At 49.0% G+C, this 72,089-nt stretch overlaps 2 non-coding genes across 2 annotated transcripts; one reads left to right on the top strand and one right to left on the bottom strand.

Moving 5' to 3' along the window:
- Positions 1 to 31,792: 31,792 nt before the first annotated feature.
- On the bottom strand, positions 31,793 to 31,866 carry TRNAT-AGU (transfer RNA threonine (anticodon AGU)). Its single transcript has one exon. It is a non-coding gene; the product is annotated as a tRNA-Thr (tRNA).
- Positions 31,867 to 32,589: 723 nt separating this feature from the next.
- TRNAL-AAG (transfer RNA leucine (anticodon AAG)) lies at positions 32,590 to 32,671 on the top strand. The gene has a single exon. It is a non-coding gene; the product is annotated as a tRNA-Leu (tRNA).
- Positions 32,672 to 72,089: the final 39,418 nt, after the last annotated feature.

Here is a 72,089-nt window from a genome sequence, read left to right on the forward strand (position 1 = left end):
ACCATACTGTGTGCAACCCGCGTTACATAGCCATTACACCGAGGACACGTTTGCACACGGAGAAAGAGACATCGTAAGTATTGTCGTTTGTCAACACATAAAAAGAGATTAAAAGCATAAAAAGAGAGATATTACACCAGGGCCTTAAAATAGGAAGAATTGAAAATTGTGGGGAAAAAAATAGTAATTAGCAGAGGATGGTTTCGATCCATCGACCTCTGGGTTATGGGCCCAGCACGCTTCCGCTGCGCCACTCTGCTGCCATGTACTAATTGCGCCCATGCTACGCTTTTATCTCTTCACATATCCAGGCGGGGAGTGTAGGCGCTCTGCTGTGTAATATTTCTCAGCTGTATGTTATTTCTGAGATATGCTGGGAGAATCATTAAGGAGTTGAAATGCAGCTTCACCAACCCGCCTACTCTGTTTTTAACGGGCACGCCTGTTCTCCCTCTGATAAAAGACGCTTGAGGCGTTGAGGTTGAACGAGTCCCCGTTCTCTCTCTTGAAATGTCCCGCCTTTATTTCTCTCCCGCAGAGATACTTTCTATTGAGCCTGTAAATCGCCTTCCTATCTCCCTCAGTCGGCGATGCGCCTGAAATGTCTGATGAAGAAAGTGCAGTCAGACAGGGAGGGGCACAACAGCAGCTTTAGCTACAAAAGATATTGATGTATTAACATACACGACAATGAGTGAGGAAATAAGCAGCAACGAGTGGGAGTCTCGCTGACATTCCTTTAAAATAGAGTTCAGCAGCGCATTTCAAGCACTAACATAAAAGAGTTTACCCCAGAGAGAGACATTTTAAACTCAGGGGGTGAATCAGGCAGATGGTATACGGGCGAGACAATTACTATCACACAAAGAAAACAAGCATTGAAAATGCAATAGGTCTCGCCTTTTATTAAGTTAAAGCCATTTGTTTTGCTGTACAATACCATTAGCAAAGCAAATGGCTTTAACTTAATCAAAGGCGAGACCTATTGCATTTTCAATGCTTGTTATAACTCGGCCGGGCTGGGTCGGCTTTCCTCATGTTCTGGTGCCAGGCTGTATTACACATTCATTGTGTCCTGAAGCTCAAGTGAGGTCTGGAAAGTGTGTTGTAAGGGGCCATGAGGCTCTGCCATTACCACCACTTTCCAGTCCTGAGACAACCTAATGCAACCTAATGCATTGTGGTTGTTGTAGCCTTGGTTTGCTTCTATTGAACTGGTGACTAGCATGCCTGCTAGCAGTGATTTGTGTGTTTCATTTTTAGGCAGGCAGCAGCTTCTGCTATGGTATGAAGTGAGGTGGCCCCCTTAGTGAGTGGGTGGGTGGTTGAATGAAGAGCTTGCCACCCTGTGAAGCTAGAGCCGAGTTTTAGCCACCCAGGAGAGCTGGTGAACTTATCGCTGTTCATAGAAGTCTGAGCATGCACATTTCAAATGAAGACCATACCAGTTAGGGACACCTGATAGAATTGACATAGTCAGAATTCAGACCCGGCAGTGGGATGCCCGTGGGGTGCATCACGTCTGTCCTATGGAAGGATGGCTGGGAGGTCCAAACTTGGCAGCCTGTGGCTCCTTGCTCCTGTTGCTTTTTGTCCGTGTTACCTTTATGCTGCTTATGTCTCTTTAACTCTTAGTGTATGGCTTTTGGTTTGTATTGCACATGAACGCGGGCATTGCTTTATGTACATTAATCTTATTCTGTGTTGTCCATGCTGATGTGTCTATTTTGTATGTGTTGTGTTGTAGTTCTCTGCACCTAATTTACCCTGTCTGTTTCATGCTTAAGCACGTGTGTGCTGCTTGTGGTCCGTTTGTGTTTCACTCTTCCTTTCTGTGACTTTCTATTTGCGTCGTTTGTGCAAGCAGACGTAGTACGTGTTGAGTCTATACATGCAGGCGTTGATGTGTGTCCCTTTTGTGCAATACCTACCTCGGTGCCTTTGCACAAAGCCCCCTATGCCAATAAAAAAAACAGCAATTGAGTTTTGCCCGTGGGCATCTTCTTTGCTGTGGCTGGTAGTGCGTGGGTGCGGAGTGATTCGTTTTTTAATAAAAATGGTAATTGGAGTCTCAAAGGCACTAATCGCTGGCAGTGAGGCCCGGAGCCTCTGTGACTTTGACCTGCTGTGGTTCCCACTGGCTCAGAAGAGGGTGCTTGATTAGTTGCAGCTTTCAGCAGCTGGCAGCGGTCTGGCACCTCCTGTCCTGCTCGCTTCTTGAGGAGTGGAGCCCGGATACGGCATATCTGTCGCTGTGTCCGGGGCAGCAAAACATGTCATCTCTCCTACAGTATCGGCTCTTTCTATAGCGCCGCAACACTCTCTGGACTCGAATCTTCACGTGCCGCTTTGGCTGCTGGGGTCAGGCCGGCAGCCGCCTGAGTTGCAGCCAGTAAAAGGGATGAGAGGCTTCTACAGAAGTCGAGGCTGCCTCCTGCCTGGGATGTAGGGCGGGAAAGGGTGGAATCTCACTTCACCTGGGGATCCAAAACCCTTTCAAGGTTTAGGATTTCTTGTGGCAGAAGATGCCCCCTGAGCAGAATAAAGCCAGGTCTTCGGGAAGTTAAAATCGGATGGCCATGTCCGATGTCCCCAGCACTGGCCACCAGATTGTCCCACAGCCTCAACTATTAGCCCCGCGCTAGTGGGGCATATGCAAATGGTGATTGCGCCTACGACTGCAAAAATGACTTCAAGGCGTAGATTCTTATTAGTACCGGTCACTCTTGATCATACGACAGGCCGTCTAGATTGAGAATTCCTTGTTTCAGGAAATGTTCTCTCTCGGAGCTCCAAGCCAAGGGCCAGGTGCTGTGACTCATTCTGGGTGCAGGTCAACAAAGCATTCATATGACACTGATGTTGGTGCAGCCTCACAGGCGCACCCACACCCCAGGCAGAGAAAAGGGAGTGCCACTGAATATGGCGCCTCAATATAGAGACAGCACTCGTTGGTATCTAGCACAGGCCTTTGAGACGGAAGTAGTTCTGACATGCAAAGAAGAGCCCAGAGCTTTTGTCACCTGACAGTGGTGCCTGTGTATGGAGGCCTTCCTGGCGGCCCAATCGTTGCTTCAGGCTCTTTTACTTGGACTCCATATAGTGTTGTCTGATTACTTAATTGTGCTACCAGAAATTCGACCTGATTACCCACCGGTCCACATTAATCGTAGCTGCTATTGTAAACTCCAGACCAGGTTAACAAGCTGAAAGCTGATGCAGATGCCGTGAGCGTGCACATCGGCTGTCCAGGCGTGCACATGGTTTGTCTCCCTTCGCTAGCAAAACCGACAACAATAGGTTTGCCAAGACGAAGCATCGCATGCGCTGCATTCGCTAGGCGAGACCTAAAAAATGACAGCAGGAATAAAACAAGAGAACAGAAAGACAGGGCTCTCCTTGTTAACGATTTTTTTTTTATGTTGCAACGCAGCCCGGGCACCAGTTCCTCACATCTTGTGGTTCATGAACCTTGTAAGAATGCGGGCTGCCCCGGGCCCACGAAGGGGGCCCTCCTAAGAGGGCGCCCCCCCTTAGTGCCACATTATGGCCACGAGTCAGCTGGCCAGTGTTTGGGACCCCTAAGGGTCCACATGCCCACGTCACTTCCGGGCAGGAGTGGGCGGGGGGGCGAGGTACATATACCTCTCCCGTCCACTGGATGCCCTCTTTGTCCCTCTGCCCTGACACCATTTGGTGCTGGTTCCCCTGTTCGCCGCCGATGTGCTCGCTGTGAGGCTGGTGAGTGCACCCCTCCCCCCTGTGGGGCTATGCACGCGTGGGTCCCTGCCCTGGTCTTAGCTTTGGTACTTGCAGTTCTGGCTGCATGGGCAGCCCGGGATGGCCCAGTATTGGGTCGGGGGTCGGTCTGACGGGAAATTTTCCCAGGCCTCCCTTGAGCGGGTGGCCCTCTCCCCGTTACTCCAATCTGGGGGGCAACCAGCATCTGGCGGCAGGGTCAGAGCACCTTGTCGGCTTTGGGGGGACTTTGCCCAAGCGAGGCCTTGGCCTGAGCGGTCAGTTCCGCTTAGGGGCCGTGGGGGGGGGCAGCCTTTGTTGAGCGGCTCCTTCCCTTGCATGGGGCACCAGGTACCGGTGGTTGGGACCGGGTTATGCTCTGGTGCTCTTCCTGCCTAGTGTCCCCAGGCCACAGCGGCACGCTTTTCTCGCCGGGTTAAGCTGAGCGCTAGGGCCTCGCCCTGCCCGTTGGACACCTGAGTATACTGCGCTGGGGGAAGATCACGCCCTCATGGTCCCTGGACTGTGTCACCCCCCAATTGGTGGGGGGTGTGAAAATCGAGACTTTGAGCATAATTAGGGGGCAGCACAAGGTCTGGTAGAGGTATGGCAGGCGCGGGTCCTGTGATTCGCCTACACCCAGCGGCATGTTTGGGCTCGCCGGGGGCCGTCGAGTGGCCGACTATGGGGGGGGCTTGCGGGGCGGGCTTACCTCGACTTCTCTGACTCGCTGTCCTGGCAAGCTGACTGTGCCAGCCTGTAGTGGGGGTATGGCTCTAACCATCCCCAGGGCAGGGGTGAACAAAATCCTGTTTGTTGATTTCGCGCCAGCGAAGTATTTTCTGCATCTCGAGCTCAACTCCGGCGGTAAACTCCTCTCACTCTCTGCAACTTCCGTCACGTGGGCAGGTAGTCCGGCCCGGCTAAAGCAACGTAATCGGTCATCACCATTTGCTTGTGTACTATTGCCCGGTGGACACGCTGTTGCTCAAATTAAAGCTTGCAGGAGGGGAACATTAGGGCCCACAGACTCTCCTGCCCGATCACAGTCGGATGACAGGGTTTGGAATTCAAATTAGTGTGGGAAACGATCACTCTCCACAGGGGCCTGCAGCTGCGAAAGTGCTTTCCCAGTTTATCTGTATGCACGAAACCCGGACTCTGAGTTGCACCCCGCGCGACCTCAGGTTGGCACTGGAGACAGCTGGATGCAGGGGCATGGAGACTGGCCTGTTTTACCCGCTCAGCGCCTGCTGGTGGGGCGACTGCGGAGGGAGCTAGGGGCAAGCACCAGAGTTAGTTGTTTGTTTCCCTTGGGTTTGGATCGTCGGCCTCTTGCGGTTTGACGGGCGGGGGGATGGTGCGACTTCTGCAGCAACATGCGCCAGTTACCAAACACTTGAAGCGCATCAACCCCACAACCAGCAGCGGGATCGTCAGGTGAGACATAGGCCACGACTGGTAGGTACCATGCTCACCCGCCCCTCAGTTGGCATCCCAGGCCGCACCTGATCAGGGGGCTGCAAGGCAACTTTCGTGACAACATGGGCAGGGAGTCTGGCTCCCTCAAATGCTGCTGAAGCATGCTGACAGGCAGCAGTAATTGAGCCGGCACTTGCAGTGCGGGACTTCAAGTGCGGTATGCGTTTGTTTTCCGCTGCAGCAGAGATAGGGGGCTGGGGGCACCAGCCATGCGAGGTTGTGACTGGCACAGAGCCTAGGAGGTGGTACCACACTTATCTGTGACGTCATAAGTGGGGAGCTGTGCTTCCACAATAAGACCACCAGACAGCTACAGTGTACTGGAGGAGCATCCCTGGCATACCTACGTGGGTGATATACAGCTTCCGGAGATGCCACTAATAACTAGTTACGCCAACTTAGCCGAGGCATGTCTTCCATAGCTCCGATGCTCGGCACTATACCTCCGGCTTCCCTCACCTTGCTGCATGAGGGGATGAGTCCACCCCATGTCCCGTACCCCTGCCACTGGGCAGACTATTCCGGCCTCTGTATGGAATGCGCGCGGGTCCCCTACATACATGTTCAAGCTACACTTACCGTGTGGTTAGGTCATGGTCATCTGAAGAGTGCGTGACAGAGTCATAACTTGGTCACTCGGTGTTGCTGAGAGTTTCAACACCATGTGTCAACGCGGCACGTTACTTACAGCTCTCAGATCGGCAGGCACGTGCTATGAAGGACTATGCGAGGAATGTTCTTTGTAGGAAACGACCATCAAATACCATGGCATGTGAACGGTTAGACGCAGACAACGAGCCAAGGTATATAGCGATAAAAGGAGTACCTTCGTGTTGGACAACAAGGAACACCTGTGAGTCAGCACCAAGATACCTACGGGTGTATGCGTGCTTTACAGATACACGTTATGTTACTGCTTGGGATTAGAGAGAAAGGGAGATCTGGTAAGGACGATTGAGACATAGTGCATGTCAAATCCACATTTAAAAATAGGGAGCAGGATTCCCTCTTGATTTCTGTGGCTCTGGACTGAGCTCGTGTGGAACCTAGATTTACTTGCAGTTTTAAGGGCATTCCATCTCTGCCTGCTGAGGCTCTTCCCCTCAGCTGCTTGCGGTATCTGCTGCTTTGCTTGTGCCACACAGCATTATCAATGCCTAAGAAATGACCTTGTACCTCATTATAACATCTGTTTGGGTGTGGCATGAACAGAAAACTGATCCCTGGTGGGGGTGTGCAGCTGGTCCATGCCGGGTGTACTGCAGAGGTGTTGACTTAAACGGGGTGTGTAGTGAAGAAAACACTAAAGAATGACCCGATATCATCGGAATGTAAAGGCTTGAAATCCACCTCGGTTGCCTGTCCCTGTAATGGTTTTACACTGTGATGTGCAAGGTTGACTATCAGTCATTCATTCACAGATTATTATATAGGACTTCGATTGGTTTTTATTGTCATCATACGCCCTTGTTATAACGGCGGAACTCTGGCTTGTGTGCAACCTTGTTACTTGAGATCTTAGCAGCGCACGTCAGGGGGGAAAATGTTGGCCCGCTTGATGCCAGTGTATCAGGTTCTACACCTTTTGCATGCAAAGTATTGTTGGTAGGACAAGGTCGGTCATGCGAGCCATGAAGGGAAAATAACATGGCGGGGGTCTATGCTCACCCGTCGTGCCGTCTAAATGTCACACAGGGACGGTATGCTTTTAGATGTTTTGCCCTAGCCAGTGCTAAGAGAAAATGAGTATCGCAGGCAGTTTGACATGTACAGAGGTAGAACATTTATGTTCACTGCAGTAGCACAAATAAGGATATTAGTAACAATACAAATATCCCGAAAATAAATCATGCTGTTCCTATATATCCCCAGCTTAGAATGCTACGGTGGGCAACTAACAATAGAGAATTCTTTAAAATGTTTTCACCAAATAAGTCAATTGGTGATAGATTGTTGATCAACTTGTGGGGTCATCAAACTCCAGAGCTTAACACGCGTGTGGATGTCCGTGCAAAGGTGTGTAGCGAAGAAAAACCCGATCGAGAGACCCAAAGATTCATAGGAATATAAAGGTATAAAGTGCAACCTAGGTCGCCTGCCGCCGGAATGGGTTAACATTGTGAGGTACACTGATGACTATTTATTTCATTTATTTACAGACCAGTATAAATTACATACAATTGGATTTTGTATACTGCAGGGGAAAGGACTCTAAACACTCTCATCCCTGCCAATATAAACACAGGGATACCCCTTTACAGATCTCAACCTTGCATGAAGTCCCAGCCTCGTTACGGTGAAATCCACAAGGTGGAAAGTCAAGGGATGACCACTAAAACAGGCATTGAGTTATTCAATCACATTAAAATTACTATTGCCTGCTGCCCAAGCCATTCTTTAGCTTTGGCGGCCTGGAATAGTCGGAATTGTCACACTTGGACAAGTGTCAGGGTTAGTAGTTGATGTGACTAGGAGTGGTAGCACGGCAGGAGCTATGTGTGGGGCAAACTGAAGTGGCCGCCTGACGTCAGTCTTGGCAGATAGTTGCACAAGTGTCAGGGTCAGTAGTTGTGATGTCAATAGGTTTGGGAGCAAATTAGGAGCAATGTGTGGGGCAAACTGAAGTAGCCGCCTGACGTCAGTCCTGGCAGATAGTTGCACAAGTGTCAGGGTCAGTAGTTGTGATGTCATTAGGTTTGGGAGCAAATTAGGAGCAATGTGTGGGGCAAACGGAAGTAGCCGCCTGACGTCAGTCCTGGCAGATAGTTTTCCACATACTAGTTACCCCTTTAAGAAAAGGGGGGGGGGGCAGAGGGGCAGCGATTTACTGAGGCCATCCCATCAGATAGTGTTCCGCCCCCTCAACCTTTCACCCTCCTGAGGGCGATAACTGAGTACCACCGAGTTGGGTAGCAATAAACACCTGTTAATCAGTGCCAGGATATCCCCGGGGTGAAGGTCTGCAAACGAATATACCTCTTCACTCCACATACCATTATCCCGCATGCTGTCACAACGCGGTCGTAACAACAACCGTGTTGTGACAAACCATACCATTAACCCGCAAGTCGTTACTTCGACTTGCGGAGGGGGGTGCTGGATGTTGGAATCGTAAAATTTACTATTCCAACTCCAGTCTGTGCGGACTGTAGGGAAGGTGTTGGATTTTAAATCCAACACCTTCTCCCCCCTCCGCAAGTCGTTGTAACGACTTGCGGAGTAATGGTATGCGTTGTCACAACGCGGTCGTTTTTACGACCGCGTTGTGACAGCATGCGGGGTCACGGATGCGGGGTGAAGGTAGTTTACCCCGCAAACACACTCCTGTTATGTTTTGCATAGACTATGTCCATCACAGTTGGCTAGCTTTCCCGATTATGCGGCTTGGACGGGAAACAAACACATGAGAGCTAGCTTTCCCGATTATGGGGCTTGGACGGGAAACAAACACTCGAAAGAGCCAATGGGTTTGGATCTTGCCCAATACTAATAATGGAATAACTTTTACTTCGACAGGCCTGAGAGTAACCAATTGTAATGAAGTTGAGCCGTGGCTGGAGCCAGCTGATCTCAGTATGAGTTACAGAGGCTGAGGGGTTGTTACCTCTTTGGAGGTAGGTCCAGGACAAAAGGTTGTGCTTGGTGAGGCTCAAACCCAAAGTAGTTGTTCTATTTTTCCAAGGGGAAGAGATATGACTGGTACTTATAGCTCGCTACATAGCACATCGGAGTGGACAGTAAAAAAAAAAAAAAAATTCAAGTAACAAATGGGGATTCCCTCATTTATGTCAGCACCTGCTCATTTGTTGTTTCTGCAGAGTTTGGGGCAGGTTAGCGGGCCGCATCCTGTCTGCGGGTTTTGATGTGTCTGTTGGGTCATTTGACAGAGTAGAGCCATTTTTGCTTGGTATATCTGGGCACGAAGGAATGCCAGGCAAGATTCGAGGGAATAGTAGAGCAAATGATCATATGAATTCTGGGCATGTTCATTATTCAGGAAAATTCTAATTAGAAGGAGCAGGTAATCTTCCACTGCTGGGGCAGTATACGATTAACAGTTTGAACCCCTATAATTTATGGTTATAATATAGAATGTCTTATTAGGAGGGGCCCAGTGCGGTCATGCCATTGTCTATTTTTCGGTGACTGGAATTTAGGCCACATCCAGTGCAATATTTTTACGTGGGTCGCACTCCGCTGGTCTTTAGCAAGTAGCCCCATAGGATTCTGGATGATAGAGTAGCAGCGGCGAGTACACCTATGCTACAAAGTGTAATAATAAATGCCATCCCTGGACACGTGTTTCGAGGTAGTTGCCTCTCGTCAGCAGGGAGCAGGACTGTGTGGGGGGTGCCGTAGACTGCCAAAAAATATGAGGTTTAAGTACCTTTCGTGGCGGCGCGCGGGTGCAGACTCCAGGCTCGTCAGCCAATCGCTCAGGGAGCTTCAAACATTATTTTCACGTGGGTCGCACTCCGCTGGTCTTTAGCAAGTAGCCCCATAGGATTCTGGATGATAGAGTAGCAGCGGCGAGTACACCTATGCTACAAAGTGTAATAATAAATGCCATCCCTGGACACGTGTTTCGAGGTAGTTGCCTCTCGTCAGCAGGGAGCAGGACTGTGTGGGGGGTGCTGTAGACTGCCAAAAAATATGAGGTTTAAGTACCTTTCGTGGCGGCGCGCGGGTGCAGACTCCAGGCTCGTCAGCCAATCGCTCAGGGAGCTTCAAACATTATTTTCACGTGGGTCGCACTCCGCTGGTCTTTAGCAAGTAGCCCCATAGGATTCTGGATGATAGAGTAGCAGCGGCGAGTACACCTATGCTACAAAGTGTAATAATAAATGCCATCCCTGGACACGTGTTTCGAGGTAGTTGCCTCTCGTCAGCAGGGAGCAGGACTGTGTGGGGGGTGCCGTAGACTGCCAAAAAATATGAGGTTTAAGTACCTTTCGTGGCGGCGCGCGGGTGCAGACTCCAGGCTCGTCAGCCAATCGCTCAGGGAGCTTCAAACATTATTTTCACGTGGGTCGCACTCCGCTGGTCTTTAGCAAGTAGCCCCATAGGATTCTGGATGATAGAGTAGCAGCGGCGAGTACACCTATGCTACAAAGTGTAATAATAAATGCCATCCCTGGACACGTGTTTCGAGGTAGTTGCCTCTCGTCAGCAGGGAGCAGGACTGTGTGGGGGGTGCCGTAGACTGCCAAAAAATATGAGGTTTAAGTACCTTTCGTGGCGGCGCGCGGGTGCAGACTCCAGGCTCGTCAGCCAATCGCTCAGGGAGCTTCAAACATTATTTTCACGTGGGTCGCACTCCGCTGGTCTTTAGCAAGTAGCCCCATAGGATTCTGGATGATAGAGTAGCAGCGGCGAGTACACCTATGCTACAAAGTGTAATAATAAATGCCATCCCTGGACACGTGTTTCGAGGTAGTTGCCTCTCGTCAGCAGGGAGCAGGACTGTGTGGGGGGTGCCGTAGACTGCCAAAAAATATGAGGTTTAAGTACCTTTCGTGGCGGCGCGTGGGTGCAGACTCCAGGCTCGTCAGCCAATCGCTCAGGGAGCTTCAAACATTATTTTCACGTGGGTCGCACTCCGCTGGTCTTTAGCAAGTAGCCCCATAGGATTCTGGATGATAGAGTAGCAGCGGCGAGTACACCTATGCTACAAAGTGTAATAATAAATGCCATCCCTGGACACGTGTTTCGAGGTAGTTGCCTCTCGTCAGCAGGGAGCAGGACGGTGTGGGGAGTGCCGTAGACTGCCAAAAAATATGAGGTTTAAGTACCTTTCGTGGCGGCGCGCGGGTGCAGACTCCAGGCTCGTCAGCCAATCGCTCAGGGAGCTTCAAACATTATTTTCACGTGGGTCGCACTCCGCTGGTCTTTAGCAAGTAGCCCCATAGGATTCTGGATGATAGAGTAGCAGCGGCGAGTACACCTATGCTACAAAGTGTAATAATAAATGCCATCCCTGGACACGTGTTTCGAGGTAGTTGCCTCTCGTCAGCAGGGAGCAGGAATGTGTGGGGGGTGCCGTAGACTGCCAAAAATTATGAGGTTTAAGTACCTTTCGTGGCGGCGCGCGGGTGCAGACTCCAGGCTCGTCAGCCAATCGCTCAGGGAGCTTCAAACATTATTTTCACGTGGGTCGCACTCCGCTGGTCTTTAGCAAGTAGCCCCATAGGATTCTGGATGATAGAGTAGCAGCGGCGAGTACACCTATGCTACAAAGTGTAATAATAAATGCCATCCCTGGACACGTGTTTCGAGGTAGTTGCCTCTCGTCAGCAGGGAGCAGGACTGTGTGGGGGGTGCCGTAGACTGCCAAAAAATATGAGGTTTAAGTACCTTTCGTGGCGGCGCGCGGGTGCAGATTCCAGGCTCGTCAGCCAATCGCTCAGGGAGCTTCAAACATTATTTTCACGTGGGTCGCACTCCGCTGGTCTTTAGCAAGTAGCCCCATAGGATTCTGGATGATAGAGTAGCAGCGGCGAGTACACCTATGCTACAAAGTGTAATAATAAATGCCATCCCTGGACACGTGTTTCGAGGTCGTTGCCTCTCGTCAGCAGGGAGCAGGACTGTGTGGGGGGTGCCGTAGACTGCCAAAAAATATGAGGTTTAAGTACCTTTCGTGGCGGCGCGTGGGTGCAGACTCCAGGCTCGTCAGCCAATCGCTCAGGGAGCTTCAAACATTATTTTCACGTGGGTCGCACTCCGCTGGTCTTTAGCAAGTAGCCCCATAGGATTCTGGATGATAGAGTAGCAGCGGCGAGTACACCTATGCTACAAAGTGTAATAATAAATGCCATCCCTGGACACGTGTTTCGAGGTAGTTGCCTCTCGTCAGCAGGGAGCAGGACTGTGTGGGGGGTGCCGTAGACTGCCAAAAAATATGAGGTTTAAGTACCTTTCGTGGCGGCGCGCGGGTGCAGACTCCAGGCTCGTCAGCCAATCGCTCAGGGAGCTTCAAACATTATTTTCACGTGGGTCGCACTCCGCTGGTCTTTAGCAAGTAGCCCCATAGGATTCTGGATGATAGAGTAGCAGCGGCGAGTACACCTATGCTACAAAGTGTAATAATAAATGCCATCGCTGGACACGTGTTTCGAGGTAGTTGCCTCTCGTCAGCAGGGAGCAGGACTGTGTGGGGGGTGCCGTAGACTGCCAAAAAATATGAGGTTTAAGTACCTTTCGTGGCGGCGCGTGGGTGCAGACTCCAGGCTCGTCAGCCAATCGCTCAGGGAGCTTCAAACATTATTTTCACGTGGGTCGCACTCCGCTGGTCTTTAGCACGTGATGAGCCCGGTGTCTGCACCTGCGCGCCTTGGAAGGTATTTTACCTATATATATGGCAGTCATCGGCACCCCGCATACCTACCTGCTCCCTGCTGACGAGAGGCAATTACCTCGAAACACGTGTCCAGGGATGGCATTATATTTCTATATACTCGTGGCGTAGGCGTACTCACCGTAGCCACTACACTATCCAGAATCCTTTGGGGTTATTTGCAGCATAACGAGCAGTGTCGCGACCCATTTACGTAAATTACTAATAGCTCATTCGAGCGACTTTGGCTGACGAGCCCGGTGTCTGCACCTGCGCGCCTTGGAAGGTATTTTACCTATATATATGGCAGTCATCGGCACCCCGCATACCTACCTGCTCCCTGCTGACGAGAGGCAATTACCTCGAAACACGTGTCCAGGGATGGCATTATATTTCTATATACTCGTGGCGTAGGCGTACTCACCGTAGCCACTACACTATCCAGAATCCTTTGGGGTTATTTGCAGCATGACGAGCAGTGTCGCGACCCATTTACGTAAATTACTAATAGCTCATTCGAGCGACTTTGGCTGACGAGCCCGGTGTCTGCACCTGCGCGCCTTGGAAGGTATTTTACCTATATATATGGCAGTCATCGGCACCCCGCATACCTACCTGCTCCCTGCTGACGAGAGGCAATTACCTCGAAACACGTGTCCAGGGATGGCATTATATTTCTATATACTCGTGGCGTAGGCGTACTCACCGTAGCCACTACACTATCCAGAATCCTTTGGGGTTATTTGCAGCATGACGAGCAGTGTCGCGACCCATTTACGTAAATTACTAATAGCTCATTCGAGCGACTTTGGCTGACGAGCCCGGTGTCTGCACCTGCGCGCCTTGGAAGGTATTTTACCTATATATATGGCAGTCATCGGCACCCCGCATACCTACCTGCTCCCTGCTGACGAGAGGCAATTACCTCGAAACACGTGTCCAGGGATGGCATTATATTTCTATATACTCGTGGCGTAGGCGTACTCACCGTAGCCACTACACTATCCAGAATCCTTTGGGGTTATTTGCAGCATGACGAGCAGTGTCGCGACCCATTTACGTAAATTACTAATAGCTCATTCGAGCGACTTTGGCTGACGAGCCCGGTGTCTGCACCTGCGCGCCTTGGAAGGTATTTTACCTATATACATGGCAGTCATCGGCACCCCGCATACCTACCTGCTCCCTGCTGACGAGAGGCAATTACCTCGAAACACGTGTCCAGGGATGGCATTATATTTCTATATACTCGTGGCGTAGGCGTACTCACCGTAGCCACTACACTATCCAGAATCCTTTGGGGTTATTTGCAGCATGACGAGCAGTGTCGCGACCCATTTACGTAAATTACTAATAGCTCATTCGAGCGACTTTGGCTGACGAGCCCGGTGTCTGCACCTGCGCGCCTTGGAAGGTATTTTACCTATATATATGGCAGTCATCGGCACCCCGCATACCTACCTGCTCCCTGCTGACGAGAGGCAATTACCTCGAAACACGTGTCCAGGGATGGCATTATATTTCTATATACTCGTGGCGTAGGCGTACTCACCGTAGCCACTACACTATCCAGAATCCTTTGGGGTTATTTGCAGCATGACGAGCAGTGTCGCGACCCATTTACGTAAATTACTAATAGCTCATTCGAGCGACTTTGGCTGACGAGCCCGGTGTCTGCACCTGCGCGCCTTGGAAGGTATTTTACCTATATATATGGCAGTCATCGGCACCCCGCATACCTACCTGCTCCCTGCTGACGAGAGGCAATTACCTCGAAACACGTGTCCAGGGATGGCATTATATTTCTATATACTCGTGGCGTAGGCGTACTCACCGTAGCCACTACACTATCCAGAATCCTTTGGGGTTATTTGCAGCATGACGAGCAGTGTCGCGACCCATTTACGTAAATTACTAATAGCTCATTCGAGCGACTTTGGCTGACGAGCCCGGTGTCTGCACCTGCGCGCCCTGGAAGGTATTTTACCTATATATATGGCAGTCATCGGCACCCCGCATACCTACCTGCTCCCTGCTGACGAGAGGCAATTACCTCGAAACACGTGTCCAGGGATGGCATTATATTTCTATATACTCGTGGCGTAGGCGTACTCACCGTAGCCACTACACTATCCAGAATCCTTTGGGGTTATTTGCAGCATGACGAGCAGTGTCGCGACCCATTTACGTAAATTACTAATAGCTCATTCGAGCGACTTTGGCTGACGAGCCCGGTGTCTGCACCTGCGCGCCTTGGAAGGTATTTTACCTATATATATGGCAGTCATCGGCACCCCGCATACCTACCTGCTCCCTGCTGACGAGAGGCAATTACCTCGAAACACGTGTCCAGGGATGGCATTATATTTCTATATACTCGTGGCGTAGGCGTACTCACCGTAGCCACTACACTATCCAGAATCCTTTGGGGTTATTTGCAGCATGACGAGCAGTGTCGCGACCCATTTACGTAAATTACTAATAGCTCATTCGAGCGACTTTGGCTGACGAGCCCGGTGTCTGCACCTGCGCGCCTTGGAAGGTATTTTACCTATATATATGGCAGTCATCGGCACCCCGCATACCTACCTGCTCCCTGCTGACGAGAGGCAATTACCTCGAAACACGTGTCCAGGGATGGCATTATATTTCTATATACTCGTGGCGTAGGCGTACTCACCGTAGCCACTACACTATCCAGAATCCTTTGGGGTTATTTGCAGCATGACGAGCAGTGTCGCGACCCATTTACGTAAATTACTAATAGCTCATTCGAGCGACTTTGGCTGACGAGCCCGGTGTCTGCACCTGCGCGCCTTGGAAGGTATTTTACCTATATATATGGCAGTCATCGGCACCCCGCATACCTACCTGCTCCCTGCTGACGAGAGGCAATTACCTCGAAACACGTGTCCAGGGATGGCATTATATTTCTATATACTCGTGGCGTACTCACCGTAGCCACTACACTATCCAGAATCCTTTGGGGTTATTTGCAGCATGACGAGCAGTGTCGCGACCCATTTACGTAAATCACATCCAGTGCAAGCAGGGTGGGGCTAGTGCCTAACAGCTATATGTAACATGTAAGTCTCGGTGGCGGGGCGAGTAAGGGATGCTTGATCTGCACACAGGGGCGGGCGATTTCTTGGTGGGCTTAGCTCTGACGGCTACCCTGCGCCCTGGTTTTAACAGACTAGGATACACAGTGAAATTCGTGGCAGGCATGCGCCAAGAGATGGGTCTTCTGATACATCTATACCTAGTTTAGTTCCTGGCTACTGAGTGGCTGCGTGACACTCTGGTGTTGGAGGTGGTCAGCCAGTTGGCAAGCCTTCTAGAGGTGAGTTTCTAGCTCGGGCATGTCCAAGTAAGGGTTCAGGTGCCAATAGTCAGCCCTGGGATACAATTTCACAGGCCTGTGGTGCCGCAGAAATGAAAGGGGCTTGTGTTCGACCTCTTGGTCACAGGTTCGGATCCTGGTAGGTCCACTTTCCAGCACCCCATTCCAGTAGATTTTCCACATGCAGGCCGGCATTCTCGTAGGCGGCAGCAGGAGTCTGGCCATGGGCTACTCACGTGAGGGTGGGGACCTGGGACAGCAAATGGGGATGACTTGCTCGGCATGCTCCCTGCAGTCGTTCTCTGACTAGGGTGATGCAGGGGACAGGTTGCAAGCATGCACTGTGGGATGGGTCTTTTGACTTCATCCACTTGTGAACGTCGTTAGTTTCAGGCCAAGGAGTGACTGCTTGACCTCCGGGTTCTGAGGGAGGGTTTTTCTGGGTGGCAGCTTCCCCAACAATTGCACAGGTTGTTGTTTACACAGAGTGGGGGCAGGTTAGCAGGCCTCCTCTTGCTAGGGTTTGAGGTGTCGGTTGGGTCTTTTAGATCGAGTACGAATAGGCTCTATCCTGTCAGCTGGGGTGTGAGTTTGCCATTCCCAATAGGGTGCTGGTACCCTAATATTGTTGGAATAGAGGGTTAGGATCACAAAGACTGACTACTATTAGAGTACATTTTGCTTTTATAGTTAAGAAGGTACAGGTACACTGACCAGAGGTTTACTCCATGTCCTACGATCCACAGCGGCATGATACAGGTTGATTCAGTTAAGCAAAATATCCTTGGGAGCGGTTAGCCAACAAGGGGACGAATGTCCCAATTTTGGCCTAGGAAGACGGGCGGGTGTGGTGCTCCCTTACAAGGTGTAGGGAGAAGGGCACATTCCGACCAGGCTTGACTGAAGGGTATTCTGTTACACCCACCTGGGAGATAGATGTATGGCCCAGTGTGTCTGGTCGCCCCTTACCTGGCCATTCGGGAGAGGGGTACTCTGGTTCATGCTGACAGCACGCCCCTTACCATTTTGGGGTTGAACGGGTATGGAAGGTATGACTAAATATCAGGCTTGCGGGTCCTGGCAGGCAACTTTGCAAGCACTCTTTTGAAGGGGCAGCAAGCCCACCATTCTGGGCAGGCTTGTCAGTGGAGCGCATCATGCAGGTGGGATGAGGTTAGTCTCAATGTGTTAAGAGGTACATCCGTCAACAGCCACCCACGGGAGTGGCTGGATGACAGGTTAAGTGTTTTAAGTACAGGCGAATGGTGAATATACCATAGGCACCTGAGGTTTGTTGGGGTGCAGTGTTATTAGGCAAATATGTGCAAGCCTTGGCCAGTTAGCTCAGTGGGTTGGAGCATGGTGCTTTTAATGCCAAGGTCGCGGGACCGATCCCCGTATGGGCCAGAATTTTGGATTAGTTGTATAGAATAGTGTGCAGTGCTCAACAAAGGGGGTTTTGCAAGCTAACATTCCTTCAAGTTGCCAGGACCAACGGTCTGGGGGGAGGGCCTTCCGGGCATCCTGTGAGTGGGGGTCCCAGGCATGTGCTGGAACAGCTGGCTGTAGAGTCTGCGACACAGACTAACGGGGGGTGTCTCCCCTCCCAACAATTTTGGCTATACACCTGGGAGGCAATGACTTGACTTTCCTGTGTAGGAGGGCAATCAGGGGAAGCCATGGAGACCTCGTGCAGGAGGGTTAACAGCGCCATGCGTAAATTCACCGAACACATAGGTTTTGGCTTCATCCGGCATGGGTTACTGCAGGCCAAGTCCATAGGGTGTTTCGATAAAGATGGGATACACCTGTCCAGAGTGGGAATGGACCTGTTCTTGCTTGATCTGGGGAAGGCCTTGGAATCAGCAGGGTGTAGGTAACTAGGCCTATCGTGGTGGAGGGCCCTGGGGTGACGGTGGCCATACCCAGTGCTGTGGCGGAGTTACAGGGCAATCCAGAGGCTGTAAGGTACAGAGTGGTACCCTCTGCACGAGCACCACAAGAGTGCAAAGGCCAAATATCCCCAGGGAGGTCCTCGTGTTGGACCCTGGAGGAGCGACGGCGCCCCGTTAGTCCTACGGGCAGTTGTGGACCTGAGCAACCAGGGGTTGCCTGCAACGCTCCGCCCCCCTTCTGGGGGTGTGAGTAATGGGGTGGACTGACAGTCCACCGGTGGGAGGGGCTATCCCCTCCCCCAAATCTGACAAACACGGTTGGCTAGGGCCACGGTGTAGTTTGGCTCATCAGGTGGGCAGGCGGCGAGGGTCTGCCTGCCCTGGGATCGCCCGTAAGATAACCCACCATGTTGGCATATTTGTTATGCAAATAAACCTGCAGCAATTTTCTCCACAAAGAAGGTGTCTTGTCTGTTTATTTCTCCAGGATATTGCTGTGGGGGGGATGGGGAGTGTTGCCGATATTGGCACTATGCGGGCTGCCCTGGGCCTACGAAGGGGGCACTCCTAAGAGGGCAGCCCCCCCTTAGTGCCACATGATGGCACACGAGTCAGCCGCCCAGTGTTTGGGACCCCTAAGGGTCCACATGCCCGTGTCACTTCCGGGCAGGAGTGGGCGGGGGCGAGGTACATATACCTCTCCCTCCCACTGCATGCCCTCTTTGTCCCGCTGCCCTGACGCCGTTTCCCTCCACACCGCTTACCTGGCGTACAGGCAGGGGGTGGGGGTGTGTTTGTCTAACTTATTATTTTGTGTTGCAGACGGAGTTACAGGGCGATCCAGAGGCTGTAAGGTACAGATGGGTACCCTCTGCACGAGCACCACAAGTGTGCAAAAAGGCCAAATATCCCCAGGGAGGTCCTCGCGTTGGACCCTGGAGGAGCGACAGCGCCCCGTTAGTCCTACGGGCAGTTGTGGACCTGAGCAACCGGGGGTTGCCTGCAATGCTCCGCCCCCCTTCTGGGGGTGTGAGTAATGGGGTGGACTGACAGACCACCGGTGGGAGGGGCTATCCCCTCCCCCAAATCTGACAAACACGGTTGGCTAGGGCCACGGTGTAGTTTGGCTCATCAGGTGGGCAGGCGGCGAGGGTCTGCCTGCCCTGGGATCGCCCGTAAGATAACCCACCATGTTGGCATATTTGTTATGCAAATAAACCTGCAGCAATTTTCTCCACAAAGAAGGTGTCTTGTCTGTTTATTTCTCCAGGATATTGCTGTGGGGGGGATGGGGAGTGTTGCCGATATTGGCACTATGCGGGCTGCCCTGGGCCTACTAAGGGGGCACTCCTAAGAGGGCAGATCCCCCTTAGTGCCACATGATGGCACACGAGTCAGCCGCCCAGTGTTTGGGACCCCTAAGGGTCCACATGCCCGTGTCACTTCCGGGCAGGAGTGGGCGGGGGCGAGGTACATATACCTCTCCCTCCCACTGCATGCCCTCTTTGTCCCGCTGCCCTGACGCCGTTTCCCTCCACACCGCTTACCTGGCGTACAGGCAGGGGGTGGGGGTGTGTTTGTCTAACTTATTATTTTGTGTTGCAGACGGAGTTACAGGGCGATCCAGAGGCTGTAAGGTACAGATGGGTACCCTCTGCACGAGCACCACAAGAGTGCAAAAAGGCCAAATATCCCCAGGGAGGTCCTCGCGTTGGACCCTGGAGGAGCGACCGTGCCCCGTTAGTCCTATGGGCGGTTGTGGACCTGAGCAACCGGGGGTTGCCTGCAACACTCCACCCCCCTTCTGGGGGTGTGAGTAATGGGGTGGACTGGCGGCCCACCGGTGGGAGGGGCTATCCCCTCCCGCAAATCTGAAAAACACCGGTTGGCTAGGGCCACAGTGTAATTTGGCTCTTCAGGTGGGCAGGCGGCGAGGGGCTGCCTGCCCTGGGATCGCCCGTAAGATAACCCACCATGTTGGCATATTTGCTATGCAAATAAACCAGCAGCAATTTTCTCCACAAAGAAGGTGTCTTGTCTGTTTATTTCTCCAGGATATTGCTATGGGGGGTATGGGGAGTGTTGCCGATATTGTCACTATGATTTCTGTGCATAAGACGATATTGCGGTGACGTCTCAGTGGTGCAATCGGTAAGCGTGCTGGGCACTTTCCCGAAAAGTCTGTGGTTCATTACCCAAATGGAATTGTAACATAATAGCATCACTTGTAGAAAACTCGGGGGCAGATTTACAAGCCCATTGCTCTGCCAGTACGTCACTTTTTGTGACGCACTGGCAGCGCATTACTCTGCCCCATATTTACAAGGACAGGAAAAGCCACCCTGCAAAGCTTTTCCTCTCCTTGTAAATATGGCCCCTTTAAATGCAGCACTTTGCGTGAAAGAGGCGTTCCATGGGTGTTGCTGTTGGTGTTTCCACGCATAATCCTGCGCGCTGCCGTCTGCCTCGGCCCCCCGCGCCTTCCCGACTTGGGGCTTCCTGTATGGCCACATAATTAACAGGTCTGGCCGGCTGCTTGGGATGCGGAAACGCCTGCTGACACTTGTGAACTTTTGCGCCCTAACTAGCCCCCGCTGCACGATGCTGGGTGCGCGGCAAGGGTGCGGCCTGCGGTGCCAGTCCTGCCCTGCGCTGCTCGTCTCGTCTCTACGTCCTTTCTTCCTCCTAACCCTTTACCCTATCGCCTTACCCTTCCTTGCTCCATTAACCTTGTCCCCTATGTTCTTTAAATGCTTTTCGTGATACTTATGTAACTTGTCACTGTTGTAAAATTGTAACATTAGTGTTCCTCATGTAAAACGCTCGCTCCTATCCCCTCTCCCCCAAATCTCTCCCCTTACCTGCTACACCGACTAGCCCCCTGTCCTTCGTGCCCTTTGACTAAGCACTCCTTCTCCCCTTGTTGGGGAAAGATCCAATATTTATACTCTGGAGTCTCAGCGAACCCGCTGAGAGAGTCCACAGCGCCAAGGGAGCCACTCACAACTGAGGTATGGTATGGCCCCCCTTGCCAAAGCACTCCCTCACCCCTTTTTGGGGAATGGATCCAGTATGTAGGCCTTGGAGTCTCAGAGACCCCTCTGAGAGAGTCCACTGCGTAAAGGGAGCCTCTTGCAACAGAGATGGGGAAATGATACCACTTTCCCTATGATCACAGCTTACTGGACTGTGGACGCAGCTTTGACTCGTCTTCTGGTTTGTGTCCCCATCGCCCTCCCACCCCCCTCTTTCCACGCTTTGTCTCCCCCTCCCCTTTCCCTCCTTCATTCTCTGTCTACTTCCCCTGCTCCTTACCCCCTCCCCTGAATCTCTCCCCTTGCCTGCTTTTTCCCTTACGTATATGTACTTATTGTTTATCTCGACCTTACAAGTAATTATGTTGCCATGCTCTAATAACTGTGTAACCTTTGTAACGATGTAACCTGCAACTATGATCTTATACTCATGTAAAGCGCTCTGATACCTCCGGGTCTAGCCAGCGCTATATAAAACCTTTAAAATAAATAAAATAAAATAAACACCCATGGAACCAGACACATTTCCAGATTTACGAGGAATCGTAAACCTGAAAATGCATCAGTATGGTACGCCACCTGGCGTAGCGAGGCACAACGAGGAGAAATGTTTTAACTTCTCCTTGTTTTTTCCTCTTTCAATGCGTGCTGCATTCTACAGCACACATTGAAAGAGGAAAATGCCTATAGTGCCCCTTCCTGCACATAAACAATCTCCCATGACGCAGGCATCCTTGCATCATGGTGCAAGGGTGCCTGCGCCAGTGCATGGCAGTAGTTTGTCTGCCAGCGCAGGGGAGAGCACAGGAATGTGACATATCCTTGTAAATATGTCGCATTCCTGTGTTCTGAAAGTGCCGCAGTGTGGTACAGCCAAAGGGCTTGCGGTGCCATTCTGTTGCACCTTCTTGTAAATCTGCCCCTTGGGTTTTATGAAATATGACATCACTAGTGAAAAGGATGCACATTAATGTGGAACACTCTGCCAAAGATTACTAATACTGTGTAAAATAGGTGGGAGTTCAAATGACAAAAATTATGTAATGTGCGTATTGTTGTTAAAAATTAAGTTCTTTAGGAAAAGAAACATTTCTTTGAATTGTATTACACATTTTAGGTATGAATGTATTATTTGCATTCATGTAGCCCTGAAAAAGTCTCTAGTGAAGAGACGAAATGCGTTGGCTACACAAGAAATCTGATTTCAAGAAGACAAGAATAAAGGAATACACTGCTATACAAAATAAATAAAGAACATATAAAAGAAGTTTGTGCATCCCATGTCTTAATGCGCTGTTATAATAAGATATGTATCATATATTTATAAATGTTTGTTCTGATCATTCTTGTTAAATAACATTATGGAGTTTTACTCCTGTTAGGGAGATTAGGGAGCTGTTCTTCTAGGTCAAAAGCACCATAAAGTTTGATTGAATTAACTTGATGTGATAGGTGCGCTCTTTCTTTGCCCCAGCCTCATTTTTTGTAAATCACTCATATCCCCATGAAGCTTACATGCAATGCTTCACATTACCATCCAACATTCCTTTAAAACCAGACCTATTCGCACTGACAACGCTTGTTGGACTAGTGTTGAGAACAGCACTCCATGCTAAGGGCAAAGAGCAAGTGCAGAGGCAGAGAGGAGTTCAAGAAATGTGATACTTCTTCACTGTTGTTTCACATATATATCTATACGTTTTTATTTAGGTGGTTTTATATCAAGTGGGCATTACTCAAAAGTGCTACAGTGCTTTACTTTAGAAATAAAATATTACATAAGAATTATAAACTACATTAGTTATAAATATTGAGTAACAAGATGTAAATAGGTTTGAGACTAGAGAAAATATGACACAGTGTTGAGGTAGAGGGTTAAGACACAAGGCAGGGTTGAGTGCAAAATCTAATTTCTAGAGGGTTGCTGGGAGACAAGAAAATAGTTGAAATGTCTATCAAACATAATAGCTTTCAGTTCAGATTTAAAGATTGCAAGGAGTTAGAGGTGTGTAAGCCTGGAGGTAAGGAGTCCCAGACTCTGGTAGGACTCTTTGAAAAGTATTGAGCCATAAGTCTTTCCTTTTTAAAGGTCGGAGGTTCTAGAAGCACTGCTTCAGCATTCCATGACGGTCTACTCCCACCACGACTGGACTGGGAACCCAAAACAGCCCTGGCAATTTCGTCAGGCCAGCATGCAAGTGTGAAGCACTGCTGCTTTCATTCCTGGGGGACGATATTTCAGCACCGCTGCAAAACCAGCCCCCAGTAACAAAACCGGACCACACAGCTGCAAAACCAGCCCCCACCATTCCAGGCTCCCAGGGAATCACCCGGTGCCTGCTACGGCCAGTCTGGCTCTCACTCCCACAAAGATTTCAAGAGCTTGGCAGAAGTGTGGAGTCCCTTGTGAGTGATGCTGACCATTTTGTATATAGCTCAGGCTTCTATGGGAAGCTCGCGGTGAGTTAATGACACCTGTGAACTAAGATCATTCCTTTTGGCCTCAGAAATGAATCTTTGCTGCTGCATGTAGGACTGTTTTCAGTGGGAAGACTGATCAGGAGAGAATTGCAGTCGTCGATTTCTGACAGACCAGGGATTGCACCAGAGTTTTGAGATCTTGCTGTGGAATGAAGCAACAAATTGCCCAGAGCAAACAGATTTGAAGGCGCAGATTTATGCTCATGGTGTTCATTTGTGACTGTAGATTGAGTCTTTTTTCAAGAATGGCTCGCAGGGATTTGGAACTGGTGATGATGATGGAAGGTTTGCAGTTCGCAATGCTGGTTGAGTCTTCTCCGAACCAAACTGGCAGAGAGGAATAGAAAAAGTTAATAGGAGTAATTCTGTTTTAGATGCACTAAGGTTTAGATGATGGACAGTCATCCAATCCTGAAGAGTGTTTAGAGTATTGGCTATGGGAAATGCCATTTGGAGAGGAGACCTTTAGATACAGTTGAGCATCATTAACAAATTGATGCTAAAGGATCCATAAGCTCTTTAGTGTGACTCCAAGCAGTTAGATGTATACCTTAACAGGGGTAGATGCTAGGATAGACCTGTAAGGGATCCCCTGTGTTATGGCAACTCATTTTAAGAAAAGCAATCTATTTTTAGTCTCTGCACTTCGTTCATTAGGTTTTACACGACCCATTTGAGGACCGATCCATCAATGGCCATCCAATTCTTTAGAGTGTTGAGAAGCATAGAGTGATTTACTTTATCAAAGGCACTGCTAGGTCAAGAAGGAAAAGTAGACAGGAACTACCTGAATTCAAGATGCGCAGTGCATCGTCGCCAACCTGGAGCAGTGTTGTTTATGTGCTGCAGCCTTAACTGAACCCTGACTAGCATTCATCTAAGCAGTCATTGTCTTAGATATGCTTGATGGGATGCACTGCTACACAACTTTTGATAACTTTTTTCAAGAAGTAGGTGGTTGGAAATGGTGAAAATTGTTTAGATTACTCGCATATGCTAAATTTCTTTTTGAGAAGTGGGGTGGCTACCTGGCTAAGGGAGAGAATCACTAGTTTTGTCCAAAACTGAAGCATGTGGAGAGCAAGGTCTTTGAGAATAGTAACAGGTACTGGAACCATAAAATGGTTGGAGGGTTTCCTCTTTATGATAATATTAAGTAACTCATCCCCATGTTTTTGTCAAAATGTTGCAACATGTTCTTAGATTTGAAGGCAGTGATCAGGTTGATTTGGAAATCAGAATGGATTGCCAGAGATTGTTCAATAGATTTTACTTTAGTCTTAAAGAACTTTGAAAATTCTTCCAATGTCATGGTTGGTCTAAACATCTAACAAAAGTAAGGTGGTAAGACATACATCATAAATTTGTTTGGTTTAATGCGTACCGTCCTGGATGTGCTCCATGTTTTCCACAGTATCTGTGCATTGAAGCGCCTGAGAAAATAGACACAATATATAAATCATTTGGTAAAGTGCTCAACTAACTTACTAAAAACCCTTGATTGAATAGATGGACTTTAAATACTTTTATCGAATTTTCCTCTTCACCTATGACCATCTTAAAAGAGATGGGATGGAAATCTTACAGGGAAATGACATATTCTCAATGGAATTATGGTATGTAATTCCCTGGGATGTAAATGTAAATTGATACTTGTATAGCGCACTACTCACCCACAAGGGTCTCAAGGCACTTGTACGAATACTGCTCTGGAACCCATCCTGGCTTTCCCTGTGAGGCATCCACTCCTGGGCACCCCCAAGGTGGAGGCCAGGTATCCTTAGCGTTGTGGGGGCCGTTGTGGAGATTAAGCAAGCTATTGCCCAGAGTTGCAGAGTGGGACTCCATGATCGGAACAGCACCGAGGCGAGAATTATCATGTCCGTGGAATTTTTGAGCCCCAGACCCACCGAGGCGGGGAATTGAACCCTGGTCCCGGGCTAGACCTCTGCATCAGGGTCTGCCGCTCTAATCATTGAGCCACACTTTTCCTATGTATATAGGCACCAGGTAATAGAGGGAATTGTTAAAGATATTGTGTAAAGCCAAAACATTGTGTTAGAAGAGACTCGCATGGTCCCACCATTTGCTTTTCTTTAGGGATAATTGAAAGTCTGTGCTTGCACCCTTACAGGAAACTTCAAAGGAGGAAAGAGGGAAGTTTTAGTTAAGCACGTTTCTTTGAGGGAGTTAGTTCAGTTGTAGTCTTGTATCAAGGCATTCAGTAGTTTTACACAATCTCTTTTGTCTTCATAGATCTATGTGTGTACATTTCCACTAGTGCCTAGAGAGGGAACCAACATGAAGATGGTCTAGAAGTACCTCCGCAGAAAAAGGGACCATGCCTTACAGAGGACGTTATTGTTCTGTTCTCATCCACTTCTTCATTCCCCAAAGCACTGGCTTGACCCGCATAGCAGACATATTCGGGTTGTGACAGTGTTTGGGTTGCATTGGGAAATTGCTTCTTTGATCACATCTCACTCTCACAAGATTGATCAGCCTAAAGGAAACAGATTAGTGCTGAAATGCACCAGTCATCTAGTCTAGTGACCTCCATCATGGTTCCTCTTGTAGTGTCCTTAGGCAATCATAAAGTCATTATCTATGTACATCTCTGAAGTATGCCAAAGTGCTTGGGATACCCTGGCTGGAATGACACAATCCCAACATTAATCGGGAGACCATGATCATCTCTCTTTCCTCCCAGTTTTGTAGAGACAATCATCATTCAGATGGAAGCTATTGACCTCCAGTGGTACAAGAACATTCTGAAGACCAGTCTCATTCCACTATAGCCTGGACCTTGTCCATTTCTATCGTTTATCAAGAGTTCCTTGATGTCTTTCAGAACCCTACTTTTTTGTCACTCCCTCTCAATGGGATTTGGATTATGTCATCCTGAACGTACCCGGAGCCATAATTCCATATGGCAGAATACACATTTTCCCAGCACAAGAAGCAGGTTCTCTGGGAATGTGCAGGCAGGCCTGTCCCGTTGAAATCTCATGCTAGGGTTGGGCATGCCTTCACGCAATACGACATGCGCACTGCATTTCTTCCTGTCCTTGGAGCTGGGGGTTAGCTGCTGCACTAAGCTGGCTCCCACAGTGAATTGTTTGAGCCGGAGCAGTGGAGGTTTCTCCCTATTCAGCGCAGTGTGCAGAAGCCAGCAAGATGACGGCAGAGGAAGCTAGGAGAGACTGGCAGACTGTGCTGCCATGGATAGCCACCAATGCCCACCATATGAAGGAGGTAAGGTGGGAAACTACTACTACGCTGGGGTTGCATGCACCAAGAGACCAAGCAAGGAAGGTATCAATTGGTGCAAGTTACTCCGACAGGGTCTGTAACTCCACGGAATTTCACAGAGTTTTCCAGAGTTGCTGCTAGTGGGCCTGTGATGGAGCAGGTAAAACTAACATTTTGTATACCTCCTCTATTTTGCATGAAATTAATTTTTTTAACCATAATAAGCATTAACTCGTACAAACTGGTGTGGAGTGGAACAACTAATCAATATTTGCACCTTAATTAACACGAGATACTCATGGGACTAAAATGCTAATTGCATGGCAAAACGATTAAAATTATTAACTGTGGTACCCGAATTAACTTTAGAACGTGGTGGAATAGAAAGCTGCATGATTCATGTTGCATCTGTGATGGTTTGTGCTTTCAGTCCTGCAGAATAGTGACTATTATTGCTTTAAATGTTGCTACAAGCTAGGAAATACTACGAATATACTGGGATTAGTGTGGGATTAAACATCAGAATCTTCATTTTTATATTCTAATTACTGTTATGTCTGTTTTTGCTTAAGTTGGCATTCGGGCCTGCTAGCGCGATAGCTACTGATCAGAATCAGATGGTTCTGGAGATCGCCAAGTGACCTCAACCCCGAACCAGAGTGTTCCTTGTCAAGGATAGGAGCATGGAGGACTGCCAAATGATGAACAGTGTGAACTACCAAGGGGACAATGAGGGACCTGTATGAGGAGGCTTGCTTATTGTTACTTCGGAACTTTCACCTGTGACCCGCATTAAAGTATATACATTTGTTCTCTGCCATGCCCGGTCTCATGGGAAAACAGGCGAACATGAGAAAACTCCAAGAACTTACCAACTGAATTGAATTAGCCAATCAGAACACTGTCTACCACAAAAATTGTTGCACATTGACCTACAGTAAAGGGGAAAAAGGTACAAAGACCCTCGTCTGCGAAAGGGTGTTGGTTCGTTGGATCATCTATGGCGTTGGGTCTGCGTTGAACTGACGAAGATTTCCCTGGTTCACCTTGGGTTTCTTTGAAATTCGGGAAAGCTCTTCCATCTGATGTTTGATGATTGCCGTGGGTTGGACAGTCAGTACGGGAGAGTGCAGTCGTGATTTTGGATATTGTATCCCTGTAATCGGAGGGTCACCAACTTGAGATTTTGGTAAATATAATGAAAGGTGAAATCGATGATTATGCTCTAAAGATTTGATGTCGTTGTGAAATAAATTGAATCATGTTTTATTCTATATTGCCTGAATGCTAAATTATTATTAGAATAACAATATTTGGATTAATAAGAAATGAGTTTGAGGCTCGTTAATTAGGTACGGAGCATTAATCAAAGGTTTCCTAGGCTTTCATTGTGTTTAGCGGGTTCTAAATCACCATCAACCAGTCCAACTAATTGGTCCGTCGACCAAGTGGTGGAGTGCCTTGATGTTAAAGTCAGGATTCTATAGGTGTTAATGTATATAATGTATATAATGTAAAGAAATTAATTCCGATAGGTAACAAGGTACACCCACATGTCCAGGCGCTTTTTCTCCTGTGCACAGATTCGAGTGAGACGTATGAGTGTTGGTGTTATGGGCCCCACCAATGAATGAATGTATGAATGAGTTAGTGTGATGACGAGTCTGTGACATAGGGAGAATATGTAGATTTGCCCTTCGCGCTGGAGCTCCTGCAGCACTGATTGTGCCATCCACATGAGTAGCCCTGCAACCATGTCTCAGACCTGCCACTGCAGTGTCTGTGTGTGCAGTTTTAAACTGTCATGGTGACCTGGCAAGTGCACCCACTTGCCAGGCCCAAACCTTCCCTTTTATTACATGTAAGGCACCTCTGTGGTAGGCCCGAGATAGCCCCAGGGGCAGGGTGCAGTGCATTTAAAAAGTAGGAAATGTGCTAGCATGTTTTACGTGTCCTGCTAGTGCAATACTGCCAATTTCGTTTTTCACTATTGCAAGGACTATCTCTACCATTGGTTATCATTGGAGCTGCCGTATAATACCTTTCAAGTGTAACTTCCAATTGGGAAGAGATAGAGATTTAGAGCTTGGTGTCTCTGAACTCACAATTTCAAAACACATTTTTTTATGAAGTTGGTTGCAGGTTTGAAAATGCCACTTATAGAAAGTTGAAATTGTATTACTTTAGCTATTCTGTACCTCGACCTGTCACTAGAATACACATCTGGGTTAGAGTGAAAGATGGGCTTTGTGCATTTCCTCTAGACAGTCACACAAAAGGAGCTGAGATGTGCCCTGCATATCCTGTTGACCCATCACTAGGCTGATGGGTCTTCCTGACTAGAGCGGGAGGGAGGAGTTAACACTTGCACCTGAATAGGGCTGTGCCTGCCCCCACACAAAAAGCTACATACCTACCAGTAGTGTGTCTGAAGCCAGGGCCACGAAGGGAAGAGTATTTTGCATTGCAAAGACCTTTCTTTGAAGTCTCCCCACTTCAAAGGCTAAAATTGGTATAACTACTGGAACTCTGACGGCATATACTCAGAATACTTCTGGACTGAGGACATTCTGCCAGGAAGAAGAGCTGTCTTGCGGCCAGGAGGGGCTGCCACTTTGCTGCTTGCTTTGCTGTGTTTGCCTGCTGCTTCTTGCCTGGGGTGAAGAGGACTGGACTTGACTCTCTACATCCTAAATCTCTAAAAGTTTGACAAGGGCTTGGCTAGGCTTGCCTCCTGCTTCTGAGGTCTCAGGCATATCAAAGACTTCACCTGCATCTTGCTACGAGCACCTGGCTCCTCTGCTTTGAGTCCTAATCTGCCACGTGTTGCCAAATCCAGCCCTGGGCCCTTGGAAGTGAGTATTGGTGCTGCAACCCAAGAATCCAATGCATCCCCAAAGAGTCATTTGAAACCGGCGCATCTCTGCGTAACCGATGCACTGCGCAGCCTGTACCAAAGCGGTGGAAACTGCTCACCAAGTGTGCGATGCAAAAACCTCAACTTACAATGCAGCCCTGACTTTCTCGACACAGAAGGAGGCCAAAGGACTGCTGCTGTGTGAGTCTTGGACACTGCATGATCGACGCATGTAACGCATCGCCCGACTCCGACGCATACCCGGCCTGGCTTCTACCCGACGCATGGCCTTCAGCTCAGCGGTCGGCATCAATGCTTCAGAAACTACGCATCGCGCCCTTGACATCGATGCATCAATGACTTTGCCCGGCCACAGAACCAACGCCTCGTGTGCTACAGTGACGCATCACCTCCGGATTTCAACGCATCTTCTCCGAACATTGATAAATCCAAGATACTGTGAGTTTGTCTGCATGACTCCTGTATCTGTCCCGTGCTCCATCACAGTCGGATTCAACTTTTGGATTTGCCCTGGTTGAGCGCGACCAGATACCCCAGTTGCAGCTATTGACTTCTAAGCATGGCATTTTTGATTTGACCTTTCAAAATTCATATCTTGACTTGTGTTTGTTGGATTTTTGTCATTTTGGTCTTGTTTTTCTCAGATAAATATTGGCAATTTTTCTACGTGTGTGTGTGTGTGTGTGTGTGTGCGTGTGTGTGTGTGTGTGTGTGTGTGTGTGTGTGTGTACAAATACTTTACACATTGCCTCTTTAGTTTAGCCTGACTGCTCTATGCCATGCAACCAGAGGGTGTGCATAGGTAAACATTTATTGTGTGCTACACTTACCCTGACTAAGATTGTGGTTCCTGCTTGGACAAGGTGCATACTTCTGCCAACCAGAAACCCAATTTCTAACATTTGCGATCAAGGGTATTGTTGGAAAGCAGTTATGTTATTAGTTTTCTACAGTTTATTCCCCATTGGTCTATGGTTGCTAGGTTTGGTGGTGAATGCAGTTTATGTTTTTTATTGGATATTGTATAAATTAAAGCAAGGAAGGTAGCGTTATACTCGCCTCAAAGTCTTTAATGAAATCTAGAATTTCCTTACTAATAGATACGTCTGCATTTGAGTTTAGTGTTTTCTTCTTCATTTTTTTTTTACTCAAAAGGTAAGTCAGGAGCTCTGTGGTGTGAGCAAAAGATTAAAACGAAACTGGAAACAAGTTTTAGAATATAATGGGAATGTTTATAATAATTAAAGCATACCTCATGTTGCATAATGTGTGTAAGCATGGCTCTGTTTTCTGCTGAGTGTAACATTGTATATATTTTTTGCACAATGCATTTTTGTTTTTAGCAATGCATAGCTGTTATCAAATACAAGTATATCACCTAATGAAATGATTTTCCCTTTGAGGTCCAAAATTTAAAAGTAGTATCATCAATTATACAGTGAAATGTACGATTACCACTTATTTAAACTGCAAAGTGCAAATGGAAGTGTTAGCAAAAAAAAGAACCTCTGCTTACACAAAAGACAAACATCATTAATTGTTAGTGAATTAAATTTGGAATGGGATATGCTGAATTTGTAGTTTTCTTTCAGAAGGAACCTGTGTTTTTGTTTTTTACACATTGGGATCCGTTAAACATAGTTATTGATTTTAAAATGTCAAGATAACTAAAAAAAAGATACATCAGAAGGTACTTGATAGTTTGTTTTTGTTCACAGAATTTTGCACATATTTTGTCCATCCGTGCCTGCATGATTTACACAACTCTGTTATTTGGTAATCTGTTCCTGCAATATTCCTGGGGCTCTGGTGTAAATAAGGGGTTGTGAATAGCTATTGCTTGAGAAGTAGAAAGACATGTTTTGCAAACAAATGTGTTGACAAGTTCCTGAATATATTTATGAAGACAATGAAAACAAACTTTGCCGAAACCATAGGTCTGGTATTGGCTGCCAGACTTTCGGCTTTGTTTTTTTTTGTTTTTTTTGTAACACTTAATGTATTGGGGAACCTTCCTGGCTAATCAAAAAGCACAGTGGATAAAAGCAACAATATATTTGTGACATCAAAAAGCACACTTTACCATAGTAGTCTCATGTACTGAACGTAATTAGTTTGTGTGCAGAGGGACTGACTCCTTGACGGACTACTTGACGGACTATTTCCAAGCAACAGTGGATGTAGGCAATGGCTTATTTGGGCTGGCCGATTGGGCAGAAAAAAATGTTGAAAGACACAATACCAGAGCAATGGATGTGAAGGGTTGTCTCGACTCTAACTTCAATAATTTCGAAACTCCTAACTAAAATAATTTTGAAATACCATGACTAAGGTCAGACCGTGAAAAAACGTAGGCACTGCTGAGATTCGAACTCAGGATCTCCTGTTTACTAGACAGGCGCTTTAACCAACTAAGCCACAGCGCCACCTGCGACATTCGTACCGCGGGGCTAGCTTCTAGTGGCATAGGCTGTGTCAGCTATACATGTGTTTCTAAACTATACGAGGCTGTGAGAAATGTTTATGTTTTAATGTCAACAAAAGCATCAAGGGAAATATTTAAATAACAAAGGGAGAGCAGCGCAGCAAATATGCATCCAAAATGTGCTCAAAATCGCTGCAAACGTACATGAATGTTCATGTATGAGTTTCTTAACCGTAGTATAAACAAAGTGAAGATCGAAAACACAATGTACAGAAGGTAACAATGAAATGTATGTGTATTACATTAGGTCTACCTCCAAAGAGACTGATGTCCAGTTTCTAATCTAAAATAAAAGATTGTTATGTTTCTTGCTACAGCCAAACAGCGACATGTTTAATACAGCGCTTCATTTAAATTCATCAGACATGTGGGGCGGGCAGCTATGTCGTTCGTGTACACGACTTTCTATTGCATGTTTTTATCAACATCGACGTTTCACAATCGGTAAAGGAATCAGATTGCATCCGGGATCAAGCACATAAGTTGCAATTTGAAAGGTTGTTGAAATGGGATCCTTTTGGACGTGTTCCTGTTGAAGGAAAGAGGCAGACGCCATTGCAAAATGCATATTCGCATAGCCTGTTTCAACGTCATCAAATACCAAGCATATGAGCGCCTCCCTCTTGTAGTCTGTATATAAACAGGAGAAGGTTATCTGGCAGACGGTAGCGTGGCCGAGCGGTCTAAGGCGCTGGATTAAGGCTCCAGTCTTTCCGGAGGCGTGGGTTCGAATCCCACCGCTGCCAATATTTTTTGTTCTGTTGCAATATCCATACTGTTTTTTCATTGATTTACATGGTCGTAGGACATTTTTATGTTGAAAATATTAGAATCTGGTCTCGTTTCATCAGGAAGCTACATTACAAAACATTTCTACTATTATTAACAGTCGCGATTGCACGAAACAATATGGTTAGGCGTGCAGATTTAAAGTAATTTGAGTTAACATGATGTTCTCTGCCCTCAGATAGCACTGGGATACATTACAGGTGTTACTTTTGCAGCTGTTGTTTACCACAAGCTAAGCTGTGAAAACGTGTCCTATGTCACTGGACTTTGAGACAGAGTCCAGAACTTTCAGAATCTGTCCAAATCAACAGTGCAAAATTTGTGCCCTTCGATTTTTTTTTTTAGAATAAACAGCTGCTACCGTCAAAAACGTGGGTGTTTGCCTTGGAAATTAAACAAACTTTATGCGGCTGTCAAATCGGTTTGTGACCACTGGCATGTGTAGCGAGGAACAAGAAAGAGACTTGCCGTTTTAGAGGTGGCAGTGGGGTGAAGGGCTGAAGAGTAAGGGGCAGATTTACGAGCACCGTGCGCCACTTTTGCTCCGCCGTTGCGTCACTTCTGTGACGCAGCTGCGGCGTAAAGCTAGCGCAATGGTGAGGGGGATTTACAACGTGACGCATCTAGGGAGATGCGTCACGTTGTAAAGCCCTGCGCCACATGAAACCTGCGTCAGGTTTCATGTGTGCGTACCGGCGCAGGGTGGGCGTTCCGGCGCAGTAACGCCTCGGAAAAGTGCCTAAGTAAAATCTACAAGATTTCACTCAGTCACTTTTCCGACCCCGCTGAGTCAAAACCGTGAACCTGCTTGAAGCAGACATAAGGTGTGACGCACCATGTGGAAGATAGGCCGGGTTGGCTCAGTGCTGGAGGTCCAGCCTGGGCAGCGCATGCGCTGCTCTGCGAGGCATGCTGGATTTAGGTAGGGACTTAAAGCTCTGACCACTCTCCGCCCATATTTTTCATTGGCTTGTGTCATTGTCCTTTGTAAACTGTAGATTTTCATTGGTAAATAGGCTCAGTAGTTCCTCCTTAGTACCACCTTCTTTTATCTTGTAATCTCCCCTAACAACTGGCCCTCTTATGTGTGCTGTTACTCAGTAGGCTTTAATTAAAGCCTCCGAGCACTATTTCCTTAAATTGTTTTCACCTGCCTGCTGTTGCAGGCAAGACACTTCTCTCCTAACTTTTTTTTTTTAATAACACGGCACGCCACAGTGGCGGCAGTGCCTTTGGTTTATTTGCAGCACCGAACGCGACCGCATGTTTTTGTTTTGTACTATTTATTCACTTTTGTTGTTGTTTACAAGCCCCCATGCCACGCTTTCACCTTAATAGAGGCCACACCCATTTATTTACACGAGCCGCATCTAAAGAAAGGTCAGCAACCGCTTAAAAAGGCAAAACCGTGGAATGGGGCACTTTTACAAAACAAAGCATTTGTTTGTCAACTTGGGAAGCCAATGCTTTTTTTCATTTGGTAAAAGCGCCCCATTATGAGCTTTCACTTTAATGGCGGCCGCATCCCTTTCTTTAGACGCGGCTTGTCTAAAAAAGAGGGCGCTGCCTCTATTAACTTGAAAGTGCAGCATGGGGCGCTTGAAAATAGCAAAAAAAATTTGCAAAGCTATAGGTCTCGCATTTGCGAGAATTTAAAGCTATTGTCATTTACAATGCCAATAGGTCAAACTCTCGTAAATGCGAGACCTATTGCATTGCAAATGCTTGTTTTAGGTCAAGCCTAAGTAGTGCATGCGCTGTCTCTCGAGACATCCTGTATTCCCTTTATGGGCTAACAGCCTGCCCATTGCCTTTTTATTCGTCCCTTCGACACTCTTTCAAAAAGGCTTGATTGCTAATGGTTACTTCGAACTCTTTTCCCCCACCTTTTAGTCTATTGTTTACTCCCACGGAGCACCACCCCATTTCTTCTATCCTTAGGCCTCTGTGTATTATGTATTGTTTTGGGGGACTATTTTTTTCTTTGATAAGGGCTGCAGTAGAGCAGAGTTGAGGAAGGTGGCGGTTTTCTGTCCCTCGCAATGTAGTAGGCAATTGTCTCTGATTAAACTTTTGGCCGAGTGAGATGTAACCTATGTCACTGTTGTCAGTGCGTTACCGCTTTCCCGTTCTCTCAAAGGCCTCGTGATCCACGTGTACGAGGTAATTATTTATTTATTTAGCGGGCTTCAGGCAGGACAAAATGGCATAAGGCATTTATTTATTAAACAAAATGGCAGTAAAGGTGCCACCTTGGAGTAACACTAACGGGAACTAAAATAAGAGCAAAGGGCCTTTAGCCATAGATTACTACTTCGGAGGCACCTAACGTGGCTTTCACTCACTGAGTAACACTACAGTTCCCAACATGCTGCGCTGCCTGTAGTGTCGCGGTCTAGTTGACGCGCACTACGTTATGGCAGGAATGCGCGTAGCGGCCATATTGGACGCTACTGCGCATGCGCGAGTCAGCGCGGCACGAGAGAAGCGATCGGAGCTTGTTGCCCGGCGCTCTCTCGGTGGTGAGAAGCCTAAATTGAAATAAAGGCACAATTATAAGAGTCCTGTCTCCTGCACATCATTGGGGGGCACCAGCAACTTTACAGTGGCGACGAGGCTTGGACAGAGCGGACCCTGTTGATCCCCAGTGAGGGAGGAGCCCCCAACCTGCAAATAGAAGAAAAAAACCCGGAGGGGACGACGTCCCACGTGGAGAGCAGACCTGGGAGGTAGAGGACAGACACCAACACACCGGGAGAGCGCGGCAGTGGTAGACGGACACCAGAGGGAGGCACATGAGCAGCAAGTGTGCCGGTCAAGAGGCAGAGGAACGTCAGTGGGCGAACCGTAGTGAGGCGCGGCAGAGACCCTGGCGGAATCGGGTGGAGACAGCGCAGGCAGCTCCGACGAGAACCCGGCGACCCGAAGAAGGGGGGAGAGTACAGAGGCGCCAGGCAGCCCGAGGAAACAGGCGGAAGCCAAGATGAGTGCGCAGGCGTCAGCATTAACGACGCCAGTCCCATTCCTTCCAAGGCAGGAGAACCCCAAATGAAATGGGAAGACTGGAGGGAGTACTTCAAAAATTACCTCGAAGCACTGGAAGACGAGAACGAGGAGGCGTTCTCCAGCACCAGGAGGAAGAGGATACTCTTACATAATCTGGGACCAGAAGGTATACGGGTGTTCCAAAACCTAACACCGGTCACCAGACAGGGAGCGGACACCGACGTGTTCAAACACGCCATTGAAGATTTGGACAACCACTATCATCCTGCAGTGTGCACGTCCATCGACCGCTACAATTTCCAGCAGAGGAAGCAAGAAGCGGGGGAAACGATAGACGACTACGTGGCGGTGCTGAGGAAACTTGCGATAACATGTAAATATGGGGCATTACAGTACGAATTCATTAAGGACCAAATAGTAATGCATACGACAAGCAAGACAGTACAAGATAAATTGTGGGCGAGTGGAGATGCGACGCTGAAAGACGTGATAGCCATAGTGAAAAGGGTAGAACTAACTAAGCGCTGCGCAGAAGCGGCAAAGAGAGACCAAGCCCCGAGGCTCACGATAAATAAGGTGGACGACGCGGACCAGTATGGAAGAGGAAAAACGGCGCCTGGAGAGTACAAAGGACCATACAAGGGGAAAGGAAAACCGGGACAACCGTGGAAGCAAGAAAAGGAAGGAACGTCGAGGTGCTACAGATGCGGAAGCCCGAACCACTCGGCGCACGACAAACGGTGCCCCGCCTTCAGAGCCAAGTGCGCATTCTGTGGCCTGGTCGGCCACTATGAGAAGGTGTGTCGAAGGAAAGGGAAACAACGTGCGGTGAAATTCGTGGCGCAGGACATAGGAGACGAAGAAGAAGGTCAGGAGGAAGACGATGAAGTCCTATGTGTGGAAGACCAAGTACTGGGCATCGACGGGAGAAGAGCGCGCAAGCCCCAGTGCGACATGCTCATTGGAGGAGTAGGAATCACCATAGTGGCGGATTCGGGGTCTCCCTACACGATCGTCCAAAGATCCGTGTGGAACGAGAGATTCAAACCCACACTGGGCTCACGTCTAGAACCGCCCGACATACGACCGGTCACCTACACGGGGTAACCCATTCCAATGGTAGGATTCAGGAGACTGCTGTTCCAGTTCAAAGAATGCAGCGCCCACTGCAAACTATACGTCGCGGAGAAGGGACCATCAGTCCTCGGGTGGATGGACCAAGGAGAGTTGGGCGTACAGCTGAATCCAGGAGGGGACACCCAAGTGCTGGTGACTTTGGATGGAGAAGAGTCGACGGTAGAGAAATGGCGGTGCGAACACCCAAAAATATTTGGCGGCAAGATCGGTAAACTTGAGAAATTTACCCACAAGATCGTCCTCAAGGAGAACGTCAGCCCTGTTACGCACAAAGTAAGGAACATACCGATCGCCATGGGAGAGGCAGTGCAACTGGAGCTACACCGACTGGAGGATGGAGGAATCATTGAAACGATCGACAGCGCAGAGTGGTTGGCGCCACTGGTAGTGGCCATGAAACCGTCAGGCAAGGTGCGCTTATGTGTGGATCTCCGAGAATTAAACAAGTGCATCGTGGTAGAAAAATTCCCGTTACCACGCATAGAGGAAATGCTGGCCCGCACGAAAGGCGTGAAATGGTTCTCCACCATCGACCTACAATCGGCATACCACCAGGTAGTGCTGCATCCCACGAGCAAGAAACTGACGTCATTCATAACGCCGTTTGGATGCTATCAGTTCTGCCGCATGCCCTTTGGACTAGCATCCGCAGCGGCAGTGTTCCAAAAGCTAATGGCCCGCCTACTCAAGGGTATAGAGGGGGTGCAATACTTCCAAGATGATATCCTAGTGATGGGGAAGGAGCTAGAAGACCACAATGAGAAGCTGGAAGCGGTATTAAAGATCTTGGAGGAAAACGGACTGACGGCAGAGTGGGAGAAATGTCATTTCGGAATGACATCAGTCACATACCTGGGGCATGAGATAGGAGAACACGGGATAACACCGAAGAAAGGGAACGTGAAGGCTATCTGTGACGCGCCCCCGCCTACATCCAAAGAAGAAGTAAGGTCCTTCCTAGGGATGGCGGAATACTACAGCAAGTTTGTCCACCACTTCGCCACGAAAACACACAACATGAGACAACTCACGAGGGACAAGACTGCGTTTGCATGGACGGAAGAGGCGCAAGAAGAGTTTGACACGGTGAAACGTGAAATCAGCCAGGCGATCCCGCTGCATGGGTACGATCCCCTGGGTAGATCGGTATTGATGACAGACGCAAGTGAAAAAGGGTTAGGAGCGGTGGTGCTCATGCAAGAAAGACAAGAAGGCGGGACGGAGACGATCAGCTTCGTGTCAGGGACACTGACGTCATCTGAACAAAAGTTCAGTGTGATCGAGAAAGAGATGTTGGCCGTGGTATGGGCCATGGGAAAGTACCACCAGTTCCTGTGGGGCGATTTCAAGTGAAAACGGACCACAAACCTCTAGTGAAGGTTTTGACGTCATGTGGCCACGCCAGCGCAACACCCCGGATAGCGAAAATGACGCTAAAACTCCTGGAGTATCGGTACGATGTGGAGTACATACCGGGCTCGAGAAACAAGATAGCGGATTACCTCAGCAGGGCGTCAGCAATGGAAAACGCCACCAGCGGCACCGAGGAAGAAGACGAGATGGTAGCCCTGACAGACGATCCGGAAAAGGCCATCAGTAGACAGGAGTGGAAGGATGCGTATGCAGCTGATGGAGACCTGGAAGACATCAAGAAGTACATTGTACGAGGGTGGCCGGAGAGGAGACAACACATCATTGGGGGGCACCAGCAACTTTACACTGCCACCAGGAAGCCGAGCACACTTCACAGACGAGCCAGGACTAGGACCAGGTAGCCCCTGTTTCTTTGTACTATGATCCCCTGCTTGGTTTGTGATTCCCTAGTACTAATGTCAGAATTGCCAGGGAACAAAGCGGGGTAAAACCGCACTCCCTTACCTGTTCTGCCCTGATGCTGTTTACTGAGGGTTCAGTGAGTGGCCAGCATACTTTATGCCGTATTGTAACTCAGCTGTTGGATACCAAAGGGCACGGCTTGTAAATTATCTCTGCAGCACTTTTCTACAGGGCTTAGCAATGTGTTACAGAGCCCACATTCATGCTAGTGTCTTTAGTGCTGCTCCTCGTAATCTGAGCGCAGTGTGCCCTCAGTTTGAGGTGGACTGCACCAGAGTGCATTTTTTACAGGCCACTCATGTTTTCCTGTTCTTACTTTCGACCTGAGGTCTACAAACTGTGGGTCGTGCCCCCCTGGGTGGGCGTGGATAGGTTCCCAGGGGGCCGCAAATGCCTGTGGGGGCAGGGGTCGGTGAGTGTGCTGGCAGGGTCAAAGAGGCTGCTAAAGCAAAATAAAAAGCCCAAGTGTTTTGTGTTTTTCACAGTCATTTAAGTGTGTAGAAAATAATGCAAGTTAAACTAACCAGTGAAAAATGCATTCTTTTAGGTTATGAATTCTCAGTTAGCAACTACCATCACTGCAGATGTCTGTGTTAAAGCTGAGAGACACATAATTAACCCCTGTTGGTGCGAAGGAATAGTGACCTTTGTATTTATAGTCAGGGCCACTGGAATTATGCAATTGTGCGGTTTTGTAATGTTGTGCATAGTTATGAACTTCTTGCATTTGCCAGACAGTCCATCATCTGCTGCATAATTTGCAGATTTTAACAAAAATAATTGTTTCTAGCCCAAACTGCTCAAAAGTTACTAGAAATGCAGGAACACGTTACCTTGCAACAGAAGGCCCTTTCTAAAGGTTGACTGGTCACCTTTCTGTTGCTTATTGCTATATGTGGGTTTTAAAGTGGTACTTATGAGGGGTAATATATGGCAGGACAGTGTTATCAAGTGTAAAAATGGCAAAATAATGCAGTAAGGCTATCACAAAATATGCTATTCAGCGAAATTGACAACCCAATAGACCCTTGGAGGCTTGAGTAACCTGCAATAAGTATAAGGTAATGATGCCTGCAAGAGATGTTTTTAGATAGGAATCTTATGTAATCGTAAACAAATTTTGAAAGCCCTACTTAGTGACGTTAGCAAATGAATTCCAAAATTAATTATAATAATTAAAAAAAGAATCTATCAAAAACAGAAAAAGTAGGACAAACAATACAAGAGGGCGTATACTGTTTGAGTACAAAGTTATGTAGAAAACTGTATTACAAAAGAGAGTACAAAATACATTTCACATTTGCAAAAGTGACTGATATGAAACCTCTTTACAAAAATAATATTTCATGACATTTTTTGCAATAACCCATTTCTTATACTAAGAGAAAGGAAATCATCATTGGACATGTAATGAACAGCTCCTAGACTAAAGTTAAATTGAAAATGGGTTAAAAGTGTCGACGTTTCGGTCTTGTCTTGTGCGTTCATCTATAAGACCATCTTCAGGACGTAATGTTCATATGTGGATTGAAGACTCTTGGAAAAAATGAATATGACCCATATGTTCAAAGGTATCCATGGTAATTCAGTATGGACATATAAATGAACTCCCAATATTGGGTCTAACGTGGTGATGACCATAATAATAAGTAATCAAACTGTATCTAATGCAGACATCTGTGTAAGTGTCTTCACTATTCCAGATCTCAGCTGATAACACCCCTACATTACATCTCAAAAAGAATACATCTTTGCCACCATTAATTTTTAAGCAGAACCGCTGGAATAATTCAACAGGAGAGGACCACATTAAGCAGCAGAGTTTACTAAATTATGCAGCAAAAACAAGTAAATTATGCAACACAATGCGGCACATTTTGTGGTTAGCATTACTTCATTATTTTGACATTTTAACTAATGGTAACGCTGTCAGGGGAAATACTTCACCCCATTAGTACCAGTTTAACACTCAAATACAGCAGTTAGCAACTACAAGATTACCTGTAAATCTTTGTAAAGGGCCTTCCGCTGCTCCGGAACACTTTGCCACGTTTTAAGTAACTTTTGTTCTGTTTGAACTAGAATCACGTTTTTGTTGGAATCAGCAGATTATGGATTATGTAGCAAATGTGGTAAACTCTTAATTATGTAGAAAACGCTGCTGCTGCAGAAAACCATGATTCCATTGGCCGTGGCCGGCTTTAAGAGACTCAGTCAATTAACAGTTGGTAAGAAGGCTGGTTTCTTCTTTAACTTTCTGCACTACCACCACACCTTTCACTTTTCAGGCAGAGGCTCCTCATAGTCTGCATTAACCATTCAGCGGCAGTTTTTTTGTGAAAGCTGAGTCCATGGGGTGGCAGGTAGAAGGCCAGCAGGGTTGCATTCAGATGCATAGCCCTAATCCTCCTGACCCCTGGGGCCTCACAGTAATAGAAGACAGAGGAAATGATTGAGATTCCTAGATATTGTCAAAGAGAAGGCCCAGAATAGGGAGCACTGTATGGGGACTCATTAGGTCTCGCCTATGCAGCGCGCATGCGCTGAATAGGAGACCTTTAGCAATCGATTCCCTTTTCCTGCCGAAAACGTGCACGCTTTGCATTGCCTTCAATGGCATCGCGTGCACGTTTGGCGATTCCCTTGCGGGAGCGAGCAATGGTTCCTGCTCGCTTCCGCAAGGGAAACCGGTGCAGCTCCCCTCCTCTCTCCCCTCCCCCTGCTGCCTCCTTTCAGCACGAGGCGCGCGCACTTGCTTTTTTAATCTGCACACCGAAAACCGGCCACTGAAGGCTAGACCGAGTGTAGACTTTGTTAGAATTATTTATATTTTCTTCTGGGAAGCCTTACGAATAGATAACCACACAACAGAATCACATAAAAATACAGCAGATGAGCACAACCGTTCACCTGTCTGCAAACATGCTAGATTAGACACACATTAAGACTTTGAATTAAGTTAGTGAATCGGAAAAAGAACAATAAAAAAGACAAAACCAAATCGTGACTTTTTTTTATTAATTGGTGAGCTTGAGCACATTTTGCACTGCGTTAAAACATGTAACATTTTGAGGTGGCAGTCATTCATAGATGGAAAATTAGCGATAGCAGCAGATGAAACAGTGCACGGAGTATCAGATCCGTGTAGCCATACTATTCCGGAAGCCGCTCTCCCGTATAACAACTTTTGGTATAGATAGACAGAGTGATACCCTGTTTTCTGGACTTAAAACCCATCCTTATCACCACTGCCAGCTAACCCGGTGCTTTGTGTCCAGGCTGGTCGAAAACGGCCGCAAAAGCGGCGATAATTTTCTATTGCCGCCTTGTAAATATGCCCCATAATCTTTAAGCTACCTGACTTGGTGTCAGTGACACAGCATCATTTCTGTAACGATATTCCAGATTTATGAGGTTAACAAGCTGCTTTTACTTAAGGGGCACTGGCCAGCAAATAAAACAAAGGCAGTTTGGGACTCGATTACTTCCTCAAAACTGTAATGTGTCTGTTAAAATGGAACATATTTTCCCTCGTAATTGTCAGAAGAGAAATACAGCTTGCAATGACAGAGGCACAGATCTTTGTGGGCGGTAGACTGATTTAGGGGTTGAATGTAAAAGGGAAATATGTTAATTGCGTAAAACAAGCATGCTTCTAGGGAGGGCGGAGCAATGGGTTCCCTTCATGGCGTTGGTATCAAAATAGGGCGCGTGTGATGGGAGAGTGCATTTGGGGTGGAATCAGGAGGCGCGACAGTTCAGGCTGGGTACATAGAGGTGTCTGCCCCGCTCCACACGCTGGCTGCATATCTTTTTGGTAAATGTACAGCGCTCACTCCATCTGGGGCTTAATTTGCACGCCACAAATGCCCCAATGCCATAAGGTAACAAGCATTTGCAATGCAATAGGTCTCGCATTCACGCGAGTTTGAGCTATTGGCATTGTAAATGACAATGCGTTTTATTTATGTTTTGGTCATTTACAGTGCCAATAGCTTAAACTCTCGCAAATGCGAGACCTACTGCATTGCAAATGCTTGTTTTTATGTTTACACATGGCCAGAGACAGCTTCTTCAGAGAGATACCCCAAAGAAGGGGGCAATATAAGTGGTCTCCCTTTTTATTTTTTTTAAAGGGCCATTCATTAATGAAGCTGGTATTGCTGCCAGATGTGTAATTGGCCACTGCTGGTTATCATTAAAGCAGCAGATGAAGCAAGACTGGGGCCCAGGGGTTTGAGGGACCCACTGCATCACAATTATGACTGTCTACTTTTAAAAAAGGGCATGGGAGCTTATTTTCCTTACCAGCATTACGACCGAGGTGATGGTGGTCCGTCATGGTGGGGAAGAGGTAAAAGATGCAGAGGAGATAGCCTGCTACTCATGACTGCAGATAACATTATTACAGCAGTTGTAGATGCATTGGGGTCCAAGAGTGTGAGGGATCATAACACCCCCATTATGGGGATAAGTATGTTTGGGATAATACATGTGTTTGTTTTATGCATTTGCTGTTTTATAAGTCTCACATTTAGTGCGGTTTATAAGCTATAGAAAAAGTACTCCTGAAATCATCTCATAAGCCCAGCCACCTGCACGCAGCCATGTCTGCACCTACTCCCCCAATCCTTGCATTAACATTTTGGCGGGGGTCCAACCTCAAAACATTTTTCTTAGGGGGGGTTCTGAGCAAAAAAAAAAGTTTGAAGACCTCAGCTATAGACTGTACCTCCTCTCCACCCCTTAATGATGATGGTCCGAGCAGACAACGTCCATTCGAGAGAATGTGCCCAAGGCCACACAGTTTATCCCCATCCCATATGTTTGCAGTCCCCTTGATCGCATTTGCAAGACGTAAAGTTTGCGTTAGATTGAAACTGTCCTTCCTGTCCTTTCAATTCTCTCTAAACACTGGGCAGTTCGATTAATAGACCTGTGAATCATTGCCGAGTCAGCAACATGCCACAAGGGATGTATGTCGTTACAACGCACACTTTTACAACGCATGCACTTACAACGCAAAATCCATTACAACGCATTGCATTACAACGCATGACACTACAACGCATTTTTAAAAACTACCTTTACAACGCATTCCATTACAACGCATACTACCTTTACAACGCATACCATTACAACGCATAATATTAAATTGCATTTAAGGTAAGTATTAGATAGTATAGGGGTAAAAATTACTATTCTAACTCCAGGGGGTGCAACAGTAGGGTAAGTGTTGGATAGTATAGGGGTAAAAATTACTATTCTAACTCCAGGGGGTGCAACAGTAGGGTAAGTGTTGGATAGTATAGGGGTAAAAATTACTATTCTAACTCCAGGGGGTGCAACAGTAGGGAAAGTGTTGGATAGTATAGGGGTAAAAATTACTATTCTAACTCCAGGGGGTGCAACAGTAGGGTAAGTGTTGGATAGTATAGGGGTAAAAATTACTATTCTAACTCCAGGGGGTGCAACAGTAGGGTAAGTGTTGGATAGTATAGGGGTAAAAATTACTATTCTAACTCCAGGGGGTGCAACAGTAGGGTAAGTGTTGGATAGTATAGGGGTAAAAATTACTATTCTAACTCCAGGGGGTGCAACAGTAGGATAAGTGTTGGATAGTATAGGGGTAAAAATTACTATTCTAACTCCAGGGGTGCAACAGTAGGGTAAGTGTTGGATAGTATAGGGGTAAAAATTACTATTCTAACTCCAGGGGGTGCAACAGTAGGGAAAGTGTTGGATAGTATAGGGGTAAAAATTACTATTCTAACTCCAGGGGGTGCAACAGTAGGGTAAGTGTTGGATAGTGTAGTGTAATATTATGCGTTGTAATGGTATGCATTGTAAAGGTAGTATGCGTTGTAATGGAATGCGTTGTAAAGGTAGTTTTTAAAAATGCGTTGTAGTGTCATGCGTTGTAATGGAATGCGTTGTAATGGATTTTGCGTTGTAAAAAATGTGTTGTAAGTGTAGTGCGTTGTAAAAGTTGCGTTGTAAAGGTTGTTCCCCTGCCACAAGCATCTGCAGGTCGCCGCTGTGTGTGTATTTGTGAAATATGAGTGCCTATGATGATTTGCAGGTTGGCACTGTGTGCAGATGCTTTGTAATGTAGTTATGAAGTTTATGAGCTACTGATATGCTGACATCGAATACAGCACTTTTGCTGGTGCGCTATAATCATTCGAGATTCAGCATTTCAAGTGTGTGTACACACCATAGTACGCTGTATGTCTGCGGTGTTGGGGTGCTAGAACAATTAAATGGTCATCTGTGATCTTTGGGTTGTGGTGCTTTCAGTTTGTGTGTGCAGGAATGTTTGCAAAATGTACATTAGGTTGGCTTTTAGGATAGAGCCCTAGCATGACCCCAGAGCTGTTCTCTCTCGTTAGATGATTGAGGGTTCCATAGGTCTCCATATTGTACCTACTTACGGCCAATCTGTAACTTTGCCCTGGGTGCAGGGCTCCTGCGTCCTGCAAGGCAGACTCCCGAATACTGCACCACCCCTTTTGTAAGGTAGTCTGCTGACATACTGCCTTTAACTATGATATGTTCTGCTAACCATCAGCATTTCGGTTTTCCCTCCAGAATAAAAAAAAAATGAAATAACGGGATTTTGGAACTTCTAGCATGTATTTATAAGAATCATGTGTTGCACATAGAAGGTGACAGGCCCAATCAAATGCCAGTTATGTGAGCATGTTGCCAGTGCCGAATATAACCCTGTGGAGGCCCCTAGGCAGCTGAAATTTCGGGGCACCCTCACAAATGATCTCCTAATACCCAATGCACCTGATTTTTTTTTACAAACTGACAGCTGCCAGAAGATGAGCTTTTAAGAGACAAACTGTTATGCGAATCTGATGTCTCTGTTTTATGTACTTTAAGGTGTATTTTGATTTGTTGTCACGGGCCCCCTAAAAGGAGTGGGGCCCATAGGCCGGGGCCTAATTTGCCTATTTGGTAATACGGAACTGCATGTTGCAGTAGCCCTCCTGTGTCTTCAGTATGTATATGTGGTGCTGGCTGAGGGTCCAGTCATGATGCTGTGTCTAGTGTCCATATTGTGGGGACCAGTTCTCGGAGCTGCCTTCAGGCGCTGTATTCAGGCGCAAGGATTCAGCATGCACATCTGACGGGGACAACATTTCTTTGAATGCAATTCATTGCCAGGAATTCTATACTTATTTTGCATCACCTATTCACTCTGCATCTGCTCTATAATATCCATAATGCACACACATTAATATTCCATTACTGTTTACTAATGTCATGCACACATACATAACTCCACGTTGAGAAACATCCAATCAAAGGTGAGTAGATTACTGTAACAATCAACGTATCGTTCTTCACACTCACTTTATTCAGTCTAACCTCTTCCGCCTGATTTATGTACTCCTCAGACAGGAGGGACTCCTGCTGTGTCCCAAACAATCTGATAAGCCAATCTCTGGGAAATGTCTCTCCACTATACACCGAGCATTGTTGGAATCCATGCTGGCTCAATCTTGATTCCATTTAACCTTCACTGCTTTTTCAGACATGCCATTCAATGTCTTCAGTAGGAACACCTCATTGGATAGGTGCTGTTCATGCTATCACTAGTACTGAAACCCTTAAAAAACTGTTCTTGCCAATGTAAGGATGTATACTTGTTTTTCCATTCGGGATAAACAGTTTTTGGAGTGTATAAAGGGGAATATACCATTTTTGTTTTCCAAGATAACTTTTTAAATCCCCTGTTACATTTCCTTCCACCTATTTCCAATGACGTTTCAGATGGGAGATCCAAGGAAAGACCCTGGCAGGAAACCAAGCAGATGCACCTGGCCAACGCAGGTATCCACTTTGAAGCAGGTGCACCTGGCCAACGCAGGTATCCACTTTGATGCAGGTGCACCTGGCCAACGCAGATATTTACTTTGAAGCAGGTGCACCTGGCCATCGCAGGTATCCACTTTGAAGCAGGTGCACCTGGCCAACACAGGTATCCACTTTGAAGCAGGTGCACCTGGCCAACGCAGATATCCACTTTGAAGCAGGTACACCTGGCCAACGCAGGTATCCACTTTGAAGCAGGTGCACCTGGCCAACGCAGATATCCACTTTGAAGCAGGGGCACCTGGCCAACGCAGATATCCACTTTGAAGCAGGTGCACCTGGCCAACGCAGATATCCACTTTGAAGCAGGTGCACCTGGCCAAAGCAGATATCCACTTTGAAGCAGGTGCACCTGGCCAACGCAGATATCCACTTTGAAGCAGGTGCACCTGGCCAACGCAGGTATCCACTTTGAAGCAGGTCACCTGGCCAAAGCAGATATCCACTTTGAAGCAGGTGCACCTGGCCAACACAGATATCCACTTTGAAGCAGGTGCACCTGACCAACGCAGGTATCCACTTTGAAGCAGGTGCACCTGGCCAACGCACATATCCACTTTGAAGCAGGTGCACCTGACCAACACAGGTATCCACTTTGAAGCAGGTGCACCTGGCCAACGCAGATATCCACTTTGAAGCAGGTGCACCTGACCAACACAGGTATCCACTTTGAAGCAGGTGCACCTGGCCAACGCAGGTATCCACTTTGAAGCAGGGGCACCTGGTCAATGCAGATATCCACTTTGAAGCAGGTGCACCTGGCCAACGCAGATATCCACTTTGAAGCAGGTGCACCTGACCAACGCAGGTATCCACTTTGAAGCAGGTGCACCTGGCCAACGCAGATATCCACTTTGAAGCAGGTGCACCTGGCCAACGCAGATATCCACTTTGAAGCAGGTGCACCTGGCCAACGCAGGTATCCACTTTGAAGCAGGTGCACCTGGCCAACGCAGGTATCCACTTTGAAGCAGGCGCACTTGGCCAACGCAGGTATCCACTTTGAAGCAGGCGCACCTGGCCAACGCAGGTATCCACTTTGAAGCAGGTGCACCTGGCCAACGCAGATATCCACTTTCAAGCAGGTGCACCTGACCAACGCAGATATCCACTTTGAAGCAGGTGAACCTGGCCATCGCAGAAATCCACTTTGAAGCAGGTGCACCTGGCCAACGCAGATATCCACTTTGAAGCAGGTACACCTGGCCAATGCACATATCCACTTTGAAGCAGGCCTTTACACCTTTCTGCAGATTGAGCCTGACAAGAATAAAGCACTGCATATGGCCAAGTCAGACTGTTCAGGAGCATACTGCCCATTACAACAAGTTTCACATGTAGTCACCCTGTCTTCGGCTCCTGCTCTCAGGACACCCTCTACAGGGTGAAAGGAGTCTCCAGCTCTGTTGCCTAATGTCTTCTTCTCATGTGGTTCTGGTAGCTCCTTTTTTACCGCACCCTGTGCTGGTCTTTATTCGCAGATTTCAACCCCTCAGTGGCTCTGGCATTACCAACAGTAAATGCAACACCAGAAGCAACCCTACCAGCCTCAGAAGTCTGTAAAATGAAGAATCGACCATCGAGTTTCAGTGCTGAAGGAAAAAATTCAGCAGCAAATCCTATTTCCCCATTTCCGTTCATCACGGCTGGGTGAAAACATCAGCAATTATCGGGAAGAGTAGAACAAAAGACAGATGGGTGCTGAATATTGGTCAGTATGGCTATTCCCTGAGGTGTTGGCCATCCCCTCCATTCATTCTGCCAAACAACACCTCTTGATACAAATTTGCATATTTCACCTGGAGGTCAACACTCTTCTGCGCGGAGCTTTGAAAGTATTCCTCCCTCGAAAGAAGTGTTCAAAAGAAGGGTCGCCCCCCCTTCTCGGGGTGCCCCTCCCACTCGCCTCGGTGCTGGTCTCACTTACACATGAAAACTGGAAGCTGTACACAGCCCGTCTCTTTCCTTGCTCTCTCTGTCAGCTCACACGCCTCTCTCGGTCTGGTGCCCATCCTCGGTCTCCCGCCATCAGCTGGTGGGTGGTCATTGCTTCTCTGAACATCTGCCTTAATTTGAGGTCACTGAGCTTTCTTTGGGAAGAGCAACCAGTCCCTCTCTCTCTCGCTCTCTCACTCGCTCTCTCTCTCTCACTCTCTTTGTCACCCCACTCCCTCGCTCTCTCACACACTCTTCCCGCCTCAGGTCTTCAAGCACAGTTCAGGTCTTCAAGCACAGTTTCTTTCCCGTGCCTTTTCAAGGTTTCTGTCCCTCAATCCCACGCTCTCCTCCTCTTCTTGGGGTGTCTTCTGAGTACATAGGCACTCCTTCTTCATTCGTGTGTCGCCTGCTCTCCCCTTCTTACTCTTTTTCTCACACACTCTTTGTGCTCCGCTGTTTGGAGGTCATTCAACACTTTGTGCACAAACTACCTACCCCTCTCTGTCTTCCTGTCTATTTATTGTGCAACTCACATCCCTATCTATCCACCATACCACATAATTACCCTACACAAATCCACCCCACACCACACAATTCCATAACCAACAATTCCAATGCAGACCACATAATTCCACTCCACTCCACATCACATACATTCACTCTACTCCAAACCAAAACATGGGTAAAAGACATTGTCATTGACAACGTCATTAGCTCTACCTCGCGCAATGTGAGACCTATTGGCATTGCCAATGCTTGTTGCAGACTGGAACTAGTAGGACAAAGCCATTAGTGTTTCCAGCACATACCGACTTTATACGAAGGACTAGAAAACATTTTGGGGTTGTGGGCCAGAGCTTTATCTGATATATTGGTGCATCTATCAGTGAACATCACTCCATTCCTTTCAGCCATTTGACACCTGCGGGGCAGTGGTGAGCCTCCATACCACACTGTGTGAAGGAAATCATCCACCAGATGAGGACATCTTAGGCAGTTTGGAGCTGTTCACTGTGCGTGCGTCACAGGTAGTCTGGTGTATAATACACCGGTGTAGGAAACTAAGGGGCATATTATCAAGCAGGGTGTTAAAATTATCGCCGCTTTAGCGGCAGAAAACTGTTGCTAAAGTGGAAAAATGGGCTTGATAATATGCCGCACAGAATTCCCATAGAAGCCCATGTTGACACCAGAACATGGGCTTCTATAGGAATTCTCTGCGGCATATTATCAAGCCCATTATCGCCGCTTTAGCGGCAGTTTTCTGCAGCTAAAGCGGCGAAAATTTTAACGCCGTTTCTTGATAATATGCCCCTGAATTGGATCAGGTGAGATTGGCTGATGTAGCCGTCTCCCAGGGTGCCATTTGGACTTCTGTTCACTCCTCTGTCAGAAGCCCTGGTGTGATGATTACTGGTCAACATGTTTCAGCCTATATGAACCATATTGGAATCAGGCTATCGTCAGGACCTTAAACAATGGATGCTGCTGCTGAGATATAGTGAATGATTAATTCAAATTGAAAAAGGATATCAAACCAAAATGTGGTCTTTAGTCTGCAAATAACCAAATGTCATGATACCCGATAATGCTGGGTACAGAGCCTCACCTCAACCTGGCAAGCCACTCAGGAGGTGAGCACCGCTCTATCCGTCGGTACTGGCAGCAGCTTGTTCGCGTGCAGCTTGATAATTGGAGAAATGTCGGTTAGCGACATTTCTCCAGTTATTTTGGCACGGAATGCCACTTTGCATCTCATTAGAGATGCAAAGCTGGGCGTTGTTGTAAGGGGCGCTAAATCACCAAAACACACAATAGCGTGTCTTTGCTGATAAGGCGATGGAATTATCGCCGCTTTTCGCCCGAAAACGGACGCAAAAGCGGCGATAATACCATAGCGCCGCCTTGCTGATATGCCCCTTCTTGGCTGAAAGAAATGTTTAGGAGTACCATTTCCAGGGAGCAGACCTACTTTAAGTTTGTACAGGTCATACTCCACTCAAAGTTGGTATTGGTGAATCATGCTGCAGTCTCAACATCAGCTCAATATCCTGTGGTTCTGGACAAACCACCTAATCACTCCATGCCTTATATATATATATATATGAATCTGACTTTGTGTAACATAACTGGTGCTCATGTATAGCATTCCAACGCCTAAAGGCCTGGAGTTTGGCTGCATAAAAGGTAAAAAACAATTTAGGTAACCCAATAGTACAACCTTCTTTCATCATCCCCACCTCTGCCCAATAAGTGAACTGATATCATTAGTTGATTGTAACTCATGGAACCCTACCCTGCCACAAGATGGAGCTCATCATTTTAGCAATCCTCTAAAAGAGCCTTTTGCAGATCTCAAGTAGGTAGTTTTGCAGTACATCCAGGATTCCTGTTAAATCAACTGTTAACATGGAAATCAATGAATCAATGAATCTTGAAACTTTCTGCCTATACAGATTCCTGTTCAAAAAAGTTTGGTAAAGAAAGAGAAAGAAAGCAGAAGGGAAAGAGAGGGGAAAAAGAAAGAAGAGAGAAAGAAGGAAGGAAAGAGAAGAAAAGTAAGAAAGAGAGGGGAAGGAAGGAGAGAAGGAGAAAAAAAACCTCAAATTTTGCGGGCATTTTATTTTATCTATTTATTGATTTATGTTCACTTTCACTGTTCTGGAATTGGAAGGGGAAAGTAACTCTCTTATAACTGGCGAAATCACATTCCACCTACATGGCAGAATCATGCCTAAAAACAGCAGGCAGATACTCCTTCACTTTCTTATATCTCCCCAACCTCTCCAGGGCTGCACCTAAAACCTTTTAACTCATTCTTTTGAGCAAACACCCAGAGACACTTAGGGGCAGATTTACAATAGCTGGCGCATCCCTGCATATCAGCAGGGATGCGGCAGTTATTGTGCGCCACAGCTCCGCCACCATGGATGCGCCGCATTTACAATGCGGCGCACCATGGGGCAAAAACGGCACAGATGCGTGACGCATCTGTGCCGTAAAAGTGGTGCATTGCTGGAGTTGCGTTGCAAGCGCAACGCAGCTCCAGCAATGCTCTGGGGGGCCCTATCTTGCTAATGCTGCGTCAATCCTTACGCCTGCTTCAGGCAGGTGCAGGGTTTTGACGCAGCATGGGTCTAAGAGTGAAATCTTGTAGATTTCACTCAGCCACTTTCAGGAGGCGTTCCTGCGCCGGAACGCCCCCCCCCCCTGCGCAGGAACGCTTACATGTGGCGCAGGGCTTTACAACGTGACGCATCTCCCAGATGCGTCACGTTGTAAGTGTGAGAAGTTGGCCTGGTCTACCAAGTAGGTGACCTCTCCCTTTTGCTCAATGATCGTGTGGGGCCCAGACCATTTGTCTTTGAGTGCTGCTGGGGCCACTGGCTCCAGCACCCACACCTTCTGTCCAGGCTGGTACACAGTCAGGACAGCCTTTTGGTCGTGCCAAGCTTTCTGTAATTCTTGGCTCGCCTCAAGGTTTTTGGATGCCTTTTCCATGTACTCCGCCATCCGCGAGCGGAGGCCGAGCACATAGTCCACAATGTTTGATGCCGGCTTTCGGAGAGGTCTCTCCCATCCTTCCTTTACCAAACAAAGGGGTCCCCTTACAGGATGTCCGAACAGAAGCTCAAAAGGGCTGTAGCCAACCCCCTTCTGCGGGACCTCTCTGTAGGCGAACAAGAGGCAGGGTATCAGGACATCCCATCTCCGCCGAAGCTTTTCAGGTAGTCCGTGAATCATCCCTTTTAGGGTCCTGTTAAATCTCTCAACAAGCCCATTGCATTGCGGGTGATAGGGTGTGGTGAACTTGTAGTTGACACCGCACTCCTTCCACATTGCAGTCAGATATCCCGACATGAAGTTTGCACCTCTGTCTGAGACAACCTCCTTAGGGAAGCCCACTCTGGAGAACACTCCAACTAGGGCCCGTGCCACCACAGGGGCTGTAGTGGTCCTAAGGGGAATAGCTTCAGGATACCTGGTGGCGTGGTCCACCACCACCAGTATAAACTTGTGCCCTGATGCTGTCTGGGGTTCCATTGGTCCGACAATGTCGATCCCCACTCGTTCAAAGGGCACCCCCACCACCGGTAGTGGTATGAGGGAGGCCTTTGTCGTGCCACCTGACTTACCACTGGCTTGGCAAGTGACACAGGAGCGGCAAAACTCCTTCGTATCTTCGGACATGTGGGGCCAGTGAAAGTGTGGAACAATTCTGTCCCAAGTCTTATTCTGGCCTAAGTGACCTGCAAGGGGAATCTCGTGGGCCAAGGTAAGAAGGAAACCTCTCAGAGACAAGGGGATGACCAGCCTCCTGGTCGCGCCAGGTTTGGGGTCTCTTGCCTCGGAGTACAGGAGTCCATCGTCCCAGTACACTTTGTGGGTACCTGTGGCGTTCCCTGCAGCCTCAGCAGCAGCCTGCTGTCTGAGGGGTTCAAGTGAGGGGCAGTCTAACTGTGCCTTCCCCAGGTCTTCCCTGGAGGGTCCCCCTGAGCCCAGAAACTCAACCTGACCAGGTTCAAGCTCTTTCGGCTCAGTTTCCCTCAGTTCGTTAAGGTCAGCCTCCTCAGAGACTTGATCCACGACCTGGGGCAAGGGGGAAGGCGAAGCCTTACCCTTACTGCTCCTTTTCTTGGAAGGTGTCTGGTCCGTTCTTCCAGGATCCAGCACCTGTTCAGTGGGGCATCTTTTGGCCTGTGACCTGGTCACAGCCAGGACATGTGCTGGCAAGCCTAACATTTCCATGTGAGTCCTCTGCTCCACTTCTGACCATTGTGACGTTTCCAAATCATTGCCCAACAGACATTCTACGGGGAGGTCTGAACTAACCACAACCTTTTTCGGGCCACTTACCCCTCCCCAGGAGAAATCAACAACTGCCATACTGTGATTGGTAGTGACATTGCTGGCATTGGTCACTAGGTAATCGGTACCTAGCATGATCTGTCCAGGGTCCACAAAGTTAGGCGTCACCATGGTGACACTGGCACAAGTGTCCCTGTAGGCCTGAGCCACTTTTCCATTGATCAAAGGTGTCTGTCTGTATTTGCCCAAAGTATTGGGACTGGCATCAGGGGACATATCCATATCCCCTGTACAGACAAGGACGGCCTGAGTGAGCGTGCTGACTAAGTCGTCACTCCCCTCGGTTCCCAAGGTTAACCCAACTAATGCCTTGGGAGGCGCACTACCACTGCTGACTGTACTAGGGGGTGCAGGTGCCTTAGGGGCCGCAGTGGCAGGAGTTTGCCCTCCTTTCTTGGTGCACTCACTAAACCAGTGAGTCTTACTCTTACAGTATTGGCACCACCTTTTTGACTGGCCTTCTTGAGTCTTCTTCTTCTGTGAAGCCTGACCCCCACCCTCTTTGGTTTGTTGGGGACCTGTCGAAGACTTCTGGTCATTTTGTTCGTTCTTGTTACTACCCTTTTGGTCTGCTTTCTTCTGACCACCCTGGTTCTGAGTCTGGTTCTGCTTGACCCTTGTTCTGACCCATCTGTCTGCCTTCTTTCCCAATTCTTGGGGAGAGGTCAGATCCGAGTCGACAAGGTGCTGATGCAACAATTGGTTCTGACAGTTGTTTAAAATCTGTTCTCTCATGATAAGATTGTATAATCCTGTGTAATCAGTAACCTTGCTACCCAGCAACCAGCCCTCCAAAGCCTTAGTGGCACAATCGACAAAGTCAGTCCAATCCTGAGACTGAATTTTCTGGGTGTCCCTGAACAGCACCCGGTACTGCTCGGTGGTTAAGCCGAACCCATCAATCAGTGTATTCTTCAGGACTTGGTAGTTGTTTGCATCCTCAGCTCTAGTAGTGAGGAGCTTGTCTCGACCTTTACCTTCAAAGGAGAGCCACAGTATAGCTGCCCACTGACTTTGGGGGACGCACTGGACAGTGCAGGCCCTCTCCAAAGCAGTTATCCACTTGTGGATGTCGTCCCCTTGCTTAAAGGGGGGCACTATTTTACTCAGGTGTCTAGTGTCTATACCCCTGTCTTTCTCTCTAATGTGAATGCTGCCACCAGTGGGATCTAACCCACTTAATTTCTGCTCTCGGGCTAAGGCAAGTCTTTCTTTGGCGAGGGCAAGTTCTTCCCGCTCGATCCTCAGATTGACTTCCCTCATCTTCGCTTCATGCTCCCTTCTCTGAGGGGACGTCATTCCTCTCTGAGAAGATGCCTGAGAGACATGTGTTCGAACAGATCTGTTAGAGCCTCTGGAGAGAGACCTAGCTCGTCCGTTCCCAATGTTAGGCCTGCTTGAGCGTGGGCCCGGGGCTCCCCCAGTTCCACTCTCATGCCTGCTTAAGTTGGTCCTCGTAAGCCTGCCGACTACCACTGGACCTTTGTTTGCCTCGTCTCCTGATAACTCCTCCTCGTCTTCCTCCTCTGTATGGAGGTCGAGGTCTGGGTCACCAAGGGTTCCCTCTAAGGGAGGCATGTTCCCATCAGCATTGGGGGGACCTGTGTTAGAGGACCTTCTGGCATCGTACGTCTCTAAGAGACCTATCAGAAATGCGATGGTAGGGTTAGAACCCTGGTTTAGCTTCCTGGAGGCACACAGTTGTCTCATCTCCTTGAAGCTAAGAGCTGCATATCGTGACACGAACTGTGGAGGGTCACTGACCACTAAGGGAGTCTCCGCAGACTCTCCGTGGACCGACATGCTTCTAGTGAGGTGTAAGTGATGCACCTACCTACACTATTTGTTTACCTACTGATCCCTTGCTAAGAGTTGTAGTCAGGGTGTACTAAGCCCTGTTACACTACAACAGCTGGTTCAGTAGAACTCAGAGTATTCTAAGTTAAGTTATATGTACCTGGGTACTTATGTGATCTTTCACTTTGATATTCTTAGGATACGTGTGTGGTAAAACAACAGCAAGCTCAAATCCCAACCGCTGCTCACCAATGTGAGAAGTTGGCCTGATATGTAGTGCTCACTATTCTAGTGATCACTATGTATCATTCCAAACTACCCTTATTGATGATTGGTTGTAAGTCAACCTTTTAGACCAGCTATCCTAGTAGCGTGGATACGAGCAGTCTTTAGGCTAAACTCTAGAGGGCGTGTTAAGCCAGCTGTTTACCATCACATATACCCCTTGAACGTCAAGTGAAAGGACACCACACAAGTTGTTATGAAAATAAAGGATATTTATTTATAACAAGACTACCCTGGCTCTTTATGAGTCAGGGAGCTAAGCACACTACAAAACTCTTAGAAAATACTTCAGTTGCACAATTTACACAAATGCCCGAAGGGCACGAGAAACCATCTACGCTAACAGTGAAACGGGAGTGGTTAGAGTCTGGAGTTACTGATTCCGGAGTGATCCAATCAGTGGGACTAAGCGAAAAAGGAACTGGACACTTGTAGAGCGAACCTGCGATGGAGCACCGAAATGCTCGAGTTACCTAGCCCAGAGGCTGCGGCTGCGTGAGGTTCGGCAAGATGTCGGGAGTCCTCGTTGTAGTCTCAGGAGCCTGAAAGAAGAAGTTGCTGGCAGGCGACCAGTGTAGATGTTCAGCGAGATCCAAGCCTGGATCGGTGATGAAGGAAACCTGAAAGCAGAGGGGACTCAGTTCTCAACCGCTAGCCAGCGATCGTGTGGGTACCAGGAAGGTACCGGCTGAAGTCACCTCGACCAGGTGAGTGGATGACGTCGGACTCGGCTGTTCCTCGGACCAGGAGGCGCGGCGGCGACCAGGATGGAGGGCGAGCTGTCCCACGGAGGTGTCTGCTGTCGATGATGCTGGGCCCAGGAGTGGGGCAGCAGGTCTTGGCAGTGGCAAACCCACGCGGTGGAGTCAAGATGGCGTCTGGAGTGGACCAGGAGGGTCCGGGGTACTCCTCTGTTGAAGGGGAGCAAGGGCCAGTCTGGAGCAACCAGACCAGTGATGAAAACAAACTATCGTGGTGCGTCGTGAAGAGGGCCACAAGCCGGTCGGCGAGTGGTCGGACAACGCGGTGAACAGCGAGGAGCAGAAGGGCCCCCACGCAGATCTCGTGGATGCTGGGGAGGCGGGCTTCGGTGCTGGAGCCGCTCAGGGTTAGGGCTTCTCAAACCCTAGGTACACTCACTCGAGGGTCCCTCGGTGGGCGTGTTAGATAAGCGTCGTGCAGGTCCTGAAGATGGCCGGTCCCGCAGGTCTCGTCACACCTACGAATCTCAGCTGGGCTGACGATGTAGGTAGAGGTCAGAGATGGCAGGGAACCCGGGTCTCGTCGAGCTGGGCAGTCTTGATCCGTGGGAGAGACGTACAGCAAACTGCAAGCGCTTAGTTGGTGGCTGCTGGTGCAGGGTGGCTACTCCTTAGCCACAAGGGAGAGTCTTCAGAAAAGTCAAGAGTTCCTTTCGTGGAAAGTAGTTCAAGATTCAGAATTATCCAATTTGGGAAGGGGACCCGCTCCCACCTTTATTCTAGGAAAAAGGGGCTGGCCCGTGACTAGGTCCTACCTATGGGTGGGACCAGGAGGGGGGTGGTTACACCCCTATCCTTTGTCCGGCTTCGCCCCAGCTCAGGGGCTGGTGTGCCCCCGAAACTGGTTTGAGCCGGGCTATGCACAGTGAGCACCGGGGTGCCACTTGCAATCACCTTCCTTTCAGCCCTGCCTACCTGGGATACACAAACCCTGTCTGGGATGGTGCTAACACCGCCCTCGACAGGAAACCCTTTGTCCAAGCTCCCCTCGCTGGAAGGTCTCCCAGCAGCAGGAGGTCAGACTTGTGTCTGGTGGCAGCATCCATTTTGTGATGCTGAGGCTTGAGTCCACTTTAACCGGGGTTCAAGGTTACTTCCATGTCGTGTCCCTCTAGAAGGGTGGAATGCTAACCCCGTCGCCAGAACTGGCGAGGGGTTCGTATTCCAATTCGTATGACACCTTACTCGACATGTTTGGGTGATGCGATGCCAAAGTTAGCAAATAACCGCGAGGATTATCATGCACTTTAAGGTAGTTGGCCCGCGTCACCATGGAACGGCTATTTAGGATTTGGTTCCGCAAGCCGTCGACGGGCTCAGCTCGCGCCAGAGCACCATCTCACATGATTCCCAGCACTCTGCCTTCAGGATTGATAAGGCCTGCCATAGGAGTGACTGACAGGAATCCATGCGTCCATTTTAGGGTTAGGTATAGGAATACTACACCTACAGCAACGGGTGATTACACCACCTTGCCCCAGCTGTCATGCAGCCAGTTGTGTCAGATTTGGGCGGCCATCCAGGGGTGGCATAATACATGCTGCAGCCCCTGGTAGGCCCTGGGTACACCGATGCCCTGGATACCTGTGGTATGCTGAGACAGGGACTGACAAGGCGGCCCAGTTCCAATTAGTGGATGCACCTAATGTACATGTGTGTTAATTTCGAGAGAGAACAGCAAGGTGTGGGTCTGATTGGCAGGCCCACAGCCAGGGAAAGTCGTAAATCAATGAAGCAAAAGCAAAACAAAAAAATCTGGGTGATCATAGGATTGCAGACCCTACTCTCCTACAGTAAGTACACCGCACCATGGCACAGGATTTGCGCCGCCGCTGCGTCACAAAAGTGACGCAACGGCGGCGTAAATGAGGCGCAAGGAGCTTGTAAATCTGCCGCTAATTTCTGATCCTTCCTTCAACATAAAAAAAGGCATCATTGTAAATGACCTGATATTCTCCAATAGAAAAATATAAATTTTTGTGGCAACCTTAATACAATTATTAAACATACAAGAAATCAGAAATATTCTGCATGGCACCAAGCTAAGGATCACCCCTCACACGACCTAAGAGCAGATCTAAACATAACAATCTATTAAAACGGCACAGTACTTATTCAAGCAGCTAACAAGGATCTAAAGAAATTCGATGACAACTTCACCAACCTGAAAGAGCAGTTTCTTAATCACACTCCCACAAGACATACTCAGCACCAGCGGTACAAAAGGGGGTGGTGATGGACGGAGCATCAGAACTAATCAAACACTCACACCCAGTCAACAGATCTGGGTTTGATCCATCACCGTTCTTTAGCCCACTCTGCCACCCCAGTTCAGACATGGCCATATGCAAATCAGTCTGACCCTGTGCCTCATGGGAACAGTCCAGCACGAACTGCCAAGCCATGCCTTCCCTGGACCGGAAACAAGCTTCCTAGGACCGGTTTCTGGCATTTCAGCCGTCTTCAGCCAGGCTTGCTTGAATCCAGTGGCAAAGTGAGCAAGGAACTCACGCCTGAGCATACCCTGCCAACTTATGGCGAACAAAGCGGTACAAAAGGGGGTGGTGATGGACAGAGCATCAGAACCAATCAAACACTCACACCCAGTCAACAGATCTGGGTTTGATCCATCACCGTTCTTTAGCCCACTCTGCCACCCCAGTTCAGACATGGCCATATGCAAATCAGTCTGACACTGTGCCTCATGGGAACAGTCCAGCCCGAACTGCCAAGCCATGCCTTCCCTGGACCGGAAACAAGCTTCCTAGGACCGGTTTCTGGCATTTCAGCCGTCTTCAGACAGGCTTGCTTGAATCCAGTGGCAAAGTGAGCAAGGAACTCACGTCTGAGCATACCCTGCCAACTTATGGCGAACAAAGCGGTACAAAAGGGGGTGGTGATGTACAGAGCATCAGAACCAATCAAACACTCACACCCAGTCAATAGATCTGAGTTTGATCCATCACCGTTCTTTAGCCCACTCTGCCACCCCAGTTCAGACATGGCCATATGCAAATCAGTCTGACCCTCTGACTCATGGGAACAGTCCAGCCCGAACTGCCAAGCCATGCCTTCCCTGGACCGGAAACAAGCTTCCTAGGACCGGTTTCTGGCATTTCAGCCATCTTCAGCCAGGTTTGCTTGAATCCAGTGGCAAAGTGAGCAAGGGACTCACGTCTGAGCATACCCTGCCAACTTATGGCGAACAAAGCGGTACAAAAGGGGGTGGTGATGGACGGAGCATCAGAACCAATCAAACACTCACACCCAGTCAACAGATCTGGGTTTGATCCATCGCCGTTCTTTAGCCTACTCTGCCACCCCAGTTCAGACATGGCCATATGCAAATCAGTCTGACCCTGTGCCTCATGGGAACAGTCGAGCCCGAACTGCCAAGCCATGCCTTCCCTGGACCGGAAACAAGCTTCCTAGGACCGGTTTCTGGCATTTCAGCCGTCTTCAGCCAGGCTTGCTTGAATCCAGTGGCAAAGTGAGCAAGGGACTCACATCTGAGCATACCCTGCTAACATATGGTGAACAAAGCAGTACAAAATGGGGTGGTGATGGACGGAGCATCAGAACCAATCAAACACTCACACCCAGTCAACAGATCTGGGTTTGATCCATCACCGTTCTTTAGCCCACTCTGCCACGCCAGTTCAGACATGGCAATCTGCAAATCAGTCTGACCCTGTGCCTCATGGGAACAGTCCAGCCCGAACTGCCAAGCCATGCCTTCCCTGGACCGGAAACAAGCTTCCTAGGACCGGTTTCTGGCATTTCAGCCGTCTTCAACCAGGCTTGCTTGAATCCAGTGGCAAAGTGAGCAAGGGACTCACGTCTGAGCACACCCTGCCAACTTATGGTGAACAAAGCGGTGCAAAAGGGGGTGGTTATGGACGGAGCATCAGAACCAATCAAACACTCACACCCAGTCAACAGATCTGGGTTTGGTCCATCACCGTTCTTTAGCCCACTCTGCCACCCCAGTTCAGACATGGCCATATGCAAATCAGTCTGACCCTGTGCCTCATGGGAACAGTCCAGCCGGAACTGACAAGCCATGCCTTCCCTGGACCAGAAACAAGCTTCCTAGGACCGGTTTCTGGCATTTCAGCCGTCTTCAGCCAGGCTTGCTTGAATCCAGTGGCAAAGTGAGCAAGGGACTCACGTCTGAGCATACCCTGCCAACTTATGGCAAACAAAGCGGTACAAAAGGGGGGGGTGATGGACCGTGCATCAGAACTAATCAAACACTCACACCCAGTCAACAGATCTGGGTTTGATCCATCACCGTTCTTTAGCCCACTCTGCCACCACAGTTCAGACATGGCCATATGCAAATCAGTCTGACCCTGTACCTCATGGGAACAGTCCAGCCCGAACTGCCAAGCCTTGCCTTCCCTGGACCGGAAACACGCTTCCTAGGACCGGTTTCTGGCATTTTAGCCGTCTTCAGCCAGGCTTGCTTGAATCCAGTGGCAAAGTGAGCAAGGGACTCACGTCTGAGCATACCCTGCCAACTTATGGCGAACAAAGCAGTATAAAAGGGGTTGGTGATGGACGGAGCATCAGAACCAATCAAACACTCACACCCAGTCAACAGATCTAGGTTTGATCTATCACCGTTCTTTATCCCACTCTGCCACCCCAGTTCAGACATGGCCATATGCAAATCATTCTGACCCTGTGCCTCATGGGAACATTCCAGCCCGAACTGCCAAGCCATGCCTTCCCTGGACCGGAAACAAGCTTCCTAGGACCGGTTTCTGGCATTTCAGCCGTCTTCAGCCAGGCTTGCTTGAATCCAGTGGCAAAGTGAGCAAGGGACTCACGTCTGAGCATACACTGCCAACTTATGGCGAACAGAGCGGTACAAAAGGGGGTGGTGATGGACGGAGCATCAGAACCAATCAAACACTCACACCCAGTCAACAGTTCTGGGTTTGATCCATCACCGTTCTTTAGCCCACTCTGCCACCCCAGTTCAGACATGGCCAGATGCAAATCAGTCTGGCCCTGTGCCTCATGGGAACAGTTCAGCCCGAACTGCCAATCCATGCCTTCCCTGGACCGGAAACAAGCTTCCTAGGACCGGTTTCTGGCATTTCAGCCGTCTTCAGACAGGCTTGCTTGAATCCAGTGACAAAGTGAGCAAGGGACTCACGTCTGAGCATACCCTGCCAACTTATGGCGAACAAAGCGGTACAAAAGGGGGTGGTGATGGACGGAACATCAGAACCAATCAAACACTCACACCCAGTCAACAGATCTGGGTTTGATCCATCACCATTCTTTAACCCACTCTGCCACCCCAGTTCAGACATGGGCATATGCAAATCAGTCTGACCCTGTGCCTCATGGGAACAGTCCAGCCCGAACTGCCAAGCCATGCCTTCCCTGGACCGGAAACAAGCTTCCTAGGACCGGTTTCTGGCATTTCAGCCGTCTTCAGCCAGGCTTGCTTGAATCCAGTGGCAAAGTGAGCAAGGGACTCACGTGTAAGCATACCCTGCCAACATATGGCGAACAAAGCGGTACAAAAGGGGGTGGTGATGGACGGAGCATCAGAACCAATCAAACACTCACACCCAGTCAACAGATCTGGGTTTTATCCATCACCGTTCTTTAGCCCACTCTGCCACCCCAGTTCAGACATGGCCATATGCAAATCAGTCTGACCCTGTGCCTCATAGGAACAGTCCAGCCCGAACTGCCAAGCCATGCCTTCCCTGGACTGGAAACAAGCTTCCTAGGACCGGTTTCTGGCATTTCAGCCGTCTTCAGACAGGCTTGCTTGAATCCAGTGGCAAAGTGAGCAAGGGACTCCCATCTGAGCATACCCTGCCAACTTATGGCGAACAAAGCGGTACAAAAGGGGATGGTGATGGACGGAGCATCAGAACCAATCAAACACTCACACCCAGTCAACAGATCTGGGTTTGATCCATCACCGTTCTTTAGCCCACTCTGCCACCCCAGTTCAGACATGGCCATCTGCAAATCAGTCTGACCCTGTGCCTCATCGGAACAGTCCAGCCCGAACTGCCAAGCCATGCCTTCCCTGGACCGGAAACAAGCTTCCTAGGACCGGTTTCTGGCATTTCAGCCGTCTTCAGCCAGGCTTGCTTGAATCCAGTGGCAAAGTGAGCAAGGGACTCACGTCTGAGCATACCCTGCCAACTTATGGCGAACAAAGCGGTACAAAAGGGGGGGGTTATGGACCGTGCATCAGAACCAATCAAACACTCAAACCCAGTCAACAGATCTGGGTTTGATCCATCACCGTTCTTTAGCCCACTCTGCCACCACAGTTCAGACATGGCCATATGCAAATCAGTCTGACCCTGTACCTCATGGGAACAGTCCAGCCCGAACTGCCAAGCCTTGCCTTCCCTGGACCGGAAACACGCTTCCTAGGACCGGTTTCTGGCATTTTAGCCGTCTTCAGCCAGGCTTGCTTGAATCCAGTGGCAAAGTGAGCAAGGGACTCACGTCTGAGCATACCCTGCCAACTTATGGCGAACAAAGCAGTATAAAAGGGGGTGGTGATGGACGGAGCATCAGAACCAATCAAACACTCACACCCAGTCAACAGATCTAGGTTTGATCTATCACCGTTCTTTATCCCACTCTGCCACCCCAGTTCAGACATGGCCATATGCAAATCATTCTGACCCTGTGCCTCATGGGAACATTCCAGCCCGAACTGCCAAGCCATGCCTTCCCTGGACCGGAAACAAGCTTCCTAGGACCGGTTTCTGGCATTTCAGCCGTCTTCAGCCAGGCTTGCTTGAATCCAGTGGCAAAGTGAGCAAGGGACTCACGTCTGAGCATACACTGCCAACTTATGGCGAACAGAGCGGTACAAAAGGGGGTGGTGATGGACGGAGCATCAGAACCAATCAAACACTCACACCCAGTCAACAGATCTAGGTTTGATCCATCACCGTTCTTTAGCCCACTCTGCCACCCCAGTTCAGACATGGCCATATGCAAATCAGTCTGACCCTGTGCCTCATGGGAACAGTCCAGCCCGATCTGCCAAGCCATGCCTTCCCTGGACCGGAAACAAGCTTCCTAGGACCGGTTTCTGGCATTAGTCCGTCTTCAGCCAGGCTTGCTTGAATCCAGTGGCAAAGTGAGCAAGGGACTCACGTCTGAGCATACCCTGCCAACTTATGGCGAACAAAGCGGTACAAAAGGGGGTGGTGATGGACGGAGCATCAGAACCAATCAAACACTCACACCCAGTCAACAGATCTGGGCTTGATCCATCACCGTTCTTTAGCCCACTCTGCCACCCCAGTTCAGACATGGCCATATGCAAATCAGTCTGACCCTGTTCCTCATGGGAACAGTCCAGCCCGAACTGCCAAGCCATGCCTTCCCTGGACCGGAAACAAGCTTCCTAGGACCGGTTTCTGGCATTTCAGCCGTCTTCAGCCAGGCTTGCTTGAATCCAGCGGCAAAGTGAGCAAGGGACTCGCGTCTGAGCATACGCTGCCAACTTATGGCGAACAAAGCGGTACAAAAGGGGGTGGTGATGGACGGAGCATCAGAACCAATCAAACACTCACACCCAGATAACAGATCTGAGTTTGATCCATCACCGTTCTTTAGCCCACTCTGCCACCCCAGTTCAGTCATGGCCATATGCAAATCAGTCTGACCCTCTGCCTCATGGGAACAGTTCAGCCCGAACTGCCAATCCATGCCTTCCCTGGACCGGAAACAAGCTTCCTAGGACCGGTTTCTGGCATTTCAGCCGTCTTCAGACAGGCTTGCTTGAATCCAGTGACAAAGTGAGCAAGGGACTCAAGTCTGAGCATACCCTGCCAACTTATGGCGAACAAAGCGGTACAAAAGGGGGTGGTGATGGACGGAACATCAGAACCAATCAAACACTCACACCCAGTCAACAGATCTGGGTTTGATCCATCACCATTCTTTAACCCACTCTGCCACCCCAGTTCAGACATGGGCATATGCAAATCAGTCTGACCCTGTGCCTCATGGGAACAGTCCAGCCCGAACTGCCAAGCCATGCCTTCCCTGGACCGGAAACAAGCTTCCTAGGACCGGTTTCTGGCATTTCAGCCTTCTTCAGCCAGGCTTGCTTGAATCCAGTGGCAAAGTGAGCAAGGGACTCACGTGTAAGCATACCCTGCCAACATATGGCGAACAAAGCGGTACAAAAGGGGGTGGTGATGGACGGAGCATCAGAACCAATCAAACACTCACACCCAGTCAACAGATCTGGGTTTTATCCATCACCGTTCTTTAGCCCACTCTGCCACCCCAGTTCAGACATGGCCATATGCAAATCAGTCTGACCCTGTGCCTCATAGGAACAGTCCAGCCCGAACTGCCAAGCCATGCCTTCCCTGGACTGGAAACAAGCTTCCTAGGACCGGTTTCTGGCATTTCAGCCGTCTTCAGACAGGCTTGCTTGAATCCAGTGGCAAAGTGAGCAAGGGACTCCCATCTGAGCATACCCTGCCAACTTATGGCGAACAAAGCGGTACAAAAGGGGATGGTGATGGACGGAGCATCAGAACCAATCAAACACTCACACCCAGTCAACAGATCTGGGTTTGATCCATCACCGTTCTTTAGCCCACTCTGCCACCCCAGTTCAGACATGGCCATCTGCAAATCAGTCTGACCCTGTGCCTCATGGGAACAGTCCAGCCCGAACTGCCAAGCCATGCCTTCCCTGGACCGGAAACAAGCTTCCTAGGACCGGTTTCTGGCATTTCAGCCGTCTTCAGCCAGGCTTGCTTGAATACAGTGGCAAAGTGAGCAAGGGACTCACGTCTGAGCATACCCTTGCAACTTATGGCGAAGAAAGCGGTACAAAAGGGGGTGGTGATGGACGGAGCATCAGAACCAATCAAACACTCACACCCAGTCAACAGATCTGAGTTTGATCCATCACCGTTCTTTAGCCCACTCTGCCACCCCAGTTCAGACATGACCATATGCAAATCAGTCTGACCCTGTGCCTCATGGGAACAGTCCAGCCCGAACTGCCAAGCCTTGCCTTCCCTGGACCGGAAACACGCTTCCTAGGACCGGTTTCTGGCATTTTAGCCGTCTTCATCCAGGCTTGCTTGAATCCAGTGGCAAAGTGAGCAAGGGACTCACGTCTGAGCATACCCTGCCAACTTATGGCGAACAAAGCAGTATAAAAGGGGGTGGTGATGGACGGAGCATCAGAACCAATCAAACACTCACACCCAGTCAACAGATATAGGTTTGATCTATCACCGTTCTTTATCCCACTCTGCCACCCCAGTTCAGACATGGCCATATGCAAATCATTCTGACCCTGTGCCTCATTGGAACATTCCAGCCCGAACTGCCAAGCCATGCCTTCCCTGGACCGGAAACAAGCTTCCTAGGACCGGTTTCTGGCATTTCAGCCGTCTTCAGCCAGGCTTGCTTGAATCCAGTGGCAAAGTGAGCAAGGGACTCACGTCTGAGCATACCCTGCCAACTTATGGCGAACAAAGCGGTACAAAAGGGGGTGGTGATGGACGGAGCATCAGAACCAATCAAACACTCACACCCAGTCAATAGATCTGAGTTTGATCCATCACCGTTCTTTAGCCCACTCTGCCACCCCAGATCAGACATGGCCATATGCAAATCAGTCTGACCCTCTGACTCATGGGAACAGTCCAGCCCGAACTGCCAAGCCATGCCTTCCCTGGACCGGAAACAAGCTTCCTAGGACCGGTTTCTGGCATTTCAGCCGTCTTCAGCCAGGTTTGCTTGAATCCAGTGGCAAAGTGAGCAAGGGACTCACGTCTGAGCATACCCTGCCAACTTATGGCGAACAAAGCGGTACAAAAGGGGGTGGTGATGGACGGAGTATCAGAACCAATCAAACACTCACACCCAGTCAACAGATCTGGGTTTGATCCATCGCCGTTCTTTAGCCTACTCAGCCACCCCAGTTCAGACATGGCCATATGCAAATCAGTCTGACCCTGTGCCTCATGGGAACAGTCCAGCCCGAACTGCCAAGCCATGCCTTCCCTGGACCGGAAACAAGCTTCCTAGGACCGGTTTCTGGCATTTCAGCCGTCTTCAGCCAGGCTTGCTTGAATCCAGTGGCAAAGTGAGCAAGGGACTCACATCTGAGCATACCCTGCTAACATATGGTGAACAAAGCAGTACAAAAGGGGGTGGTGATGGACGGAGCATCAGAACCAATCAAACACTCACACCCAGTCAACAGATCTGGGTTTGATCCATCACCGTTCTTTAGCCCACTCTGCCACGCCAGTTCAGACATGGCAATCTGCAAATCAGTCTGACCCTGTGCCTCATGGGAACAGTCCAGCCCGAACTGCCAAGCCATGCCTTCCCTGGACCGGAAACAAGCTTCCTAGGACCGGTTTCTGGCATTTCAGCCGTCTTCAGCCAGGCTTTCTTGAATCCAGTGGCAAAGTGAGCAAGGGACTCACGTCTGAGCATACCCTGCCAACTTATGGTGAACAATGCGGTACCAAAGTGGGTGGTGATGGACGGAGCATCAGAACCAATCAAACACTCACACCCAGTCAACAGATCTAGGTTTGATCCATCACCGTTCTTTAGCCCACTCTGCCACCCCAGTTCAGACATGGCCATATGCAAATCAGTCTGACCCTGTGCTTCGTGGGAACAGTCCAGCCCGAACTGCCAAGCCATGCCTTCCCTGGACCGGAATCAAGCTTCCTAGGACCGGTTTCTGGCATTTCAGCCGTCTTCAGCCAGGCTTGCTTGAATCCAGTGGCAAAGTGAGCAAGGGACTCACGTCTGAGCACACCCTGCCAACTTATGGTGAACAAAGCGGTACAAAAGGGGGTGGTTATGGACGGAGCATCAGAACCAATCAAACACTCACACCCAGTCAACAGATCTGGGTTTGATCCATCACCATTCTTTAGCCCACTCTGCCACCCCAGTTCAGACATGGCCATATGCAAATCAGTCTGACCCTGTGCCTCATGGGAACAGTCCAGCCCGAACTGACAAGCCATGCCTTCCCTGGACCAGAAAGAAGCTTCCTAGGACCGGTTTCTGGCATTTCAGCCGTCTTCAGCCAGGCTTGCTTGAATCCAGTGGCAAAGTGAGCAAGGGACTCACGTCTGAGCATACCCTGCCAACTTATGGCAAACAAAGCGGTACAAAAGGGGGGGGTGATGGAACGTGCATCAGAACCAATCAAACACTCACACCCAGTCAACAGATCTGGGTTTGATCCATCACCGTTCTTTAGCCCACTCTGCCACCACAGTTCAGACATGGCCATATGCAAATCAGTCTGACCCTGTACCTCATGGGAACAGTCCAGCCCGAACTGCCAAGCCTTGCCTTCCCTGGACCGGAAACACGCTTCCTAGGACCGGTTTCTGGCATTTTAGCCGTCTTCAGCCAGGCTTGCTTGAATCCAGTGGCAAAGTGAGCAAGGGACTCACGTCTGAGCATACCCTGCCAACTTATGGCGAACAAAGCAGTATAAAAGGGGGTGGTGATGGACGGAGCATCAGAACCAATCAAACACTCACACCCAGTCAACAGATCTAGGTTTGATCTATCACCGTTCTTTATCCCACTCTGCCACCCCAGTTCAGACATGGCCATATGCAAATCATTCTGACCCTGTGCCTCATGGGAACATTCCAGCCCGAACTGCCAAGCCATGCCTTCCCTGGACCGGAAACAAGCTTCCTAGGACCGGTTTCTGGCATTTCAGCCGTCTTCAGCCAGGCTTGCTTGAATCCAGTGGCAAAGTGAGCAAGGGACTCACGTCTGAGCATACACTGCCAACTTATGGCGAACAGAGCGGTACAAAAGGGGGTGGTGATGGACGGAGCATCAGAACCAATCAAACACTCACACCCAGTCAACAGATCTAGGTTTGATCCATCACCGTTCTTTAGCCCACTCTGCCACCCCAGTTCAGACATGGCCATATGCAAATCAGTCTGACCCTGTGCCTCATGGGAACAGTCCAGCCTGAACTGCCAAGCCATGCCTTCCCTGGACCGGAAACAAGCTTCCTAGGACCGGTTTCTGGCATTTCAGCCGTCTTCAGCCAGGCTTGCTTTAATCCAGTGGCAAAGTGAGCAAGGGACTCACGTCTGAGCATACCCTGCCAACTCATGGCGAAAAAAGCGGTACAAAAGGGGGTGGTGATGGACGGAGCTTCAGAACCAATCAAACACTCACACCCAGTCAACAGATCTGGGTTTGATCCATCACCATTCTTTAACCCACTCTGCCACCCCAGTTCAGACATGGGCATATGCAAATCAGTCTGACCCTGTGCCTCATGGGAACAGTCCAGCCCGAACTGCCAAGCCATGCCTTCCCTGGACCGGAAACAAGCTTCCTAGGACCGGTTTCTGGCATTTCAGCCGTCTTCAGCCAGGCTTGCTTGAATCCAGTGGCAAAGTGAGCAAGGGACTCACGTGTAAGCATACCCTGCCAACATATGGCGAACAAAGCGGTACAAAAGGGGGTGGTGATGGACGGAGCATCAGAACCAATCAAACACTCACACCCAGTCAACAGATCTGGGTTTTATCCATCACCGTTCTTTAGCCCACTCTGCCACCCCAGTTCAGACATGGCCATATGCAAATCAGTCTGACCCTATGCTTCGTGGGAACAGTCCAGCCCGAACTGCCAAGCCATGCCTTCCCTGGACCGGAATCAAGCTTCCTAGGACCGGTTTCTGGCATTTCAGCCGTCTTCAGCCAGGCTTGCTTGAATCCAGTGGCAAAGTGAGCAAGGGACTCACGTCTGAGCACACCCTGCCAACTTATGGTGAACAAAGCGGTACAAAAGGGGGTGGTTATGGACGGAGCATCAGAACCAATCAAACACTCACACCCAGTCAACAGATCTGGGTTTGATCCATCACCGTTCTTTAGCCCACTCTGCCACCCCAGTTCAGACATGGCCATATGCAAATCAGTCTGACCCTGTGCCTCATGGGAACAGTCCAGCCCGAACTGACAAGCCATGCCTTCCCTGGACCAGAAACAAGCTTCCTAGGACCGGTTTCTGGCATTTCAGCCGTCTTCAGCCAGGCTTGCTTGAATCCAGTGGCAAAGTGAGCAAGGGACTCACGTCTGAGCATACCCTGCCAACTTATGGCAAACAAAGCGGTACAAAGGGGGGGGGGTGATGGACCGTGCATCAGAACCAATCAAACACTCACACCCAGTCAACAGATCTGGGTTTGATCCATCACCGTTCTTTAGCCCACTCTGCCACCACAGTTCAGACATGGCCATATGCAAATCAGTCTGACCCTGTACCTCATGGGAACAGTCCAGCCCGAACTGCCAAGCCTTGCCTTCCCTGGACCGGAAACACGCTTCCTAGGACCGGTTTCTGGCATTTTAGCCGTCTTCAGCCAGGCTTGCTTGAATCCAGTGGCAAAGTGAGCAAGGGACTCACGTCTGAGCATACCCTGCCAACCTATGGCGAACAAAGCAGTATAAAAGGGGGTGGTGATGGACGGAGCATCAGAACCAATCAAACACTCACACCCAGTCAACAGATCTGGGTTTGATCCATCACCATTCTTTAGCCCACTCTGCCACCCCAGTTCAGACATGGCCATATGCAAATCAGTCTGACCCTGTGCCTCATGGGAACAGTCCAGCCCGAACTGACAAGCCATGCCTTCCCTGGACCAGAAAGAAGCTTCCTAGGACCGGTTTCTGGCATTTCAGCCGTCTTCAGCCAGGCTTGCTTGAATCCAGTGGCAAAGTGAGCAAGGGACTCACGTCTGAGCATACCCTGCCAACTTATGGCAAACAAAGCGGTACAAAAGGGGGGGGTGATGGAACGTGCATCAGAACCAATCAAACACTCACACCCAGTCAACAGATCTGGGTTTGATCCATCACCGTTCTTTAGCCCACTCTGCCACCACAGTTCAGACATGGCCATATGCAAATCAGTCTGACCCTGTACCTCATGGGAACAGTCCAGCCCGAACTGCCAAGCCTTGCCTTCCCTGGACCGGAAACACGCTTCCTAGGACCGGTTTCTGGCATTTTAGCCGTCTTCAGCCAGGCTTGCTTGAATCCAGTGGCAAAGTGAGCAAGGGACTCACGTCTGAGCATACCCTGCCAACTTATGGCGAACAAAGCAGTATAAAAGGGGGTGGTGATGGACGGAGCATCAGAACCAATCAAACACTCACACCCAGTCAACAGATCTAGGTTTGATCTATCACCGTTCTTTATCCCACTCTGCCACCCCAGTTCAGACATGGCCATATGCAAATCATTCTGACCCTGTGCCTCATGGGAACATTCCAGCCCGAACTGCCAAGCCATGCCTTCCCTGGACCGGAAACAAGCTTCCTAGGACCGGTTTCTGGCATTTCAGCCGTCTTCAGCCAGGCTTGCTTGAATCCAGTGGCAAAGTGAGCAAGGGACTCACGTCTGAGCATACACTGCCAACTTATGGCGAACAGAGCGGTACAAAAGGGGGTGGTGATGGACGGAGCATCAGAACCAATCAAACACTCACACCCAGTCAACAGATCTAGGTTTGATCCATCACCGTTCTTTAGCCCACTCTGCCACCCCAGTTCAGACATGGCCATATGCAAATCAGTCTGACCCTGTGCCTCATGGGAACAGTCCAGCCTGAACTGCCAAGCCATGCCTTCCCTGGACCGGAAACAAGCTTCCTAGGACCGGTTTCTGGCATTTCAGCCGTCTTCAGCCAGGCTTGCTTTAATCCAGTGGCAAAGTGAGCAAGGGACTCACGTCTGAGCATACCCTGCCAACTCATGGCGAAAAAAGCGGTACAAAAGGGGGTGGTGATGGACGGAGCTTCAGAACCAATCAAACACTCACACCCAGTCAACAGATCTGGGTTTGATCCATCACCATTCTTTAACCCACTCTGCCACCCCAGTTCAGACATGGGCATATGCAAATCAGTCTGACCCTGTGCCTCATGGGAACAGTCCAGCCCGAACTGCCAAGCCATGCCTTCCCTGGACCGGAAACAAGCTTCCTAGGACCGGTTTCTGGCATTTCAGCCGTCTTCAGCCAGGCTTGCTTGAATCCAGTGGCAAAGTGAGCAAGGGACTCACGTGTAAGCATACCCTGCCAACATATGGCGAACAAAGCGGTACAAAAGGGGGTGGTGATGGACGGAGCATCAGAACCAATCAAACACTCACACCCAGTCAACAGATCTGGGTTTTATCCATCACCGTTCTTTAGCCCACTCTGCCACCCCAGTTCAGACATGGCCATATGCAAATCAGTCTGACCCTATGCTTCGTGGGAACAGTCCAGCCCGAACTGCCAAGCCATGCCTTCCCTGGACCGGAATCAAGCTTCCTAGGACCGGTTTCTGGCATTTCAGCCGTCTTCAGCCAGGCTTGCTTGAATCCAGTGGCAAAGTGAGCAAGGGACTCACGTCTGAGCACACCCTGCCAACTTATGGTGAACAAAGCGGTACAAAAGGGGGTGGTTATGGACGGAGCATCAGAACCAATCAAACACTCACACCCAGTCAACAGATCTGGGTTTGATCCATCACCGTTCTTTAGCCCACTCTGCCACCCCAGTTCAGACATGGCCATATGCAAATCAGTCTGACCCTGTGCCTCATGGGAACAGTCCAGCCCGAACTGACAAGCCATGCCTTCCCTGGACCAGAAACAAGCTTCCTAGGACCGGTTTCTGGCATTTCAGCCGTCTTCAGCCAGGCTTGCTTGAATCCAGTGGCAAAGTGAGCAAGGGACTCACGTCTGAGCATACCCTGCCAACTTATGGCAAACAAAGCGGTACAAAGGGGGGGGGGTGATGGACCGTGC

This window comes from Triturus cristatus, chromosome 12, assembly GCF_964204655.1.
Source record: "Triturus cristatus chromosome 12, aTriCri1.1, whole genome shotgun sequence".
Classification (NCBI taxonomy): Eukaryota; Metazoa; Chordata; class Amphibia; order Caudata; family Salamandridae; genus Triturus; species Triturus cristatus.